The 62,062-nt window shown below is 40.2% G+C and overlaps 2 protein-coding genes across 6 annotated transcripts; one reads left to right on the top strand and one right to left on the bottom strand.

Moving 5' to 3' along the window:
- Nucleotides 1-3,228: 3,228 nt before the first annotated feature.
- Nucleotides 3,229-48,019, top strand: LOC103393037 (centriolar coiled-coil protein of 110 kDa). Its single transcript, XM_025064800.1, is given in 17 exon segments — nucleotides 3,229-3,375; nucleotides 3,963-4,024; nucleotides 4,147-4,174; nucleotides 42,288-42,337; nucleotides 42,340-42,492; nucleotides 43,493-43,621; nucleotides 44,033-45,251; nucleotides 45,382-45,503; nucleotides 45,590-45,767; nucleotides 45,997-46,103; nucleotides 46,562-46,678; nucleotides 46,788-46,889; nucleotides 46,977-47,093; nucleotides 47,299-47,372; nucleotides 47,486-47,551; nucleotides 47,654-47,713; nucleotides 47,885-48,019. Coding segments are annotated over 16 exon segments (2,658 nt in total). The 5' UTR covers nucleotides 3,229-3,375; nucleotides 3,963-3,964; the 3' UTR covers nucleotides 47,961-48,019.
- sun1b (Sad1 and UNC84 domain containing 1b) lies at nucleotides 16,070-37,545 on the bottom strand. Of its 5 annotated transcripts, none has more exons than XM_025064798.1 (24): nucleotides 37,377-37,545; nucleotides 32,490-32,587; nucleotides 26,040-26,216; nucleotides 25,668-25,927; nucleotides 25,247-25,522; nucleotides 24,995-25,129; nucleotides 24,541-24,669; nucleotides 23,799-23,882; nucleotides 23,326-23,436; nucleotides 23,064-23,183; nucleotides 22,864-22,957; nucleotides 22,342-22,400; nucleotides 21,833-22,029; nucleotides 21,470-21,745; nucleotides 21,259-21,351; nucleotides 20,590-20,681; nucleotides 20,354-20,498; nucleotides 19,948-20,262; nucleotides 19,414-19,498; nucleotides 19,002-19,117; nucleotides 18,596-18,763; nucleotides 18,414-18,506; nucleotides 17,849-18,331; nucleotides 16,070-17,797 (listed from the first exon to the last, which is right to left on the bottom strand). In XM_025064798.1, exons 1-23 carry the CDS (start codon nucleotides 37,536-37,538, stop codon nucleotides 18,215-18,217), a joined length of 3,402 nt encoding a protein of 1,133 aa, XP_024920566.1. In that variant the 5' UTR covers nucleotides 37,539-37,545; the 3' UTR covers nucleotides 16,070-17,797; nucleotides 17,849-18,214. The 5 variants fall into 5 exon arrangements, with proteins under 5 accessions (XP_024920566.1, XP_008328070.1, XP_016896054.1 ...); XM_008329848.3 differs by lacking the exon at nucleotides 37,377-37,545 and adding an exon at nucleotides 35,003-35,383; XM_017040565.2 differs by lacking the exon at nucleotides 37,377-37,545 and adding an exon at nucleotides 32,999-34,993.
- Nucleotides 48,020-62,062: the final 14,043 nt, after the last annotated feature.

Here is a 62,062-nt window from a genome sequence, read left to right as displayed (position 1 = left end):
TCTCGTGTTCTTGCTTCCTGTATCTGTGTTACCGTGTGGCGTGTATACAGTACATCAGTGTTTGTGTGTTTTATGTGTGTCAACAGCTGAGGGGGGAAATTTCAAAGTCAAGGTTGGGCGGCTCTGGTGCTAAATCTTCCTTACAAATATTTTCCCGTTGATCCACAGAAGGGCAGGAGAAACACGGAGGGAGAGAGTAGAGAAAACAGACTATATATAGAGCTGTAGCTGCTTCACACAGATATCCTATAGCTTTAGGAAAGATCAGATTTACAGTGCGAGGTTGGAAGAATGATATTAAATGAAATGGAAGGAGAAGGGAGGTGCGGGGGGTGTGAGAGATGGTCCGTGAGGAGTCAAAGTGACAGGGAAATCTCTTGGACTTCCTTCATTCAACCTTCAATCTGTGAGAGAAAATGGCTCCCGGTTCTGCCTGTGTGTGTTCCTGTGAACACTGAGGGGGCAGCCATGTCGTCTTTATCTGCTCAAGTCTCTCTCCCTCCTCCTCCACCTCCTCTTCATCCTCCCGTCTCTTTGTGGTCCGCTAAAGCTAAAGCCCCCATTTCCAGCAGGAGTCTTGTTTCACTGGTGTCTCTGTTTCACACTCTCTTCCCTCGTCGAGACATCTGCTCCTCTTTCCACCAGAGGAGCTGTGTACATAGTAGTGCTGTAATGCTTTGCTTGCTTGTTTACTTTTTTTAAACCTTAGGTCAGGTTTTGACACCGGTGTCATGTGACCCACTGGAGAAATGACTACTGCAAACAGTTTTGTTTTTTTTACTGGTTTGCTCTGTGTTCATTCATTTATTTCTCACATGCTGGTGTCCTTGTTTTAAAATAGTATTTTACTTTTTTTTTTGACAACAGTAGATATGCTTTTATCCTTTGGTTTAAGTTTCAGGAAATTATGGAAATATGATATATGATCATGTATAGTGATTTACAGTATGTGGTTTGTACATTCTGTGCAGTATAGCCAAAACAGCTCAGTCAGCATCATACCTATATACGCCTGTGTGAATGCAAAGTGGGGTAAAATGTGGGTCAGTATGGATTTGTGGGTCGGTTTCATGTTCAGTACCAATGCTGCCCACCAGAGGCTGGCTTTAAATTGCATAGCAAAGACAATATATAAGAGATAAATGTTCTCCGAAGTCTCTGAAAATTGTGTTTTTGGTGAGAGAAACACTACTAAATAACAGAGGCTAGCTTTTAAAGACTAAGTCTTTGGGTTTATAGATAGAATTGACCCTTTTCATCAACACTGTGAGGATATTTTTATAATTACTAGATATTAAAAACTTATTTGAGAAACAGATAGTTGTTCTTGCCAATTAGTGAACAGTGTAGACTGAATCCAGGTGTGAACTGCCAGCCCCAAAAACTATGATAATACGATGAGGATAACAACATCATGTTTGTGATCATCAAACTTTTTGATCCACCTACTGAAATCTTGGGGGAATGAGATTTGAAGTTGGTCTTTTCATGCAATAACACATGCCACAATGGAGCCCAAGGACACACCACATGGTACCCCATTGGACCTACTGGCTGAAGTGGTCCACTCTTTGCTGTTAATAGACATGTACTTCTTTATTTTTGTTAGATATAATCATTGAGGCTGTGAATTGTTTTGGCATCCATGCAGTAAAGAATAAAGTTAACTGTAATACAGTGTTAATAAAAACAGGGCAGTATCACTTTAAGCCTACAAGTCATTCTGGTGACCCAGTGTCTTAAAACCATCTTCAAAAAAAGGACGTGGGGATCATCAGCCCCTCACTGGTGCCGTACGTTTATGGAGCCTTAACCACTGGCTCTTCTATAATAGGACTGGTTCTATGTGGGTGACTCCATGGCTCTGTTTAGTTTAGAAACAACCTGGCACCCGACCCATGAGTCATAGTCCGTCAGTGTTCTGGATGGTCACCAGAAAACTTCTTCTTGTGATGTTTTCACTTCACGTGGAGTACAAAAAAAAAATAAAGGAAATAACACGTGACTTTGTAGATTTTGCACTCGTCAACTACCTATCTGTGCATGCTTATCACCATTTCTACATGTAAGACCTTTCTCAGATGTACTTTTGAATACTTACTCTATTTATGTGAGGGTCATGTGACAGCAATCATATTCTCAGTGTATATCAGATGACACACTTAATGTCTGTGCTTTATTAAACACAAAACAGAGCTGGGTCTGAAGCAAAAAGATCAAAGTCAGAGGAAAACTGGTCCTGAATGGAGACAAAAGGCCAACGTTGTTGGACTTTTCTCTGTCCATTCAAAGAATTGAGGGGAATAAAGAGAGGACTTTCCCACTGGTATCATGTCTGTGTTTGAAATCAAATAGACTGTGGTGATATTTGCACAAACTTCCTATATTTCTGTCACCCCCTGGGTAGCCTGTGAACCCTCATTCTCCCCAGGTTTGACATGTCCTTGCCTGTCCTCCCCGAATTGTAGCTGACAGGGTGATACTGGTTTTCACAGCTGTGACTGTGCAGTGACGCAGCATGCCTATGTATTGACCTCCATCCCTCTGATTATAAAAGGTAAAAAAAATAAACAGATGAATCTCATGTTTCTGTAACTGATTCAGGAAAAAAGTTCAATAAAGGTGTCATGTTTGTAGGTATTCCCAAATGGCTGTGGTGATTTTTCTTCTAGGCATCATAGTAGAATCAAAACTGTGCTAAATACATATATTGTACACTGACCTCCTTGAGAATAATACACAATGTTTTTTATGTTTTGGAAACAACAGCAACAAAATATATAGCCTGCATTTATTTATTAAAATCATTATTGTTTATATTAAATAAAATTTCAGCTTTTGATTTTAAATTTTACAAAGGAAATATTTATTTACTTTCTGAAAAAAATCTATGAATTCTATGAAGTGGCAGCTTACACTTTGGGGATCCCTGCCTTTTTCTTATGGAATACGTTTTAAGTGTTGTTTTGTGCTTTCTTTTTTCTTCTGTTTTTTCCACTTTAAGTAAATATGTTCAAATACATTCCATATAATTATGCATTAATTTCTCAATTTATTTAGTTTATATTTTAGTTTATCGTAGATTTATTTAACGGCACTTTATAAGATAATGTGTTTATTGATTTAAAAAGTATGACGAATAACTTTCTTGATCATCTGCGGGCGTCCTGGCAGGGGTCGGGGCAATCGTTTCCGGTTTAGTACGTCACACAGATACAGCGGAAGAGGCAAAAGGAAAAAAAAGCTCTTTGCGGTCGCGCTGTGTGACGTCAGACGCCGAAACAGTTTGCTGCACGCTTAAAAAAAACACAGGTGAACGACGTTTTTCTTTAAGGGCTGCTCGACCTGGTCCGGTTGGACAACTGGGATAGAAAGGTAAGAGGCTTTTGTGTTTTTCTTCCGTACTGTTTGTGTTTTGACTGCAATAATTTGAGCTAACTGACTTAACTGAAGAAAAATGTATGGATCTGTTTGTTTGTTTTGCTGAAACTACTTTTAAAAAATGGCTGAACCACGTCAGAATGGTTGGAGAGTGTGTGTACTCACTGAATCAAGTTTTAACTTTTTTTTGTGTGTTTAAAGTCAGTGTTTTCTACAGTAAATATATAAAACGAGGTGCCCAATAAGTAGATTGCAGAGGGAGGGCTGGTAGATCATTTGAAATAATAAAATAAATAAATAAATATAATTCTATAGTGTGTAGTAGTGACCATGTACTATAAGAATTTATTCATACTGTACCATAGGGCTACATGCATTGAATCTGTACCCAAACATGTGTGTATGACGTATGTTGAGTTTGTAATAGCAGAAATATTATAAGGTTTTCAATGTGGGTAGATCACTTTAGCGTAGTCATGTGAATAAGAGGTTCCAAGCCAAAAAAGTGTGGGCACCCCTTTGTCTAACAGAAACTGTTTCTTGTACTAAAGTTATAATCAATCAATATTTGAAATGAACAGATATGCCAGGATTCCTGCGCATGGAGACCAGGTTGAAGTTGTCCAGTGTTGAAGTGCACAAAGTGAGTGCCAAATTCAGGTTTTCTATTTAATAAAAAAAAAAAAATTATTTGACAAATACAGTGTTCACACCAAAACTTTAATACTTAACGTGATTTGTCTATGATTTTGGTTTACTTTACAGATTGATCATCCTGAAGCTCTTCAACATGGTAGGCAGCGTCATTTTACTTTTATTCTGTGCAGCTCTGAAAGGCTGCCGTGCCTTGCTGCTCTGTGTTTGATTATGTTTAATGTAGTGAGACAAACTGCAAATTTTGTTGTTAGTAATGGGATCAGTGGCAGTGTGGTGCTTTTTCCTGGCGGCCATTAACTAATCCAACATGAACATTTGACCTTAATTTAGAGTTCTTATTTAACAAAATAGCTTATTTAACCTGAGGATGGTCTCTGGTCAATGTTTCATTACAAAAACTAGCATGGTATTGTAAGATGTGAAGAAAAAACAGCTGAGTGAAGGCTTACATTCTGCTGTGTGCTTTATGTAAGGCACGTGTCAAACTGAAGACTTGTGGACTAAATGTGGCCTGTGCAGGTCATTTTGTGTGGCCCTTGGGAGCTTTAAAAGTATTTAATTGCCTTATAATAGAGTCCATGCTGCGGAGTTTCTTAACTTGATCAATTATTTTTTTAATTACAGTGAAAATGAGTTTGACACACTGATGTAACGACACTATCGCTGACACAGTACCACTCTGTCTTTACTCTTGAACTGTTAATGATGTGTCTTTACAAGTGTCCTCCACATGGACCTGAAATGTTTCAGTCTCACTCTGGATCTGTGTGTGTGTGTGTGTGTGTGAACACAGTTGTATTCTCCTCCACCATCTTCAGCTTACTGCTCAGAACCAGCTGTTGTCTGTCTTTACCCTGACAGAACAGTGCCCGCTGCTTCCCTACTGTTGTGCGATCCAGTTTCAGTCAGACCCGGTGTTGCCAAACTAAGTGGAGCTGGCTGCACTATCAGATATCTGCAGAGTGAAATGTGCTGTTTTATCAAGTGTGCCTGTGGCAGCTGTCTCCAAGGCATCCACATACCTGCAAAGGAAGATACATGACCCTCTGCACGGCACGTTGGGAGCCAGAGCATTACTGACTGCATGCTGGGTACAAGAGATCAGTAAAGCCATCTGTCATAAAAACCCCATCTCACTGCTTTGCAGTGTCACTGGAGAGGAAACCAGAAACATCCGCTTTGACACTAGGTACAAGAAGTGATGGAAACGTACGAAGAGTGCGCTTTAATGACACAGTTAAACAGTCACACTTTCTGGAAACACCAGCTGCAACCTGTACAACATTTAAGGCTAAACCTGAGACAAGCAAAGTCCATCAAGAGCCACTGCATACTTCAATTATCTGAAAAATCTGTGCAGAAAATTATATTTTAATTAAATGTCCCCATCCCAAGGTTGACTAGTGATATTTAGGGTCAGGTTTGATCACTGTATGTCATAAAAAGCAATAAATGCTGCAAAGCATGAAGGGGTGAAATTGCTTACTTCCAAGATAAAGCAATATATTATTGAAATCAAGTCTGGTAAATTTTTAGTCTTTTAGAGGAATATGCAAAGAATGTTAGAGATGGAGCTACCAGGTAGGAGAAAGAGAGGAAGGCCAAAGAGGAGATATATGGATGCAGTGAGGGAGGACATGCAGGTAGTTGGAGTCAGAGTAGAAGATACAGAGAACAGGCAGAGATGGAAATCAATGATTTGCTGTGGCAACCCCTGAAAAAGGGACAAAGCCGAAAGAAAAAGAAGATGCAAAGATGCTATGTTACAAGATTAAGTGGTAGAATTAACTTTATTCATTTGGGGAAGATGATGACTGACAAATGAACAAATGTAATAACATTGAACACAATAGGACAGTACTATTTTCGCCTAGCGTTTTTCCAGTTCAGTTACCAGTTTTTACAAAACAAAAAACAGTTCTCCCGACAGGATCATTTCCTTTTGTGATAAACAGCAGAGTGAGTGTCTCTGCTCACTGACGGGCCCGTCACTCTGGCCTCAGTTCCTGGCTTAAATGAAAATGCTGTGACCTCTGTTTGTGCAGTGATGTGTGCTGTTAGACAAAAGGAAATGACAAGGATTGTCTTCCAGTGAGACGCCAGCCCGAGGTGCTGGGAGGAAACAGAGAGGTTTCCCTGCTGACAGAGTAATATGTGAAACTCGTTGTGTTTTTAATTTGTTGGCTGGGACTCGTAAAAAAATGGAAACAATTAATCACAAAAAAGGCAGTGAAAGCAATCAACTAATTACATCTGTTTCACACACCATAAATCCCTGCGTACACATCCAGCTGGTACAAGTGATTTTAAATGGCCGTTTGAATGATGGCTTTGGTCATTTCACCATCATTGTGACAAGATTGAATGGCCTCCAGATGATAGGGAAAGCATTGTACACACGTGATATTGTATTGCAAGTGCCAGCAGTTTAGTGCAGGTGGTGGGGGCCCAGTAGAGATGGAGACACTACAGTCAGAGATGCTAGGCTAGGCTCTGCGGCAGTCGGCAATTTATTCTGCGGTGCTATGGGGGGCAGTTTCTCTGCGATGTACATGCTGGGTGTCAGCCACTCCCCAGGTTCAGGGGTCATCTGGGTGGTGGGGGTGTGGACCGCTGTGTTCTGGGGGGTAGGGGAGAGGACTTGTATGGACACATCTCTGGACTGAGGGCTCTCTGGAAGATCATTCATAGCTGAGGCCACTGTAGGTTATAGAAGAAGCAGCACCATTAAAACGATTGAGTTTTTGGTGGTTAATAAAAAAAACTACACTTGGGAGCCTTTTACTCTAATTACATTAATTGGTGACATCATCGATAAAATACCATTAATAGCAGCATCTGACAGAAGTTTTAGCAATAAAATATCTATAATTGTGCACATAACAGATGAAATTATGTATTTTTGTTAATGTGAAATAATTAACAAAGCCAAAAAGTCAGGGGTTTTTTGTGTTTGTTGTAAGTAATCCTTATTAAAGAGAACAGCAGTTTCCCGTTGAGCTGTCTGAACAGGGTTTGCACTGATGCTAAACATCTAAGACACAGATCTAGGGTCAGGGACAGTCCTGTGGTGATTCATGAGGTGTTGAGAGCTGCACCTGTCCCATCAGCCTTGACCTTGTGACCCTGGAGTATCACTCACTCTCTGGGTTAATTTACTTTATTGTTGTCTTCTGTACCACACAGTAAATGTGACTTTAGACTGTGAAACATGACATGACAATGAAGGATCACATGCTAGGATCCTCAGGTCAAATAGGACAAGCTGCAGCTGTCGCAGGGTTGACTCAGAATGTGTGCAGATGCACCATGGGAAGGGCAAGGGGTTTCCCTAAATAAGTTCTCAATATCATGTCTCTGCCTCATCTCCTCATCTCACACAGGGATCATTTGCCCGTCAGGTGCCAGAACTGCTTTCATTAGATCCAAAACAACAACAAAACAGGTTCATCTCTCATTAATGTAAAAAATCTAGATCCTTCTTTTCTGAACTCATTAATTGAAAAGAGGTGACAGAGTTGTTTTTACCCAGAACAGTCTGGACAACACACACACGCAGGTCGAATGCTAAAATGTCGGGTCAGCAGTGGTGCACTGTGCCGCTGTGTCACCAGAGTGACAGAATGTTCTCTGGTCTGCCGCGGCTACGTGCAGTGCTTTTGTTGTGTGGAATGTGTCAGTGTGTGGAAATAAAACTGTATTTAGACTCATGTTGTTTGTTTATGTTGTCACCATGAACAGCTGGTTTAGAGACAACGTGGGATATGAATGTAAACATAAACAACATAAATAAAGTAATATTGATTTACAGCAAACACTTACAACATATTCCACGTTGGCTAGCTGTCAGTGATGTTGTTAAACCTTAGGACAATGGACGGCAGTGAGACCTGTTATGATTCATGGTCTTAGACTAAGCTTTAAGAAGCAGAGATGAAAATGCATGAGGTTTTCACTGGAAGTGACAGATTTTGATCAAATATTCAGCTTGCAATCAAGAATGCTCTGAAGTTTCTCCCTTTGCTGAAGGTACTTTGTGTAGAGTACACTAATGGTGCATCATTAATGTGTAATTAATACATTTTGATATGTTTGTGTGTGGGCCACAGTAGGTGATTTAGTTGACTGAATATTCTTAAATGACAATAGGTGTAAATGTGAGTGTGAATGGAGAGTTGTCTTGAAATCACTTTTCTAACACAGTTATGTACGAACCAGAACCATCACTGTGCTCAGATTTGTCACCTCTCCTCTACATCAGTATGAATCATGTATAGTTTCTGAGTGTGTCATTAAGAATGCATCGTGTAGTTAATGTATGCATGTGTAGAATATTCTCAAGATGATGAGGCCTCCCGTTTAGTATGTAAGCATGTGTGTGTGCATCTATGAGTGTGCACGTATGCATGTGCTCGTGTGTGCATCTTTGAGTGTGCACGTATGCATGTGCTCGTGCTTTCACCTCTGCTCTCCTGTTGGGCCCAGAAGTGGCGGACAGTTCTTGCAATGTCCTGCTTTTCTCTGAGATGTTTCTGCCACTGACGCAGCTCCTGCACATCTGGGCGTGCTCTGATCTGTATGACACACACACACACACACACACACACCTAAATACACACTCAATAAAGTGGTTAGCCACTCATCAGTAGAAAATCAGCCGTAACAGCAACATGATAGATAAATTCCTCAAATGTGCAACTACAGTCATCAGTGGCCAATAACTAAATACTTGCTGTACATTATAGAACAGTATCTTGTTTGAGATTCATTCAATTTCCCCTGACGAACTGCCTCTGGTTTTTATTCCTTCTCTTTATAGCCTCTCCTTTTCTATCTTTTGTTCCTGCCTTGAATAATTGATCGACTATTTCCATCTCTTTCTCATCAAACACTCCATCCTCTATTACATCTCCACCTTCCACACATCAACCCTCAGTTCTCTCCCACCGCTCCTCTACCCAATTTCCTCCTGCTCCTCCCTCTTCATTCAACTTCAACTTTCCCATGAGCGCCTGGCCATGTGGAAACAACGGCCTTGCTGTATTTATGCCCACTGATTAGTGGAGGAATGAGTAGAACTGGTGAGCTTCAATAATTTATTCAAAACAGCAGAACCTCTGCTGGTGGGAGAAAAGAACAGAGGAGGGGGCACTCTGGGGGTTGCCATTTATTTATTTTTTTTAGTCGTGTGATGTCAAAAAGTCTCTGTTGAGCTTATATATATATACACACACATTTGTATATGTGTGTGTATATAATATAAATGTTTATTTATATATGTATACGTGTGTATATATACTGTATGTGCATACAGCACAACCTGGTGCTCCACAGACACACAAACACAGCATGCTCATGCACCTCCATCGTACACCCCTCTATCTCACTGCACAGCCTTTCAGAGCTGGTTTTCTATTTTGTGCAAAGCTGCCTGTGAGACTGAGCATCTCACCCAGGCCCACACTATTCAGCAGCACAAAAGGTTTGGTTTTTGAGAGATGTGTCGCAGTCACATCACTGTTCACAATGACAGGCTGTGTAAAGGCGCAGCCATCATGTCATGTGGCTGCACACATACAGTGGGTGTAGTGTATATCCATCAACGCTTTTTATAATCGATGCTTCCAACATAGTTAAATGAGTCAAACACCATGGGATTTGATTCTTGCCATCAACAGTCATTTATCACAAACCAAATTAAAAGAGCGCTCCTTTGTCGATACCAGAATAAACACCCTGTAGAGAGAGCTCAATGAAGAAAGCAAATAAATTGAATGTGCTTGAGGACTTTCAAGTGGCAGACTGTGTAATTGGTATTTTCTATTTAACTTAATATTACAATAATCTTACATCACTGATTGATTTTTTTTTTATTGTGCAAAATATTAAAAACCCGAATCAACAATCAAATCAATGGTCCAATGTTTTTGCGTTGCTGATGGTGATGATAAGAAACAAGTATCAAAGTGTGTCGTATACAGGACTGCAAGGGCTACTGATCTGGGTATGGAACAACATGTAACCAAAGCCAGGATGAAACAATATCAGTGGTTACTGGATGTCCTGAGTGACTGTGACATTTTTTCCACAAATGCCAATGCATGTGACCTGTCACTGACTAAACCCTGGACCTGAATCCAAATGATTTATTTATCTGTGCCACAGGATCATACAGCTGGAATCACAGACCTACTTCTGACTGAACAGCGCTTTGTGTGTGTGTGTGCTTCCAGGCAGCAATATTACATACTGTCATGTGAAATTTCACTCAGTATACTCAATGCCCTACTTAACAATACAACTTGACAATAACTAGGCCTTTTAGTTTTCTAGTATTTTCTTCAGATACTTCCTCACGAATAGGGTAATAATGGATGTCTCTGCAGCTTTAAAGCAATCATAGCTTTGACTCCTGATGCATAACATCAGTCACGTTAGTAATGGGAATGAAGTGTTTATATGGCTGCCTTGTCAATACAGTGTCTGAATTATCCAGCACCTGCAGATGTAAAGAGTTAACAGTGATTCAGGAAAAGGAAATAGCCTCATTTCCTTGATTCGTGCCTCCATCACTTTTCCATTGCACTCTTCTGACTGTTTAGACCAGTGTTTAGTGCATAATCTAATATGCACAATAATGTTATGTGGTCAACCACACTGTTGTGTAGGAATGCTTAATAAAATAATATTGCATTTTCACAACATACCAGCACTACTGCTAGAGTTAGCGTGGTCACTGTTTATCACACAGTAAGAAGCATATTGTAAGTCAGCTGAGTAAACCTGACCTGAGTCAGTCTGATCAGTGCATGAGAGGAGTGAGAGTGTGGTTTCTGTGCATTTGTATACATGAAGGGATCAGTGTTTGACTGAGGCACAGGCTGCACACAGGGTTACGTAATGTGTTTAGACAGAGCAACCCTTTAAAAAGCTACGTCTGTGAAGCAAGAGAAAAATCTGGTAAAAGTGATTGCAAGTGTATGTGTGTGAAGGAGAGAGAGATGAGACACACAGTGTACTCTTTATAGTCGCTCTTTGAATGTTGATGTCGTAATGGCAGAAAAACTGAGCAATAAAAACCCTAATCCACAAAAATATTCCCCAGCCTGAACTCTCTCACCATCTATTTTTCTCATACTCTTTCTCACAGACACGCTTACACCGAAACACACACACTCACACTGCAGTCTATGCTGCATCAGGCAGGTTACGTAACAGCTTCTAGTGCAAGAGAGAGGGGGACAAGGATTTGTATAATGGAGATGAAAGAGAACAATGTATGCTGATAAAAATAGGAGAGGTACGTGATTTATGAATATTCATATCGCAGTAATCAAATGGATGGTGCAGAGAACCTTGCTAGGATGCAGTCTTAATAATAACAAAACAAAAAATGGCTATGTACTAAGAGGAAAAGTATTCAGCAATATTTTATTAGTGATTACAAAGATAAATGTTCTCCTTCCTGTGCAGATTGTGCTACAAAAGTGGTTTGTGATGATGCACAACTATTGTGTAACTATTGCCTTGGTCTAATTCTCCAAATAAGTGGCCATAAATTACTGTTAGAACTTTAATTCTTTCCTACTTGGGTCAGATGTTGTTCACCAGTCACTGTGACAATGTAAATTATATTAAAATAGTAACAATACAAACATGTACTGGTTAATATTTCTACCCAGAAGTGTTTGCTCACTTAAAAAAGAAAGAGGGGAAAAACCTACGGAGGGCAGCGTCTATGCAGATAAACATGTTAGCAGTGAATCATAAACCTTTCAGTGATTTATTTCTAAATACTAAACCTTCACCCTGACACAGGCTATGCTCAAATATGGACTGTTCACATAAGATTAGATGAGATTTACAGCATCACATATCATACAAATACATAGGTTTTATAGTACATCACTGCTAAATGTTTGCGCTGACCTGTCTTCTCTGCTCTGCTGTGTCGGTGCTGCTAACAGCAGAATCTCTCTGGCTAAAATAACAGCAGCCATGGCCAGGCTGTGCCTTTGTGTCTGGTTAAAATAACAAAATATCTCAAACCCAACACTTTTTTATAATGTTAAACTCAGGATCCAGTATAGGCTAAATTGAAAACCTCCATATCCATCTCAGAGTTTTCCGTGGTATTTATTTATTTCTATCATTTTGTCCTCTTTTCCTAATCTGAGGCCACTTTGCAAAATCACCTCCCTCCTGTTTGTTAATCCATCCACCCATACATGAATGTTGCCAAACTGCACTTAAAGCCTCCCAGATACATCCTTCATTTGTCTCTTCACTGACTCTTTCTGCCTGTTTTATTTCTAAATCCCTGGGGCTGCCAAGCTGCAGTGCTATCAGTGCCCCAGCTGAACCTCTGTTAGGTCAGGGAGAATACGCAGCTCAGTTAACTCACTGCTGCCACCTCACGTCAGTTTGATTTTGTTTGCAGTTGTGGAAAGGGAGGATGTGTTGCCCCCTGTTGGTGCAAAAATGGCCCACGTCTTATACATACAGTATTTTCATTAAGTCAACTTCTAACAAGAGGTACTGCAACATCATTTGTCATCTTTTTGTTTTGTCGTTTGTTAAAAATATGTAAGCTAAAAAGAGTAGAGGGAGAAAAATACCCAAAAAGCTTCTGGTGAGACCTTGGAAATCACATCCTGTGCCTTATTATAAACTATTAAAACTATTAAAAAGATGTAAGCTAAAAAGAGTAGAGGGACAAAAATACCCAAAAAGCTTCTTGGGAGACCTTGGAAATCACATCCTGTGCCTGCATCATTACAGTGCAGTGGCTTTATCATTGTGTATGCTGATTTCCTCCAGCAGTGTCTGTGTATATCTATTAATACCTCAGTGCAGAGCACTTCAGACCAGGACGCCCACTCACAGGAAGGAATTAAACCCCTGCAACACTGATGACATAATCAAGCTGAATGAAATTGCTGTTCCTTTGGTTGAGTGGGTTTTCAGTGGGATGGAATTATACAACAAGATCCCACTGTGGGTGAATGCGCACACACACACACACGTGGGGGCTGTTGAAAACACACACAGACACAAACACACAGGCTGCTGGCAGACTTGCAATACGCTTCTTATCTCAACTCTACCGTGGGCTCAATGTTAACTTTTTTAAGTAAACGTTAATGTTAAGGGGATTATTCTAGAATATAATTATCATGTTGTCACTACAGGCTCAAGTCCAGGGATGAAACAACCAAACGTTGATACAGGCGACATACTGGGATACTATAGGCAAGGACTGCTGTAGAATATCAATACGGGTGATATTAAATACAAATAAATATTGAGGTCAAACTTTCTACACACTTCTGCCACACACCCACATGTCTGACTCTGATCTTTTAATAATGTATTGGACTGAAAGCATGGAACACCACTTCACTCAGTCATGTCCAGTTTACCTTATAGCCCCTCCAGAAAGCTTGAATAAGCAGAACAGCCTGATCTTCAGTCAGCCGTAAAAACAGAGGGATTGGACGCCTGGGACTGAGAACAGAGAGAGAAAAGGGAGAAAGTATAACAGACAGACCAGACAGAAGAAGAGCAACATAGCAAAATGTACAGTTGAATATTGTTTATTTATCTTTTTTTTTTTTACAATACGTAACACTGTAGTGAAATGAATGCACTTTAAATATAGTGACAGGTTAGAGGGACACTCACTGTGTACTCAGCCTGTCCTTGACAAATGGGATGTCAGTGAATTTTACTGGTTCCCATCCTCGTCTTTGTGGATTATGACTGAAAAACGTCATAATTATTATGACAAAAGAGCAATTTTATGAGATAAAAGAGAAGAGGTTCTTACTTGTACAGCCACTCAGTTAGGAAGTCACATGGGTTAAATACCGTTGTTTTCCGCTGCAATACAAAAGTATAAGTTGAGGGCTACCTAACACAGAACTGCTGCCAAATGTCAGGTAACATTAGGACATTTTTAATCTCATGTCACATCTGGAAATCTCCAGTGTTTCCATGTGAATGGATGCAGCTAAGCATGACTAAGGAGTAATGTGATCTATATTTGGTATGGGTTTTTTTATCCTTTACAAAGTGAAACAGTTACTGATATACATTTTCTCAGGAATACAGACTGTACATTGTTACTAATTACTGGTTGTTAATGAGGTGGATGCTAATCACATAAAATACCCACCTGAAAACATTCATGTTTCTGAGCTTCTGTTAACAGAGCTTCCAGTCCAGGCAACAACACTGGAAAAACACTCTTCTCCATAAAGCGTTCAACAGGACCTGGCACACACACACGTCAGAAAAGCCCATTGATTTTACAGCTTGAGTAGATGGATCTGTGTATAAATCAACGTGTTGATTCCTACTCTGAAGCCTAGGGGGCGATGACCGATTTTTCTTCCTGTCATCTACGGACACCTTATGGAACCAGACAGAGTTTTAAGTACTTGAAGAACATGCAGTAGACTGACGTGTACGGGAAAACCTTTTAAGGTTTAATGGCTTAGTGTGGAAAACAGATATCATCAACAACACTGTTTGACTTTTAAGCTATTTTTGAACTAGGATTGTATATTAGTTAAAATTATTTATCTATTACAGAAGAAGCAAACACATAGGAAATATATATATATATAAATATATGAATATAGAAAAATTAGACAAAACTATGTAAGATATATAAAAGGTCAGTGTAAGAATTTATATCTCAGATTGTAACTGCTGTTTTGCAGATAGTGCATAACATTATTATTTTGTGATTAGGAATGTATGACCATCATAGATCACTGTATATTTTATATCCACAATAGCTTTTAAATTTAAAAGAAATCATTATCAGGATGGGTTTTGCAGCTCGCCTTTCCAGTGGCATGTCCATTGGAAACTGGGAAGTGTGTGCTGGTGCTGTTCTGGGAGAACTGGGGGTCTCCTGAGCTGTAGTGAGTCCAGTCTGCAGAGACAGGACCCTGCGCCTGCTCAGCTTCATATTCTGCATAATCAAACAAAAACAAGAGAAAATATATACTTTTTACTTCTCTTTTCACTTTATTATTTTTTCAATATCGTTATAGCCTTCTGACCTTTAGAGTTTACCAGCAATATTTGGACATTCTATATGGACAGACCACACAGACAAACTAATACACTTACATGGTAATAACTTCAAAAAATGTAATAAACGTTTAATGTAACAAGTGCCTCAGAACACGTTTAATTTAATTTACCTTCACATACGTGTTGCCAAAGTGATGTATCGGCACTGATTCTTTTCGCCATTTTTCTGTTATTCTGGCGATCGTCAGGACGGTCTATGGTTGCTAAGGAAGTAAATGTTGTCTAGTAATTCAACTTCCGGTATTAATATTTAAGAGTTTATACAGAAGAGCAAACCAGCAAACATCAATCGTTATAATTATTAAGAAACGCAACATGAGATTGGCATATAGTTGCACAGTAATTTACGTGAATTGTTTATTTATTTTTTTACTTTTTTTCAAATCTGCCACTGGATGGCAGCAGATACCTCAGAATGAATGCTATGGATGCGTAGTTAGAGTTGTATTTCTTGAAATTGGACAAAAACGTTTTGGAAACAGTGGAATATTGTTATTGTTGTTTATTTAATATTGTTTGTTGACATGGTAAACAACAATCGTTTCGTTTATTTCTTCACAATCTAGAACATCTCTGTTGCTGTAATTTATTGCCACATATTCTACAGGTGAAATGTTCAACCTTTGTAGTGAGCAGCTTACACAGTCAATTAAATATACTTTTTCTAGTTGTACTTGTTACACATTAATAAATATTATTAATAAATTAAAACATAAAACATTTTACTATTCACATTTGATTAAATGCAGTGAGAGTGTGTCAGATTAACAAGTGTTTTAAAATGTGCTATAGCACAAAAGTGGCCAGTACCAGTGGCACAGGGATTGTTAATTTGTTAACAATAGTATTTTAAGAAGCAGCAAGCATCTGTCAAATAATGGTGAAAATGGTAGTATAAAGTAGAGCTCATTCAAGACAGAGATTTCAAAATTAAAGTCTTTATTGGAATATTTCCAAAGCAGTTAAGTCATCTCATGACTGAACAAAAATAGCCATTTATCTTACAAAAAGTCCCAGATGGTTCCAAAATGTGCTGAATAGCTTTTTTTTTCACAAAATATACATCGCAGTAACTCATAATGCAGGAACTAAATGACGTGTTAATAAATAAACATTATACATGACATTTCAGACGTTAGACTCCTGTCTGCTCCAAAAAGTAGTGACAACGCAAACACCATAATTGATTCTGTGTAGTGAAGACCCGTGCCAAGCATTTATCTAACATGTAATTGCAGTGCATTTAATACACTACTACCCCTCCACACGCAAACAACAAAAAATTGAGTAACAGTAAATAAAAATACACCAACTGTTATGATAAAGCAACACTGATAAAAGCGGATATAAAGGGTCGACTATCAATGACAAGATGTACAGATTACATTCCTTCGGGAATAGTGGGAGTCTTTGTCAGGTGGACGTTTAGTTACATGTAGAGGACAGAGACAGAGACTTAAAAAAATAAAACACACCAGGTTGTAGGAAACCGTCTGTAAATCAGGAATTAACTTGGGCAGAGCATTAAAAAGGTCGACCGTTATTTCAGTGTCATTCACACATACACATCCACACACACTCTCACTCCTGCTTCGGCTCTCATTCTACAAAGCGTGGTACTTTTTCTTTTGTCCAATAATGGAGGGAAAATTGTTAAGTCACGGCAGTGACATCAACCTCGCTCTCCCACAAGAGGGCGACGTAGCACAACTCTGTTTTGCTGTTTTTGCAACTATTATAAGCATTACAATTGACACAGGCCTTCTGCTGTGCACCTAATCAGTGAACTCTAGCAGGAAATTTTAACACTTTGTTTGAGGCCAAATCATTCAAACATTAATCCTTTTGCATTTTTTGTAAACTTTTCATTTACACCAAATGCAGCATGGGACAAAACTTTGGTTTGGGCAGTTGACTTCAATCGTAGCTGAGCTAGCTTAGCCCCACCAGGGGTCTCACATTCTTTTTCCGATTGGGAATATATTTTTTATTTTAAAAAGTGAAGCACAAACATGCGCCACACAACACAAGGTGGAGCTGACATACATTTTATAGTTGTGTTTGGTTCAAAGCATTGCTATACTAGCTTATTTCATCATCCTTTAATCGCCCAGCCCTTTGATTCTACATGGATTTGTAATTTGAGAGTTCTGTGAAAGTCTAAAACTGTCAGAACATAATAATGACAATCAGAATGGTTCTCAGGAGGAGCCACATGCTTTAGTGCATTATCTAGAATTTTAAAAAGAGACATTTTGTTGAATGGTCACAAAAGTAAAGAACTCAATGCTCTCAACACACGGAGCAGCTTGGAGGTTCTAGTAACATTAGTTAAAGGTGTGTAGTTAACTTGCAGCAAGACTCAATTTTTCAGAACATTTAGAGCATTCCCAGAGGCAGCAAAAAATCTGTATCTAGCTATGCATGAGGCCAAAAAATGTTCATGTGCTCCAGTCCAGCATGACGGTCACACTGATCACCTCATGTTACTGTTAGAACCTGACAGCATTTAAAAACCAAACATGACCAGACAGCAGCTCAGAGAGGCTGGATTGTGTGTTTCTACCAGAAGAAGAATAAAAAAGTTTAACCAAGATGCAGTGAGAAGAAATAACAAAGATGAGTCAATTTCCTCTTTCCAGGCGTACACCTTCCTGTAGAAGTGGGAAGATGAGTCAATTTCCTCTTTCTAGGCGTACACCTTCCTGTAGAAGTGGGAGGTGCCAAAAGGGGACAAAGGATTTATCTGCTATAGTGGAGCCTGGTCCCTCTCAGGCTGTTTCAGTGCAAGTGGCCTTTTACAAAAAACAAAAGGTATGGGAATATGAGCTTTTTCCATGGTCCTACTCCTCTAATGTGACATCAACAATCATCGCGTAGTCTTCTCTGTGATTCCTCCAAAATTACAAAATAAAAAAAACAAACAGGTTCTTGCTTCAGTCTGAACACATTCTATAAACATTCCATGGCTTCCGTACAAAAAACATCTTCAAAGTATGAACAAGTTCCTCCACCCACTGTTAGAGAAAGAGCTATGTACAGAGAGGTTGATATGGTAGTGGTTGGTTCACTGAGGTCTGGGTTCTCCGTGCACTCTGAACCGATACAGGCAGGTGTAGTCCGGGTGACCCCAGTTAGACAGCACTCGCACCTCAATGATCTGGAAGGTCTTGTCGTTTGGCTCCTGAATAAGAATGGAAACTGTTTACCGTATGATTGCAAACCTTTACACCTAAATTATTTCTAAACATTATTTTAACTGTTACCATAACAGGGAAAGTTTGCAGCGATTCTCCATCTTCCTGATAAATGTAGTTTCCCAGGAGCTTTCCTTCTTCTTGGTATTCATCATCCAGACCCTGTACACAACAAACAAAAGATATAATTTGTGGCGCTCGCCTAACATGCAATACATGGGGCTCAAGGATGAAGTACAAGATTTTCTTACAAATACAGTAAAGTTGCGAGGAGCACTGGTTATATTTCCAGTTGGGGACAATGTCTTAGGGATGTGTTCCACACAGAAAGATGTGGGCAGGATCCTCAAGGACAGCCGGATCACCAGGTAACCCTGAGTGCCTTTAAAAGCCCAGCAGTTCCCTGGGTAGACATCAGGCTGAGACAGAAAGGTGACGAAGAAGTGATGAAGCAATTTAAAATCATGACCAACTTTGAGGTCATAACCTAAACATTGCTCTTCTATCCTTAACTTAAGCTTTTACTTAACTCACTTAACGTCTTAATGGGAAACAGACGCCCCTGTGTATCACTAGAACCAGCCTAGGTACCACTAGTGGTAAGTGTACCACAGGTTGAACACATCTGCATTAAATGATGTCAGTGGTAAACCTTACCTGGATGACAACACGTGGAGACTGAGAGAAGTACCAGAGTGGCAGACCAAACAGGCTCATGAGGGCAGTCTTTGTCTCATATGTCTCTGAGCAGCGAGTGCTGAGAATACTGCCACCTGCAGACAGACACAATTAACAGTTACGCCAGCGTGACATGAGCATTTGTTCATGCGTCTGTGAAGTAGCAGCTGCGGATCAAATCTGATGATGAAGCCTGAACTTTTCTAATACTACACTACATCATAGCGTAGTATCATGAAACCGATGCTTTCTAACCAGTGCTCTTGAAGTACTTTAGATACATTTTACGTAGTTCAATAACAACAACAGCATACTAAGATAATGTGATTTATCAACAGACCTAGAAAAAGGCCCAGGATGTTGTGACATCAGCAGTAGTCTGCCTTCTTACCTCCTGACTCCAGGGCGTAGTCTACCAGACCTGTTTGGTCCTGGGAGTAGAGCTTTAATGCATTTTGGACGAGCAGCTTCACTTGCTGTAGAATAAAAGAGGACAGAAGTGTGAAATAACTGACGATTTTGAAGCTGTGTTTTAAATGTATATCATTAATGTTGCTTCATATTTTTATTAGTATTTTTACTAGATGTTAAACTTCCAACCTGAGTGAAGAGAGATAACGATAATGAGGCTGTGTGTATTTCAAGTCTTATCCTAGTGTCTCAATAGTGCTTGTTATCTAGACTTGACGGTGTTCAGAGTGGTTGTTTTCTTTGGCTGTTCATTGGTCTTGTGACAGGACTGAGTGTACTAAAGAAGCCTCAACTTAGCTAAGTTATTTTATTGATGTCACATTTCAGAGTTTTTCGGTTCAAGATCATCCACAGTCTACAGCTAATGTTAAAAAACTGCATTTAAAACTTTGACTCAGTTGATAATCCACAGAGATGTTGTTCTCAGTTGAAGGTGTACTTCCATTACACCTACCTCTTCTGTCAGTCCCTCAGAGGAGACAGTGTGCTGGACAGTACCAGTCACCGTCTGGATGATGCTCTTGGCCTGAGACTCGGCCTCACCCAGGGTCTGGGCTCGGTTCAGATCTAGCTGCAGGGACACGTTTCTCAAGATTCTCAGTTCCAGTTCAGCCAGTGAGGCCTGCAGGTCTGGCGTGTTCACATAGCGCTGTGACAGCCAGTATACCAGAGACTCAGGCAGCTCTCCCTGCTGCTGTCCTGACGCAGCACTGCCAAAGAACAGAGCCTGCAACTCCTTGCGCACCTGAGACGAAACTTGGTCTGAGATCTGGGGAAAAAAAGCAGAATGGAAATACAATGAGATACAAAAACACATTATTTCTGAATAATTGGTAACAGTTGGTTATTTAGTTTCTTACCATCTGCTGCAGGTTGTCCAGCTGCTCACACTTGCCCTTGCATCCCACGACACCCTGCAGGTCCTGTTTGATTTTACCCAACTCCAGTTCTAGTCTCTTCACCTCTGCCAGCAGAGCATCATGGTCCTCCTGCTGCACACCCACACTGAGCAAGAAACAAAAAAATAACGTAAACTGTCACCGTCTTTGTATGGTATCAAACAAAAATATAATTTAAATTGTTTTGTACTTGTTACCTGATGGATGCAGGGTCTGCTGCTGGAACGACAACTTCTTTCTCCTTCTGCTCCTTCTCCTGCTCAAATTGCTGCTGTTTCTGCTGCACCTCCTACACAACAAATATCATTAATTAACAAAAAAGACAATCACCTTTTAAGCGAACAAGTCTTTGCCTGTGGCCCCCTCTAAGAACTCTGCTCATTCCCAGTATCATCCCTCATGCATACTGCGTGTCCTTGCTTGCCAGGATGTTTTGTCTAATTGACAGAGATAATTTTTATCTGTTTTGGACAAACTGTGCTAGAATTTCATCCTGTCTGAAACATTTGTTCTTTGTGAAATCGTATGTCAAATCCAAGGCCTGCAAACCAAATTGGGCCCACCACGTCATTTTATGTGACCAACTACAGCTTAACATGTGCATGGTTGTCGAGTCTACGCTGGTGATCATCAACGAAAATAATTGGTGACCACTGGTCACCTACGCTAATGTTTATTGGTCGAGTTAAATGCAGTGGTCAAACTCTGTTAGTGTATAACACGTATGGTGGGTAATCGTTCTTGGTGAAAGACGACTGTTCAATAAATGTTAATCCTGTTTGGTTTATGAAGTTTAGATTAAAAGTTGATGATGGCAGAGAAGTATTTCCAATTTGACAAAAACCCTGACTCTTCCGTACACTAACCTGAGTCTTGGCAGCCAGAGCAGTGAGCAGTGTTTCTAAATCAGCCAGCCGTGCTGCCTGACCCTCCTGTTGCTGTTTCTGCTCTGAGGTGCTCTGAGGTAAACAGAGATAAGCAAGAGATAAAAGCAGAGGTGGAGAAACATATTTGATGCAAAAAATCACTGCTGTTGCTCAACTTCACCAGAACCATCAGATCTGACCGTTGTCTTACCTTTGACCTGGCGCTGCTCTCCTTCTCCAGCTCAGCGTGCAGAACTCCAAGCCTCTGCTCCAGCAGTGAGGAGACCCACAGTCCCAGACTCTCCCTGTCTGTCTGAGTGTGGAGCTGATCCTTTAAGGTGTTATAGAGAACTAGAATGTCAACATGGCGCTGGTCCTGCTTCTCACCCCCATCCTGGACCTGCTTCCACAGCGCAGCTAGCTGACGCTCTATTTTTTCAATGCGTTCCATATCTACAGTGAAGACTGCTCCAGGCGGAGGCATCGGCTGAAAAGGGGAAAAAAATTCAGAACTGCTCTACTATTTACATTTAAATCATAAGTTCAAAGACATCTTCAAGCCCTTCTATCTTACCAGTGGATGTGAGACTGGGGTGGCTGGAGTCTGGTCCAGTGGAGCCTCTGGACTGGGAACAGAGACGGGAACTGGAGCAGAAGCTGGCATTAAGTTAGACAAGAGGGTGAAAGGAGACGCAGGACGCCATGCACTGATGTTAACGGCAGGGAGGTAGGCAAAAAGGGCAGCAGCGGACGGACCCCACCACCATAAAGCTGCAGAAGGACGAGAGAAGGACAAAAGTTTGAATATGGCCTTGTATATCACATATACTCTGGATAAATATGCTGGCATTTACAAAGTTTCTGGAGAAGTAAAATACAGATTGACTGAACCACTGACATGTACAATGCTGAGACACCCAGAACGGCTGACCTGAATCTGGATTTGTGTTTGTTTTGGGGGAGAAGTGTTGCTGTGCGAGTGTGAACTGCTTCACTACAAATAGATGCTCCGCCCCCCCCAGATCTGACCAAATGGTTTACACCTTAGACTAACGGAAGGAGTAAAAGTTCTCATAAACTCACCAAGCAGGAGCAGCAGAGGTAAAAGGAGCAGCAGGAGCTTCCAGAGTTTGGGAAGCACACTAGGGAAAAAATAAAAATAAAAAAACACAGTCAACAACTAGTTGTAATGAAGTGACACTGAACCACAACAATGTGCTCTTCCCCTCCGACAAGTTATTCATTTCTGTTTATAGAAATACTTTAATGTATTTATAACTAACATATTTATTATCAAACATTTCAATAATTTTAATCTCAACTCTGTCTTTATTCTAACAAACACCAAACATTTATAAGGAGAACATTTCACTTTTAATAACAGTATTTGGCCACACGGGGGCGTCAATTTATACACTCCACAGAAACTAAAATACATTTCATTGCTTTTGGCCGCCTGATCCTCAATGTGAGCAGACCACAAAAAAAAAAAACATGGAACCATAGTAAGGAGTTTTTTTTTATCTACGATGAATCAAAAAGCTGAAGAAAATGAATATCTGCTGTAAAATCGTCTCAGGAGGAAAGTGGACAACATTTTCTTACCGTGTCAGAAAAAAGACATTGAGGAGACACACGAAGGACACCAGCTGATACCATCCTGTAGCAAGAAACCACACAAGTCCCCGGGCTGCTTTCTCTACGAAACCACGTAGTAAAAATGAAAACATAAACAACAGCCTTAGAATGTGTACTATGTACATAAAATGTGTAATTTTTAAGCTGAAATGAAAAGCTCTACCCACCTGGAGCTGACAGGAGAACCCAGAACACTGAGAGCAGCTTCTGTGCCACTGTGGCGACCCCTGAACCCACGACTCTAGCTGCTCTAATGACGCAGTGTACTGGTTGGAGGAGACAGTAACCTGGAGACAGGACAAGAGATAAAGGGTTTTAAATTCATGAGATGACTCCACAGGTGGAATACAACTGGAGAATGATGTTATCAAATCTTGTTTCCTTTCGCAGACCTGCACATTTATATATTATCATGAATTAGTCATTAACCTGTGTAAGCTAAGATGCTCCACAGCGCCTCCACTAGGCGCTGACGCCTAGTGGACTTTTTGAGGAGGACAGTGTGTGTCTCTGTATACTGCTTCCCTTTACAGTCATCACCTGTGTATGCAAGAAAACAAAAGTGGAATGCAAGTAAACAAAAAAAAAACCATGAAAACAGACAACATTTAAACAAAGTGACAGAAAACACTGCAAATAATTAAATGTAAGCAAAACGACATGAATAAAAACCATACAGGAAATCATGTGGCCAGAATATAATGAAAAGGAAAAAATAAAAATGGGTTGACAGAATGCTCTGTGTGGTGAAACATCATGTAAATCTTTCGTCTTCAATCCAAGAACCTCCTCCCTAATTTCATGAGTGATGTCATTCTACCTCATACAAGTTTTACAGACAACTTATTCCTGTACATCATGGAGACAACCAGAGTGAGGGACATGAATGTGAGTCTCCTTACACAGGGAACCGTTCAGGTCCAGATTCGATGCATCTTCCGTCACCAGGTCCCGGACGTTCATGCTTCCACAGAAACTGGAGTGGGCTGAAACAAAGAGCGCAGACAACAGTAATTAACAAAACCACGTACACTGTTGTTGTTGTTGTGTGAGGAGAAATATGACTAAAACAGTGTGGGATGAATAAAAGAGAGAAAATGAACATGTGACCCGGTGTGATGTCAGAGGAGTTGTTTTTATGAAAATCATGTGTGAGGAAACAATTGACAAGACAAAGACAGCAACGCAGGACAAAATGACAGCAAAAAACTGTGCACAAGTCTGAAAACTTCTTCGGCTGTGGAATAAAAAAGTGTGAATCAGCATGATAATATACCAGAAAAAAAGGATCGGATGTCAAAATGTGAAACCTGGAAATATAAACCGTGGAAAAAATGTTAAATGTTTTAACTGTGTTAAAAGTGAAGTCAAAATGTTCTTTTACAGAACTGAAGTTTCTCTAAGGATGGAGTTTGTATGTCTGTTTTCACTTTCCCTTTCTGCTCAGACTAACCTTCATCCAGGGTAAAGGAATGAAACAGAAACAAAAGATAGAAGAAATCCAGAGGTCATGCACCCTGAAAATAAGGTCTATAAGACATGAAACATTCTTTAAAAGATCAAAGAAAAGAGGGCGGAGGAGGGACAAAAGGAGTAGAGCAGTTTGGATCCCTGGTCTCCGTCCTTCAAAGTAACAACTGGTACCTTGTCCTTCAAAGCCATTAGCTGTGTAGCGCCTTATCCTGTGGAACGTGGTCTGCTTTAGCAGCCACAGCTGGGAAACACCAGAGGACACAACTTGTCTCATGGAGTCTGACCACGACGTAACAACACCTGGCGACACAACGGTCCAGACTTACTGTTAGTCAAAATGTCTCAAACTTAGCCAAATACACAAACATGGAGAGGTCAGAGGTCAGTGTGAGGTTGCAGGAAGTGGAAGTTCAAGAGTGACAGAGAAATCGCTAAAGCCATGAAAACGCTGCAAAGAGAAAAGACAAAGTTTATACATGGAGAAGAAACCACTCGTGACTGAGACGCCAAGAGGAGGTGGAGGGAGAGGCTGAGATTTGGCAGAAGATACAAATCTATGAAAGGAAGAGAAGACGAGACAACGGCCAAAGGATGAAGAGTGAGATGAATATCTCTTCTTTTATACCTTTTCCTGATCGGCTCCTGGTCCTGGAGCCCAGCCACAGCACACTGCTGAAGATGAAGGAGACTAAAGACACTACAGGGGCCACGGCTCGTTTGCTGTAGCGCAAACAGGTGTTAGACACGGACGTCAGGACACCTGGAAGGAGACACTCCCATCAGTTGTACTGATTATTACAGCTTCAATTAGTGACATGGACGTACGGATCCAAAAATCCCTTGGAAGATTTCTAGTCTGACATTCGGAGCTTCTCACCTGTCTTCTTCCTCCGACTCCGGTCGTGGGAGTATATACAGGTGGCAGGTGAGGCCGGAGAGGAGAAGATGTTGGTGGAAGCTTCTATAGCCTTAGATGATGATGAAGATGATGACGACAAGGACAAGGCAGACCGCGTGATGAGCGAGTCCATCTCCTGAGTGTGTAATGAGCAGTCTTTGCAGATGTAACCGTTGGCGAGCTGGGTGTGAGACTCCAACACTCTGGTCTCACCGTTTACATTTGTTGAGCTGTGGTCAGCGCTGGAGCTTTTCTCTACGGGGGAGTCAAAGAGTGCAATAAACAAACAGCTATACAAACTGATTTAGAGTTTCTATTGCTCATTTATATTTCTTAGTGCTGTTTAAATGGTTATTACAAAAGACAACAGGCAGGAAGCACAAATCACATTATTTCTTACCCCAATGTCCATCCACGAACATAGAAGTCGTGGTGGTTGTTTTGGTGGTGACAGTGCGTCTTCTGCGACTGGACTGGTCCAAGGTGGAGCTGTGAAGGGCGTCACCGGACACAACGCTGCTTTCATGAATGTTGCTGCTGCTTCTGTCAATAGGGGTACTGACAGCTGAGAAGGAGAGGGTTTTCATTGGCGTGGCAGCTTGACCGAGGGACAACGACAGTGTGTTGGAGCTGGAATGCTGCTTCCTGCTCCGTAACGTCCTGGGAGAGACGGAAGAGAAAGTGAAACATCAGTTTGTCTTGTGATCAAACAGCGTCCAGACTCTCTGCTGAGGCTAGGTGAAGTCGTTTTATTTGTTTTCTGGTTTCTCACCGTGTTTCTCTCTTGGTGCTGGTGGTGCTGTGGGAGTAATCAGCCAGGCTCTCGTTGCCATAGTGACTGCCACTGTTCTGCAGACGCAGGCTCCGCCGTGACATCCTGGGCGACTCGTACACGGGAGCTATCTGGTGCTGCTGCTCAAACTCTAGGGCTGCTGTAGAATAGCTGGAGCTGGAAGAGAGAGCGAGGAGCAGACCAGGAGAGAGGTGATGAGTGGAGGAAACAGGAAACAAACAGGAGGACCGACCAGACCAAAATCAATTGATCACATTGTGGGTGGTTTCTGAGGTAATCCACTTGTAATGATGCTGACATGTCCAGCCTCAAATCAGCCTCACTAATGAGTGGTAACATCCTAATACTCATCCATTTTTTTTCATGTTCATGACAATGCAAATATTGTTGCAAATATAACGTGGCAGCATGTCCCATGCCGTCTTCTGCAAAGTCATCTTTTCACAGCTTTTGTTGGCTTTAATCAAACTGCAACAGCCAGAAAGCCGTCGTGCTCTCAGTCCTGGCCTTGGGCCTAAAAGGAAGTGACTCACTCAAAGGAAGGGAGACAAAATACTAACATTTGTGATAACAAAAATAGGAGCTGTGCATTTGAAAGTCAAACAAAAAGATACAGACATATGGGACATCCAAATTATGCAAATCTGGAAATATAATATATCTGGTGGCGCTGCCACCCGGAGTTGACTGTAAAACTACTCGGGGCGCTGCCACCCGGAGTTGACTGTAAAGTGGAAACATGAACAGGCAAACTCCTGGCTTCTCCGTGCTGCTGTGACTCACAGCCACACCCACATGACAGAGTCCGAGGCCAGCATTCAAACACGAGAAACAGGCGACATGGCAGCAACTGTCAACATGACTGAAGCCTTTGGAGAAATTATTCTCAGAGCTTCATTCAGTTGGTGTAAAATGTACCAAAAGGAAAATAAAAGCACAGTGACTGACTCTCACTTTTCTTAGTGGGACTCAAAAGGATTACAACTTGGCAAAATAAACTTATTTTCCCAGGTTGCTTAAAACATGACATTGTAACTTAAACACTGACGACTTGATCTGACGTCATGCTGCAGACTCAGTGCATTCATCAGCATGTCGTTCAACTGGGTCAAGCAGGATAACTGCATGGACATGTGCACGGGGCGCAGCAGAGCTCTTTATCTGTCACTGGAGGACAGAGAATACGCTTCCTGAACAAACTTGGAACACAGGGGCCTTCTTTGTTTAAACAACAGCTGGTCTCAAGGCAGCACAAGCACCGGGACAACAGGGGCTCTCGGTCAAAGTGCGAGCCCGCCACTACAACTGTACATATGTTATAAACATATTATTGTGTGTGTATTTGCTCCAAGGACTCTGGCTCTAAACCCTGTAGATTACACACTCCCGCCAAGAGCCAATTATGTGCTTTGGTCCTCGCTCGGCCTCCTGCTCCGACTGGTTCTTCACTGATCACATGACTACGACAGCATTTTATTCTCTACATCCTGTTGGTCTGATGACAAAAACTGCAAGTTACACTCAGACTCAGCTGCTCTTTTGTTCAGTGGCCACCATAGTAGAGATTTGATTTTTCAGGCCAGCTAATATTCAGTCGATACACTCAGAAAATTCACAGAGTGACATCAGAGGATGCACAGCTGCTGTATGTTCTGAATGAGAAAACAATGCATGAATTGAATAGATTTAATTGAATTTAAACAGCAAAACACCTCGCAGGAGTCATCAGGACTAACATACTGTAGCACATTATACAAAACAAAAAAACAATTTACTTACAGTTTACCAATGTGTCAGACTTGCCAGGATCTCAGGTTACTGATCTGTGACTTAATGAATGTGTTTGTATAAACATTATTTGCCCATGGGGGCAAAGCGTCTACGCTGGGTGAATCAGCAACGTGGGTGTTGCAGCCATGCAGTTTAACGCAAAACCCGTTTGTCTATATTTTATGGACAGAACGTTGCTTTAAGGCAATGGGGGGGGAAAAGTGTCTCTAGTAACATCACAGGGGGAGAGATCACATTTCTAGTTATCTCTGAAGCTAAATTAAAACTAAAGGAATCTGATATTCACCTACTAACACTGTGTCTAAGTCAGCATGTAAAAAAAGTGGAAAGTGGTGTGTTTAGAGACTATGGACAAATCATTAGACATGTTTTTATGAGACATAAGAAGTAGAGTGGTTGGTGATGACCTTTAAAGGTCACTGGTCTGTGTCCAAGTCGGCACCCATGTGTTATTGTGTTATTTCTATTATAAAATCACACTAGCATGTTGTAGGAGTGAGCTGCACTGACTTATAAACTTTAATGATGGGACATTAATCTAATCATGATGTTCATCCCTGAAGACTATGATTAGTGCATCTTTGATTGACTTTAGCTGGACTTTCAACCCACTGCAGGATAAAACAGGTCCAAATGAACAGTTTTACAATTTCTAAATTTAATTTTAAGTTTAATGAAGTGAGTGCATGAGAACACTGACCATAGGTGAAATACTTTCACATTCTTGTTTGACATTGATAACATGTAAATGTAGCGCAGGTCCTTCAGGTAATGACGCAGCCCAGAAAAATGGAGAAGAATAGAAGTGACATTAAAGCTGTGATGCTGTGTGAAACATAGGAAGAATCAGCAGTGTGTTGTCAATGAGCGTAGTAATAAACGTGTAGTATGAACTGTTACTTTACTGTACAATACTGCAGTTTGTCAAGACCAGGGATGGCTGTGTTTCTTCTCTTATCAAAATAACTGACTGAATGAATAACTATAAACTCTCTCTCTCTCTTTCTTTCACTCACTCACTCACTCACTCACTCTACCCCACATATAAACACACAGACACACACACACCCCCTTTAGGTACAGATTACAGAAACCACATGGGTTGTAAATCTTGGCTTCCAAACCACAAGTGGGGTGAACCTCAGCAACGTCAAATACTAGTCTCACATGCACTCTTAGGGTGTGGGGGAGTGATCAATGCTGTAACGAATAGAAAAGAAATTTTGTAAAAAGAAAAAAAAAAACTATTTATAACATCCAAAGCTGAAAAAGAAAAACTTTTCAGAATTTAAAATCACATGGGTTTTTTATTTAATTTTTACTTAAGGTGAATCTGAAACAAATGTGTTTAGTCGGCTACACAATCCAATCACAGCGTCATTAATATGGTTTTCTTCTGCATCTCGGGAAAAGCACGGGCTGTAACAACTAAGTGTGTGCAAAACTAAAAATCAATTAACCTGTAACTACATTTTTTAGATAAAAAAACCCAATAAAGTTAATAACAGCTTTAGAAGCCACCATCAGTGACATTATTCTACACTATTTTCCTTGAAGATAAAATCTGGGAAACTGTGAGTAAAACTATCTGTTTAGAGCAAAAACACAAACTGCTTTCCTGTTTCTTAAGATAACTGCCGAGTGCAGAGGCGTCTTTCCCATGAGGCACCGAGGCCTATATTTACATGAAACCATAAAACTGAAGAATCCGGGACCAAGAGGAGAGTCTTTGGATTTACACTCAGCATCCTTTATACTTTAGGTAGAACAGGCTTCGAGGAGGAAAAACTCTGAGGAACTTTGTCACAGCTAACATGTGTCAAATTATAACGATTGACTTTTAACACCAGAGATACTGCATCTTGTGTTTACGTCAACACTGCGTGATCAGGGTGGTCACACTACAACCGTTTACTACTAGAAATTTGTTCATTGAAATACCACTTGGCAATAATTTTCTTTCACCAATGCTAAGGTTGAGTAACAAAGTTGTCAAGACTCTAAACCACACAACGAGTAATCATTTAACATTACCACATGAGCGGCCATTACTTTTTTAGTGCCTGACCAGCAGTGGTCTTAACTGCAACACACTTTGAACAGATGTCATCAACAAGTGTGGTCGGTCGGGCGATCAGCACGAACAACTGTCTGGCAGGCAGGTGCTGCATCACAGTGTGTCGTGTCCTTAATGACACGATGATTTTCAAATGGAGCTGCTCGATTATTTTGATCAATAGTAAAATCATTATCACTCATCAATTCTAGAAAGACTGCATTAATGTCTATCTATATATCTATAATATTTTACCATGTAAATAATATCAGCAATGTAGGGCCCTTCCTGAAAATCATGAAAAAAATATACAAGGGATATAAATAAAATGTATAAATATACGTTACAAAAATACCAAGAGGAAAAAAAAAATAGGACCAAAGCCAAAAATATCTTTGCTCAAATTTACCGTAACAGAACAGTGATCAATTAGGAAAGCACAGTGCAGAGGCCTCAGCCCCAGTGACCCACTTTCAGCAACATAAAATATGAACTATCCTAGTGGTCCGGGTTTGCTGGTTAGTGGTTAGAGTTAATAAATAAAACACATCACTAACCTCCTCCTGCTTTTTGCCTGAAACCATTTAACACAACAAAACATGTCGCTGCTCTTTTGAGCTTTGACAACAGATGGGCCAACGGACTCTGTCACCTGACTCCCTCTGCCTTTACACTGCTATGTTGGATTTAGTGCTGATCACAGACACAGTCAGTATACATAGGACTATTAACAATGTAACACAAAGGCTTTTAGACTTTGAGGAGTTTTTGAACTGATCAAAAAAGAGAGAGAAAACAATCAACAAAACACAGGGAGTGTTTCTTTCATCAGTAAAATCTCTCGTGCACCTTCATTAGCAATAATTACAACAATAACTACAGACGAATTAAAGCCACAGATCTCTGAACTAGCTAGTCAATAACATAAACTATTAGTCTAATCCTGGGATCAAGGCCAAGGCCTCTGACAATGGAGTTCATGAATGCCTTTGGGGCCAACTGCACTCAAGGGAATACAACAAGTTTCTGTCAGCTTCAGCCCAACGCAGGTGCTCTAAATGCTTTCAGTAGTTAGTAGTACTGTAGTAGTTGTACATGTTACCATAGTAATTATCGTATAGTAATTAACATAGACTTGGTTAAAAAATACATTCATGACTGAATTGTTTGTCATCATTGTTTGTGCCACTTCTGTGAGCAGAGCTTAACTCTGTGTGTCAGTACAACAATGGAGGAAAAAACAAAAACATTGTCAATATAAAAAGGATAATTTAAACATTCAAACCCATTCACATAATAGAGGAAAGGTTTTTTTTACCACTGCTTCTGTAGAACAAATACACAATGTGCCATAAATTAGAATTTAGTCTGGACACTAAAACTGGCTTTAAATAGTCATTTGCTACATAACGATTGGCTGCTCTTACAGGAACAACATAATAAAATTGTTGCTGTAAAAAGTTCCACCCTTTGACTTATTTCAATGTCTCTACTTAAACAACACCTAAAAGGCAAATTCCAACTTAGCATCACTTACATTCCAACCAACTATAAAAATATAAAGCTGCTCATACATAAAAAAGAGAAAACAAGTAAAACTGTTTCAGCCTGCTCCAGACTGAAGCCTGAACTTGTTCTGCTGGATGAGGAAAACCACAAAGCATTGTCAGCCTGCAAACTGCATTTTTAGAGTGTATTACATTTTTGCAAAATGAGGCCTAAAGCCAAAAAGAAGGCTTTAGTTCAAACACGACAGTGTCTGCTTTGCAGATGGAAGACTGATCATAAAAGTCTTCCTTTGCTTCAGGTCAGAAAGTGAAACAAGGACATGGTGATATTTCATTTCTTGACCTACAGGAGCTAAATACCTCTCTCTGTACTTCTGGCTGCTGCCAGCACTGGAGACCAGATTCCTTCACATGCACAGACTTTTACCTGGTCAACCACACCTATGGTAAAATTTAAGAAAATAATAAGTAAAACAAATAATGCAAAGTAGAATGTTGGAAGGGATTATTGCTGCAGGGATAACCCTACTCAAAACAAAAATATTTCAAAATTCTGCAGAAATGTTGGGGTTACTGTATTGTACAATACAGTAGATATATGAATTAACAAAGTAGAGTGCATGCTTAGAGATCACCAAGTGCAGGCCTCCTTAATTCCCTCTTAGTGTGCAACAACTAAATCATGATGCTGACTCATCAAAACCATAACCACACATAAAAAAATAGTATTTTTAAAACCAAGTTGTTTTTTGTTTGTTTGTTTAAAAAGGTAACAAAAGAATGAAAATTACACATCTTGCCTTATCAACAAATATATCCTGGGAAAGTAACAGAAATGATTCAGCAAAAAGAAAAGAGGAAAACATGTTGTCCCTAAAAGACCACAGTTGCGCCACTGCTTAACATCTATCTCTAAATAACGAAACCAAAGTGTGTTAAAAGCAGCAGCAGGAAATAATGGACAACTATGATTTTCCAGGAGCTTTGTGTAACACCAGGGTGCGAGTTAAATACCATTCACCTGACGTACAAACCCCGCAGCCAATGAATGGCAGCACAGCACTGCAGTCTCACCTGAGAGAGTAGGTATAGCCGGTGTTCTCTGGAGCACACTGCGGCGGCGTGTATGTGTGCAGTTGTGAAAAATCCATTGTCATTCTTCTTTGATTAGACTGCAAAAGCCAAGACGAAAGGAACAGGACTCTTTAAGCCGAAGCCAACATGTGAGAGTGGGATAAGAAACACAAACACAAACACAAACGTTCGTACACACACTGCCAGGTTTAGCCTCGTCTCCTGAAACTAAAGTCGTTCTGCTAATGAGCTCAAACCCCGCCACTGTATTACAAAAAGACAGAGTAAACTGTTTCTAAATATTGCTTCTAATGCAGCACTGATAAATTCCCTGCTTCCTCCATAATCAATCCAAGCCAGATTCACTGGGCTACTCTCCAGGAAGCACAACAACCAGTTATTGCTACGCAGTTGAGTCATGTCAAAAAGCCCAGCCCCTCCTGGGAGCTGCTGGACATTCCTTTTGCCCTGGAACACAACAATGCTACTATGGACAAGAGCTATCCAACCTCTTCCTGCATGTTGGCTCTGTGTGGTTGCTGACGGAGGCCACATACGCCAGTAAAAGCTGTAATGAATGACTCGTCTCTTCTCTCGCTGTCGACAGAGAAGCCAGCAACTGACGGAAAAGGCTGGTGGAGACAGGACAGTAACAGCCACGACCCTTCCTCTCCTTTGTAACAGACTCCAGCAGGGCAGCTACAACTCCTCCAGTGACTGCTGAACAGGCTCCACACACAGAGGAGGCTGCGTTATGAAACCAAGTGCAACAGTGAGGGGTTGGGCTGATTTAGGCAATGGGCGGGAAAACAAATGGCCTGAGGATTGCTCCACTGACAGTAAAATCTGAATTGTGTGAAACAGCTGTGCAAAATGCAAGTTACCATAAAGGCAAATAGAAGCCGGTGCACTCATGGTTCACCCCAAATATTTACAATTATAATTAGATTTCAAAGAGACATGAGTAATTTTCTGTCAATTATAAAAGTTATACTAAAAAGCGACACTAGTGAAACTCACTGGATTTCAACATCTTTTAAAAACACTGTATGTTACATAAGTAAGTACAGCTAAATTCATCACCAGTGTTCACAAAAAGTAAACGTTCATATGATGCAGTTTGATGCCTTCTGTATAGACGACTCCAACAGCCACCTGCTGCTGCTTTTTTATGACATACTGTATGTTAAGATCAATCTAGCCTAAAGTTCAACAATCATACCCTACTATAAATTAATCTTTTGTATACTGCTAGTCCTGTTTCAAATACATAAGTACACAACCAATCATGTACTGCAGAAGGATAGCAATATACTGTACATATCCAAAAGCTGTGGATATTTTTTTTTCCCTTCAGCAAAGGGATTTATGACTAGCAATAAATCAAAATAAGAGTGTTTCCAATATGGAGCAACATTTAACATTAACATTTCTGGCTGTGACTTTTGAGCTCATTTTTGAGGAGACAGGATAAACGATGGCAGTGCTTTACATTAGCAATATGTCCAAACACATACAGTAGACACGCAAGCGTCCCTTTGGATGATCGGACCAGACCAGACCAGACCAGGAAGAGGAACATTTTGAAATACTTTCTTGATGTAATCTTTTCAGGCCTGCAATCTGAACTATAGATTAATTTACGTTATGTGTGACATGCGTGGTCATAATGTCTAGTTTGGAATCTTTATAATACAACATCTCTGTTTCCAAGTTTATGTTTTTTTCCATCAGCAAATTGGTATAGAAAGTATAACAGTATGAATCTGTGGCATAAGATTCTGGACATAGATGTTCAGGCACTGGGTTATCCCAGAGATCAATTCTCTACTCAAGTTTAATGAATGGAGGCAACACTAAAAATGTAACCCCTTCATTTACTTTTGGTTGTCCCTCACGTGTTTTAAATGTAAGGTGGTCTGGTCTGATGTGGGGAACCCTCGGACCTAGAGTATCTCGGAGCGCCTCTGCTTACACAGTCAACATTCTCACCTCACATGTGTTTTGCCGACTCCTTAATGCAAGACCACCAGCGAGTCTGGAGGACTGCAGTCTACTGTGCTAATAAATAGCACATTTCTAAATACTTTAAAATACAATTTAATAACGGCTGCAGACTGTCACATAAGCCGTTACATTCTCACGTTGCCCAGTGCTAAATTTAGACGCCATGTAATCGGTCAACGCCGTCATAAGCGAAAACAGTGATCTGCAACAACGACGCACTGTCTGTTGGTTTTATCCAAACAGACGTCCTTAATAACTGCAAATAATTACAGCGCATTTACAGAACCGTGTCGTTGACAGCGTCGTTAAACGTCGGTTAATCTCGTAATTCCGTGTATGTTAGTAAATATATAAGGCCTGAGGCTGCGCTCGCTGTCACTGAGCCACTGTGCGTAAAGGAGCCCAGTGAGGACAGAATAAAAACCCCTATAAATGACACATTACCAACACATTACTGCAGCAACGTGAACACACTGAGTCACAGTCATAAAAACATGTCAACTTGCCCTCGTGGTTTGCGTCCATGAATGTTGTTATTATTTAGGAGCGTAATCCAAAGGTACAAGGTCCACTGACAGGGAAGATGCGCCAAGTTCCGCCAGCATCCCGACGCACGGAAACCGACAGATATTATACTACTAAGCACACACAAATACCTCCACTCTTACTTATTCGCTTACAAATACCAGTTAGAAAAGTTCCCAATGCAAGCGACTATTATGCTCGTGCACAACTAACAGAATTCCAAAATGGCTTCCCTGGTTCAACAAAGCCAGGAGCTGATCCTCCCACTCTCAGGCCTTCCATTGTCGGTCAGAGCGCACACTTTAAATCCATTGGACGAACGCAGCGCTGCCATAACTACAGGCACCACAGTCTGTGACCGGTCTACAGCTGCTGCACTCAGAGTCACTATTGTCTAAAGTTGACACCCATTCCCTGGAGGATTAAACTGACCCTGAAGGAATTATATGCAAGAAAAGCCTACAACAACAATTGACGCCAATGTCTATTATTAATATATTATTACATAGCATTATAATAATATGTAGTATTAATATTTAGAGATGAAGTATGTATGCATTTTCTATCTCTGGTCCCATTTCAGTGTTTATAAGATACTCTTACAAACTGCAGGTTTGTAGTCAAAAGAAAATACAACCAGCTCATTGGTTATTACTATATTGTACATTTGAAAGAGATTCCCATTCACATTAATTTTCTGCAAAGACCACCAATGAAATATGTATTTACATAAATAGAATATAGACCTATATCACAACTTTTCCCAACATTAGATCTACAGGGTCATCACAGAAGAGTTAATTTAAATATTTCATATAGCACGTTGAAGATGCAACACATTGCAACACGTTCAAAAACCTTAAAACCACTCAAAGCAATGGACAGTCCACAAAAAGAGTGAAAAGAATAGGGTGCGGCTGTGGTTAAATGGGCGGTGAAGAGTGTCAGTGTGATGGTGTGTGACAGATGAGTAGTAGCAAGTCCAAAAGGGAAGTAGTGAGACATACTGCAGTGTATCGCTTTAGACAGTGGTACTATATATAGAGAGAAAGCTCGACGAGTGGACAGGGTTAAAGATACTGAAATTTAATTGGGTGAGATAACATGATGGACAGGTCTAATATTAGTTTATCTTACTGTACAGTATGCTCACCAGCATGTGGGATTAATTTAGCAGGTCACTACTACGACGTATCAGAGGATTATAGTTCTGTTCCGCTACCACGAAAACAATGTACTCATATATTTAAGTTAAAAAAAATGTAGACATAGGACTAGAAAATAAAAACACAGGAACAAAAAGAGACTTGTGTTTGACCTGTCTGATAAAATATCATCCAACAAACTGCCTCATGGAATCCTAAAAATGTCTTCGTCATAAAAATGCTAGATTAAAATAAAATCCTGATGCCAGATGTGGTGTGGGTTCAAAACATGTTAATTCAGCACATATTCTGGAGCATCAGGTTTCATATCAATCAGAGAGAGAAAAACACATTGTAAACATGTTCTACAAGTACAGGAAGAATCAGATGGTAGAGTTTTGCAGATGAAAATAACATAACTAAATAAAGTATAGAAAATGATAATAATGATAAATCATCTCATGAAAGTCATACTGATACAGAATGCCCTGCAGATGCTTTGATAAAATCCAAAAGGAAATAACTGAAGACCAGGCAAAGATGAGCACACCTGAAAAATATGCAGAGATTTACTTAATACAAATAATCTGCAATGCTTTCTGTTGAAAACACCCCAGATGTCAAAAGAACTCAAAATAGTGCTTTGGAAACTCTATTTAATGGGTCAAAATAACCCCATTAAAATGAATCCTGCTGGTGTGAATTTAGATTGCGTTTTGTGTGTTCTGTCTGCTGTACTCTGTGGGGGTAAAGGAGCTGCTTATAACATTCTGTCTGTCTTTTTTTCATTTACTGGCACAATTTAAAAATGTTTAAATTGATTGGTGGAGAGAAACGAGCGCGTCGCACCAAAGCGGAAGAGAGCAGCGGTGAAGCCTCTTGGTTTTCAACGTCTGAAACTTAAATAATGCGAGACTTTCATTTAGTAGCATGCAAAGTAATGTGTGTGAATTTGAAATGATTTACAAAACAATTCCAAATCATCCTCAGTTAACAAGTTCGATTTTTGTTGTTGTTTTTGTTTTAGCAGGGGCATAGTTGATTGCTAGAGCAAATGAAAGGGTCAGCTGTCAGTGTTACATTTCAAGTATTCCCCGTGTCCAGAAGATATCGGACATTGCAAAGAAGAAATAAAGCGGCATGTGGTAAAAGTTAACAGCACACGTGGATCTATATACAGTTATTAAGCGCAGGACTTTGAACTACTCACGTGGTTCAAATGAAGTAACCCGTTGGTTTCTTGACAAGTCGTTTTAGCTGTAGGAAGACAGGCATTCGGTCCGTTTACTTCTGCTTCCATGAAAAGCGGACCTTGATCCAGAATTCGCCTTTCCCGCACCCAGTCATATTTTCCGTTGTGAACCAATGTCATATCCGTCTTTGTCTTTATAAGGAGCTAAAGACCATATATGGCGTTTGCCGCAACGGTTGCCAAAGCAAATTTCCAAATGGAAACAGCGTCCATCCGTGGACACTACTGAAAACACAGGTTATCGAAGTCAACCTCTGTTTTGACGCCTACATGTTAACTAACGAGCTAAAGTTATTGCTGTTATTATACAGTATATTTAAGGATTTAAAGTACTCAATGCAACAACTATTATCCTTTGTTGGTCAATGGCTTATCCCTTTCTACATTAATTGATTACTCTATCTTGCTTGGTATACATTAAAACAATGTTCAGTTTCTTAAAACCTTTGAAATTTGGTTTAACTGATTTTTTATTGCACTAAACACAATTTATTTGTTTTCTAACAAAAACGAAATATTTTAGAACATTGTCAGTGTGACTTGTTGGAGATGCCAGACTTTTTACAGTTATTTTCTGCATTTAACGAACAAAAGAGTGATTAAATCATTGAGAAAAATGTTTTTAAACTTTTTGAGTCAAGCACACAAACAATATATCTGCAATGACCTACTTTAGTTATTTGTGCAAAATCAATTAAGGAACTAAAGGTGTTTTTAATTGACAATAGTCAATAGTCTGTTGTCTACATCACAACTATTTGGTGTGCATCTTTACTCCTTTGTATTGTTCTTATTGTTCTTATTATTCTAAACACAAATTAAATTTTTTATTTTAATTAAAAAATTATGTAAGCTTTTAACTAGATTTAATACCTTTATATTTCAGAATTAGGCACCTATTGTGGTGTTAACCTTGAACAAAGGTGGAGTCAAAAACAGGGTTGATTGACAGTTTATACTATGTACTTTAAATAACAATGAAAAAAAGGGGAGGAGTCCATCCCAGTGGACATTATGATTGATAAATTTCTTTATACTCAACAAATTAAATCAGCTCTGTTATTGAAGGCATTTTATATGCTTTATAAATTTGGAAAGAGCAACCATTTTCTGTTAGTCGCATAGAACAATATGTGAACAGCAGAAAAATGTGTAAATTGAGTATTGCAGTATTTGACACATGTCCTCAAAGGCTAGTAATTACTCAATCAGACTTAGGGCAGTATTTTTAGACAGTGGGAGAAAACCTGAATAACTGGACCAATGCCATTTGTGGAATAGTGGTGATGTGATCCCATTGTCTCTGAGGTCACTTGTTCACGTTATGTGAAACGGGATCCCTGTACACACTCACATGTAATGTTTTTACCTGGGAGAGAGACATTCGTTCACGTTACCACTCTCTGGCAAGCACTTCCTGATTATGGAGCTTTTATTTCTTTTATTAAGTGCAAGTTTATTCCTGTCTGTGCGGCCAACAGCGATAGATCGCAGTAAGTAGCAGAAGTGTTACATTGTAGCCCAATATGCTAATTCAGTCCTGACAGTACAGTACTGATCCTTGGCTGCTGCTGTAGTTTCTGCTAAACCGAAACTCTAACTAGTGTTTTTGTTTTCTTTTCAATCAGATACTTATTGTGAGAGTTGTCTTGCAGTTGCACGAGGTAGGGTGGAGCTTATCAATGTGCTCAAAAATCTATATTTTCTAGATGATAAATACTCAGAAAACTACACTTAGATCAGATTGTATGTTGCATTCTTATAAACTACACTTATTTATCCAGTCTTTAGGATATGAGAAGTTACAAGAAGAAAATAAAAAACATCCTGTCTTTCAGAGATTGCGACAGCCATAAAGGAGGCTCCACCTGAGAAGAGCCAGACAGTAGTTGACAAACTCCTCAGTGGTGGCCTATGTACAAAAGTAACTTCCTCCAAAAATGACCATAAAACTAATAACAAACTGAAGTCCTCGTGTATCCACTTGCTGGGTAAGGTCAAAAGGGAGTGAAACCTGATTTACTTAGTAATTTACTTTAAATAATACATTCTTCTTCAAATCTCACAGATTCTGAGGTTGATCATTTCCGTGCAGTTTTAGTGAATGGAGAAACAAGCAATCTAGATGTAGCGCTGTGTTATGAACAATCAACAGCATGTGTGGGAGTTAAACGCCAGTCTTTCGGGGTAAGCTTTATGAATTACAGGATTAAAAATTTAAAACAAAGTTAGAAAACATTTGTTTTTCAGACTTGATGTTTGTTAATGCAAGTATTGATTTTGCAAGGTTTGTTTTTCTGAGAAGCACATACTCCATAAGGACCATAAGTTTCCACTTTTTTCACAGGGAACATATAAACATGGATTACTTTTAATATTTAACTGACATAAAGAGACTAACATTGTTTATTTTTTATAGGATTCCAAAGACACTTTGAATGAAAGTGACATTGAGGCCTTAATTCAGAAGAACAAAGACAATCTACGCATTACTCAGCCTGTACAGTCTGATACAATAAGCCACTCATGTGATGAATTGTGAAATGTCATTCTGTAAAGCTGTGGTATACAACTTCAATTTTACTGGGATTAAACATGACTACACTTTATAATAAAAAATATAAATAACAAATATAGTTTTCACACTTTTTTCATGGAAAAAACTAATAACAATCTGGTTTGATTTTGTTTTTGGAATCATCTGAGGTTAGTGGAGGTTATAAAAATGACCACTTGATCTATCAAGTAAAAAGTATTAATAAAATCATAATCATAAGACAGTTATTATACTTAGGGATAGGGAGTTCGATAAGAATGTAACTGACTGCAGAGGCCAGTGGAGTAGGTTCCGTGAATCTCTGATTAAAATGTGGCTCATGGTGCATGTATTCAGTCCCGCGGCATGGGGGCGCTGCTGGGACCGGGAGGAAAAGCGACGGTTTGAAAACGAAGATGATGATGTTGAATGGCAGACCCGGGATTTAGAGGAAGCAGCAGGGCAGGGGCTTCACGTCTTAGCTGCCGCTTTATTTTCTCTTACTATTGACAGTCGTGGATGTAAAACGTCTGGAACAAAGGACAGAAGAACTGTTTTAATGCGTGTTTCTCTGCGGTAAAGGTAAGAAAATGTCACGGCGCGTTTATCAGCGGCGTCCCCGCCAAACACCTGGCTGTAACGTCTTTGTGGCTGATAAAGAAGACGTTTACATTAGCTGTCACTGTGAAAACTGTCCTTACATTAGGGTTTTCTTACACTTCTGTAAAATTCTACACGAATTAAACATAGACTGAGCTGTTACGCTATTTATTCAACGGACGCTATTGTAACAGAAAGCAGCTGCAAAGCACGTTACAAACCGAGATAATGAAAAAAGCTGCACATGCCACAAACAATAACTGTTTACGTCATGGGCTATGAGTTTCATTAAAAACAATTTTTATTAAACATTTTATAATTGTATTAGTACACCATCCGTAGATGTCTATGTTAACTCCGAGACCAGTATTACACCGTCTCTGTCGAGGGTCTTCATCGCTATATTTTTTTCTGATGGACCTTTCTAGAACAGCAACAATATTGATCTGGATTGTGTTTCGTCCACACACGGAAATAGAAGTCAGGAACAACAGACTGTGTTCATAGAGAGGAATGGCTGGAATTTGATGAGTGTGATAAAACAGTGCAGGAGGACAGAGCCGCTTTGTTTCTGCTCTAATTATTGTAGAAAGATGGCGACCCACACCCAGATATCTGCTATAATAATAATAAACGAAGCCAGGTGGTTTGTGCCCATGGGCAATTAGGACTTTACGTTGATCGGCCGCATGTACTGTATGTCAAGGGCAATGATTAACCATATGTGACCCATTTTCAGCCAGAGTAAACCATGGAGCCTACATAGGCACGATGGTCTGGGACCCACTGGAGTGGGAACCAACCACACATTTTGTGAGGAGTATCTTCATTTACTTTTCAGGCTTGTTTCAATGGCAACCATTTACTGACTGAAACACATTTATTTTTGATGATGATGACTTTTTAATCAATAATTTATCAGGTGTTTGATTACCAAATTTTAGTAGCAGCTCTGCTGATCAAATTAAGTTGTCAGTTGGTCAAGTGATTTTTGAGTGGGATTTTTGATTCAATCAGCTTCAGTCTGGGACAATAACAACATTTCTCAGTCAATCTAATCTACATGTGTAAACTAATTAAACTACTGTTGAGGTCAGTAGGTCTGAGGCTCTCTCAGCTGCTGCTGAGTTGTCAGACTTTAAGAGGACACTCAACCTTACCCCCTCTCCCTAATTTATCTCTGCTGGATTGTTTTTCCCCTTATGAGAAAGGATAAATGCTTATTAAACAACAGACTGGTTGATATGCCCTTCAGCAGCAGCCTTTTTTGTGTCTTCTGTTTTTCCAACGTCATGTAGCAGTCACATGTTGATCTGCTGGTGAAAGAGGAAGCTGCATGACGTTATGTATTAAGCACAGGAGGCACTGATGGTACAGTTTGTATCAACTAATTCTTTTGTGGAGAAACAGAAAATCATAATTTGCATCAGTTTGACTCAGCTGAGCTACCATCCACTCCTTATCTGAGCCTCAGATTTTGTAGTCGATAATTCTGTTGTTTACCTTCCAAGATTTATGGGGTTAATATAGATCGACTTATTTGGGTTACTTTTATACCATGTCTTGTCTCAGGCTGAGCAGTTTTTAATGACTCAAACATTTTTCAGACATCTCTCCCATGACTCAGACTCAGAGGTTTACTGCAGGTTTAAATTACATGCAGACCTTAGTATGCTGATTCCATTCTTTGCAGAGCTTTCGTCTAACCTCACATTCTCTTTTTGATTTGACAGCTCAAGGCTACATGGTGTGTGTCTCTTCTCCGAGGTGTGGATGTGTGGGAGTCCAGAGATGGAGAGCTATGAGGAGTTCTGCCTGCGGAGTCTGACCATTCTGCAGGAGCAGAGGAAATTTAAGAAGATGACATGTGAACCACCATGTTCTCTGAAAGCTTGCTCTGTCATTCGATTTTATGGGAGAGCTGTGCTTTCACCACTGGTAGGAACAGATATAACAACAGATAATCCTGAGAACTAAATTTAATTTTACTGCTGAAGTTTCATCTTCTTATATTTATTCAAAGTTATATTTAATTGCTCCTTATTGGCTATGGTTTCAACAAGGTATGCAGTTAGCTTGATGTGTGTCCCAACATTTGTCTTGCAAAAATGTTTCTCCGTTTACTGTAACTGTGTTTGATTGGTTACCATAGTGGGTACAGTATGTGTCACCATGGGCCTGTGGTGACATACTGTGTTTCTGTGTTTTTGTTTCTATGTGCTACATAGAAACAGAGGAAAACATTTCCAGGTAGAAAAACAATTAGGAGAATGCTGCTATATACAAGTCAACATAAATGTGCAAAATTATTTCTACTCACACAGTTGCAGTCGAAGTTCTCAAAATATTTTCTTTTTGAAAAGCAGAACTGAGCATTCCTCCATCGATCAGTAGAGAACCTAGGAAATTGACATAATAAGGAAATTTAACAAATATAACTGTTTTCTTTTCTTGGTTTGTGTACAAATCACAGCTTAAGCATGGCGTTCTAGTATAAAATGCTAGAGTTGAGTCAATTATTTTACCTTTATTGTCACCATCTAGGTCTAAATAACTTTTAAAGTGATGATGTGTGAGATTACTATTAAAAAAAGAACAGAGTAACTGATGCCAAATAGTTGAAAGGTTCAAGTTTCTGTTTATAAAACAAAACAAGCTGTGGAGGAAGCATGGAGCATTAAGTCAAAGCAGCAAAGGTTAATATGTAAATTGGTCCAATCAGCTGCTGACCTTCACCTGATTAGTTATGTCTACATAGGAAACGTCAGTGAATAACTTATCTCTTTGAATTTAGTAGCCAAGTAAGCATACCTGATTATTAAAGAAAAATATATTAGGAAAACCTGATACGTTTGAGGACATTCTTATCAGTTAAAGTTTAATAATTATTTTTACTTACCTTTTTTGTCTATAATTGAGTTTGTCGTGTCTTTTGTAGCTCAGTGAAGAGCGGCGCACTGAGATGTGTGACCACAGAGAAAGAGCAGTCCAGCGGGAAGTGGATCGACAGAACCAACAGAGGAACAAGCTTTTAGCTCAAGTCCAGGACATCCTGGACCAATCTGAGGTCAGTGGAAAATATATAGAGAAATATACAAAAATGTAGTTGAAAAAAATCTAGTTTTCACTAGACAAGTTGAAACTTCTGCAGTTTGATTTTTACAAACCATGGGCTTAAGCTTCTCACATGAAATAAGACAGTGTGTAAGACCCACAGTATTCAGTCACACACAACTTTAATTACAGTCTTTCTGTCCCAGAATCTTCAGTCATAGACTTAAATACAGGTCGTGTGATGATGATGATGATGGTGGTCCTTTTTTGTGCTCCAATTTTGCTCCAAAAATGACATTTGTCTCTGACAGCAAACACTTTCCTTTTTTATTTCTACACCAGTTTGCTCAGATTTAGTTATTGGTTAATGCTGTGTTTTTAACTTCTGCTTTGTGATTCATTATTCCCTATTTTCTTGGTACAGACAAACACATTTCAGATTGGACAAGTCCAGAAGCAGCAAACCTGTAAATCTCCAGTAAACAGCTACACTTTGGTGACTGACTTGCCTGGACCTCCGTTTAACCCCGGTTTTGAGCTTCAGAAAAATGATTTGCCCCCTACCACACATTCTGTGACCCCCACACTCAATAGTTTCAGCACACTAGAGAAAGTTAAGATGAGGAAAGAAGAGAAAAGTGAAGATGAAGAAGAAGAAGAAGAGGAGGAGGAGGAGGAGGACGACGACGTAATCAGTCTGGATAGTCTTCTTAAAAAATCCAGACCATATTTGAAGAAAGAGCAGAGTCAGCAGGGGTCAAAGGTCAACCAAACGGCCAACACTGAGTCTATCTGTGACAGTGAGAATAAAAGATTAAGTCCTGTTGGAAATTCAGGCGTTGAGTTTGGATTCAGTCTACATCATAGTCCTGCTGGCACACCTCAGACTGAGACCCCACAGCAAACTTTGTTTGAACCCAGCATCCAACACACAGACAGTCTTGTACCATGTCTTCCAGACCGATATGCTCGTCTACCTAGTCCAGAGTTTAGCATTAGTCCGTGCGTAAGAAGACGCAAACCACGACCAGTTTCTACAGGCAACATCCATATTTCATTTCCCATCACCCCTGAAGACCTCATCCCACGAAGCCCAGGTAGATCGGGAGAAGGAGCTTGCATGGCAGACTGGGGAGAAACCAAAATGTTTTCAGAGTACTGGGACACATGGGAAAGTGAAAGTGGGTGTGGTTTCAGCAGTGGTTTAGCCAATCATCGAAGCAGTAATAACGTTACAAGTTCTCCTCGTGAGGGCTGTAGCCCAGTCAGTACCACAGTGCCCAGCCCCATGGTGCACCACAACCATCCTGCTGCTGGTTTCCGCCGGCGCTGCCACACTATGGACAGTCAGTTACATAACATCTACCCTGAAGATGAGCATATAGACCGCAGCCAGGAGAGACTCCCACGTTTCATGGCAGGAGTCACTTTGTTGGGAACAAATCGCCGTTCCTCTGCAGTCCCCTTAAACCAGTCATATGTGATAGAAAATCCTTCACCGTCTCTAATGAGGCCCCACATAACTACAGATACAGCTCATGTTCCAGTCAAGATGGCGTCTGAAGATGTTCAAGGGGCAGACAATGGAAGGATGGCTTCAAAAGTGCTCACAAATGCAACTGAAACACAAGCAGGCAATTTGGGTGAATGAGTATCAAACTGTTTTCACTAGTTTTTATTTTTTCACTAAATTAGATCGATGTCCTTCCATCTGAACCTTTGGTGTGAAATGTACTTATTTCTGTCTGTCTGTTTGTTTGTGCTCATCAGTAGAGCAGCCCCAGAGGCGAGCACATGCTCTAGAGGACATGCAAAGACGACTGGAGGAGGAGCATGCTATGCAGATGTCGCTGCTTTTGGCAGAGCAGGAGAAAGAGCAACAGTGCCTCCGTCTGGTCAGTTTACAGAATCTCACACACGTACAGCACACTGTAGTGCTACCTGAAAGACTTAGGAATATTCTAACCATGATGTTTTTTAGGAATTGGAGGAAACAGGGAGGAAACTGAAGGAGCAGGCATGTGTGCGACCTCTAAGTGCAGACAGTTATGGGTGGAGTCTGAAGACAGGAAGTGACAGCTGTCCTTCCATCAGCCCCTGTTTCCCAGGTTTAAGTCCTACCCGCACACCCTCAGAGCAGTCGTCTGGACACAGCTTAGGTACTATTTTTATATATATTTTATTTATACAAAAATGTTCAACAAAGCAAGGCCTGACCACATGCAAATATTCCAACATACTCTAACTTGAAAATAAGTTGAAATATCAATAAAATGTTATTAGGACAGAGGTGTTAGGTTAAATTAATAGAATGTAGTTGTCTTTACTTTAATGTAATTTATGTAATAATAATATAATAATTATTATCAAGCTAATTTTTCTCTCTAGGGTTTCCAAGCCCCATCAGTCCTGGTGCGTGTCCTTCTGTCCAGCCTCCAGTTTATATCTGGGGCTCGGCCCGAGCAGGTGGTAAACCTCGAGGAAGGCTAAGTTTGGTAGGTATGCCATCACTAAATGTCACCACTGTCATGCTTTTCTTACTAGTTGTTTGACAACATGCCAAGTTTATGAGTATATTGGCACTGGACCAATAGGTGATCAGATGGACTAAGTGGACATTTTACACATAATATTACAAAATATGTAGGCTGTGTTTGGACCCTCATAAATATTACAAAATATGTAGGCTGTGTTTACTCACCTTACATTATACCTTACATTATGTATACTGGGTGTGATCCAAATGAACGCGTGATTGCAAATACACAGCTGGCAAATGTGTGAGAGATCATAGTGCAAGTGTGTTTATCCTAGAGTAGTGATCTTTAATTGGCAGCTGAATCTAGCCCATCAAACCATCCAGTCAACTGGCTTGTCCACTCAGATGTTCTTTTTTGCCTGCCTGCACACCTCATCTTTATTCCTGTCGTCTGGTTACTCTTGCAATTTCTAGGTCCTGACAGCAGATCAGCAGAGGACTTTCAGTCGGATCGCGGCTGTGACTCGTGGTTTCCTCACACGCAGGCTGCTCCAGACAGACAAGATCAAACAGCTGCGACAAACCATAGTGGTGAGTTAACACACACTTGAAAAGAAACATGTATATATATAATGCCTGGATGTGTTTAAATGTGTGTGTGTGTGTGTGTGTGTGTGTGTGTGCGTGTGTGTGTGTGTAGGACACACAGGAGTTCATCCGTTCATTCCACAGTGATGGTCCGCAGAAGAAAAGCAGCTTCACAGCTCAAGACCTCTCCCTACAGGAGAGAGTTAAAGCCCAGGTATGAGTGTGAAATTCCTCTGCCCAGACAGCAGGGGTCAATCTTGTTCAATGTTTATGAAAATTTTCTATCTCTTCTCTCCCTTAGTTAAGGGCAGCTCTTTATGACATCCACGACATCTTCTTTGAGATGCCTCTGGAGGATCGATTAGCTCTGCTGCAGCAGGACAGGGAGATGCGAACAGAGAGGAAGCTGCGAGACTTGGTAACCAAAAAAATACAAAAATACTATTGTATTATTCAGAAGAAGAAATCAGAATACAAATATACATTTCCTTCAATATTTTGTCATTGAAAAGCAATCTCAATCCAGTCTTGTTTTTTAGCTTGTTTGTTATGTCTGGATGTTTGTGCATGTGTCAGGCATTTGTCATTAACAACTTTGTCATGTGATTATGTCAAACCTGCAGGACAAAAATAAGAGCTCCAAGGAGAGAGTGGTTCTGTCTGCTGCCACACAGAGGTCACTGGACAGAAAAAAGCGGTAGAGACAGAAACTCAAACTACCATGATAAATAATGGCTCTTGCATTCTTGTATTACATCCTTTTTATTATGACTCATACTGCTTAGCTGAAGTTTTATCCAATTCCTCCAGGGTCAGTGATTCCTCAGCACAGTCCAAGAAGATGCATGTGAAGCCCAAAAGCCCAACAACTAACAGGTGTTTTTTTTTAACCTCTCCTTGCCTCCAGGCTCAGTTCTAATTTGTTCTGCTCCCAGAAAAACTTTTTTTCTAAGTGCATTCTTGGTTTTACTTTCCAAGAGTCCTGAAGCCGAGTCAGTGCCAAAATTCTCCGGTCCTGGGCCAACTGAACCGCCAAGGGTGAGTTTACGTACAAGTAAATCTACTCCTGTACTTGTTTCATCATGCATTGTTTTATTGAAACTTTTATATGCAAATTGTCCTCCTTTTTTAAATTCCAATATGTTGTAGATCATAAACATAAAAAAAAAAGTTTCATAATAACCTTACATAATTATCATGTTCTCACAGGAGCTGGAACAGAAAGACCCCAGAGGAGAGAGTGAAGCGCTCGGAGAACCTGAAGAAGCAGCACTCCCTGGGTTAACAGGTGACTCCAGGTGACCTGACCTGTGAACTTGAAGTTTTACTTCTTTTTTTTTTTTTTTTCAAATACAAACATGAAACTCCAGAGGTTGCTGCTAAAACAATGTGATGTTTTTATTCTGCCTTTTAAATTTTAAATGATTGTAAAAGCTGACATAGTACCATCGTTATGGTTACCTATTAAATCTTTAAATGTTTAACAACTGGACATAAAGTTTGGTCAAGTCTAGGAGCTACAAACTAAACACTTAAAGTTTAATGACTAAATGCACAAGGTTTTATGTATATTGCCGATAAAAACAAAAAGTTATTTAAGTTTTTATCAGCTCACAAATGATTAAAATTGACCATTAAACAGTTAAAACTTAAGACCAAAGGAGCTGAAAGTAGAGAAATATTTGCTAGGGGTTAGCTAAAAGCTAGTTACAAAACTCATAATATGTAACTGATCCTCCATCTACTCAGATCTTAGACCATGAAAAGTTCCTCCTTCTACTCAGATCTTAGACCATGAAAAGTCTCTCCAAGTGCCACTCTTGCCCCTGGATGTGTATTAACCATAGTCTGTTTTTAAGGCTAACACCTAACAAGGAAGTTTTCCGTTACATGCACTAAGATACAGAGATGCAGTGAAGAAAAATGTAGTTCAATGTGTCATTTGTACATTTTTGTTACTTTTGTTAAAGGGCTCTGAACAACCTACCTGTGCTTTATTTTTACATTTTGGTGCTGGGTTTACAATGTTCAAAGTGTTCATATAAGTGGGAGATTAGCCTTTGACTGAATATAAACCGTAATGTAAAAAAACAAAAAAAAAACAACCCAACAAATACACACAAGCATTTGTTTACACTCTTAGAAGCAACTATATAAAAGCTGTGCATAAGATGTAGCCATGAATAATTAAAACATGTACACATGGAATATGCATGATGATTTTATCATTACTTTATCCACCTTTACGGCAAAGGCAGTATGAAAGAAATAGTATTAGACACTGAAAACCAGAATATTAGCTGTATGTTTTTGATATGTGGAAAACTTCTGTATCTGACTTTTATCACAGTTTTTGTGGGCTTTACAGTTGCATTTAAAACATATTGCAGTCCGTTCTCTATGCAGCATCCTTTACATTGGGACACAGCCTTTTTCTGAACCCCCTTCCTCTCTTGCTTGTCAACTGTGATGCCACGTTGTCCTTATACCCATGTTTTTATTGTAGTGCAAAGCAATTATTATATTTGTGTGTTCTGGTTTTATTTATTTTTATTTAATATTCTGAAATGTCATTGACCAATAAATTCAGAAGGTATTTGCCTTTTTATATATTTATCATACTTTACGTGTATATTTACCAGTTAATGGTATGTGCTTGTTAATTTGTGAAATGAATCACAATGCCTTAAAACTCAGGGCTAAAGAAAGAAACAGTTTAATAACATAATAACTATGCGGTAAGAATCGACATCAAGAATTTTGTAAAAACTCAATTTGTTATTAGAATATTGCAATATAACTCCAGTGAAGTAGAAAACAGTGCATTTGCACCCAATTAAACGAAAAGTTTAGGTCCGAATATTGTCACAATACATTGTATTCGCTTAATGTAGTGGTGCGATACATCTAAATAATTGATAGAGGGCGCCAAAGCAACTTCATTCTTTTGTCTAGATTCTGAAAGGCAGATTGTAAACGAGTCTGTTTTGTTTAATACTCCAAACCGTCAAAACAAAGGGAGTGAAAGTTTAAGAATAAAAGCACAAATGTAAACGGTATCCAACTTTTACACTTTAAGTTATTTTATAATTTTGCTGTGCACTTAGAAATCCTCTTGTCGAATTAAAGGCTCACCATAATTAAGTGGCTACAGTATCCTCTTCTTTAAAGGGAAAGTCTGCACCTTTATCATTTGCCTCAGTATCAGCAATAAGGATCAGATATTTTGAAATAGATTTGCAGCGGATTTGGCTTATTTTGCTTCTTAAAACCAAGAGTATATTTTATTTATCGTCACCCTGTTCACCTGCCTCCACTTCCAAGCCCAGCTTACCAGACCTTTCCATGACCCTGCTCAGTGGTGACAGCTGCACGCAGCCTTTAAAGAACACCACACCATCCCAGAATCAACAGAACAATGGTTCTTTCAAGACCCTGGGACAGACGGACCTGGTCTTGAGCACGACCTGCCTCGGTCCCAGCCACCCAGGTGTGCCCTGCTCACCCTGGCAAAACAACTCTTCTATTTATCAACTATTTACCTCACTTTACCTCATTTCCCTGCTCTATATTTTTAGTCCTGCTGGGCAGTCAGGGGATTTTCCTGTTGACAGATTTATTCTCAAACCCCAGAGAAGCCAGGAAAACAAATTTACGGTCAACCTGACCCCGGATGTAGGAATTAGTGAACAACAAGATCTCAGTGGAGAGTACAGAGTGAAGGAAAGCCACAAAGATGAGAGGGGCAATTAATACTTTACATAGGGTGGTGAACCTGTAGACCTTTTCCAAAAATATATAAATTCTGTCAACCTATAGTACACCTGTGTTTTTTCTTAACCCAACACACAGGGCATGTCTGTTCCCTGATAGTTTTATAGTTATATGTGCGTTAATGTCTTCTGCCCATAAAAGGTAAATAGGAAGTGATGAGCCTCGAAAAAGTACTATAAGATGTGAGAAAAATAAAGCATATACATCAATGGGAGAATCAAATATGTATATTCATGTAATGACTACAGGTGCAGCCAAATATGCTGTAGTCACAGATTAAGCATTTATTCTCATCTGGACCTGGTAACCATTCTTTAAAACAAAGACTTTTTAAGTTGGTATCTCAGAAAAGATTTCATTTTTTTGATGACATTATCCCAGAAGCATTTTTGTGTTTTGCAAACAGAAACGTCACCCACCCGCTGCTCCGCAGTTGTACCATTTAATTTTAAATTTGCTGGTCCAGGTATTGATGTAAATTATCCATGAATTATCCCCTCTGATAACTTAATCCCTGTTGGTTAAAGTATCCGAGGGGAAGGAAGTCCTAACTAATGATTAGTTTAGGTCTGGGACCATCAGACACCGGAGGTTCCTTCAGTGTAGAGGACATCTGTGTGTGAGGGAAACATCTACGGAATGATGCGTGAGAGGATGGCTCTGGTTTATGGGGCTCTGAAGGAAAAAAAAGCTTGATAAGTGAGGAGGTTTAAAACATTTCCTCCTGTTATAGAAACAATTGTTACCTGGAAACCAAACATGGCCACTCACAGGCCCAGGAGGCTTCTGAGAAGGAGAAGACAAACAGAGTTAGGATAAATCTAAATGCCTCTTTCTCTCCTCCTTCATTCATTATCTGCTTGTTTTTCATCCTACCCTTGGTTTCGGGCCATAAAAGGAAGGGTGTCGTGTGATGGATGGCAGTGGCGTCTCTGAATGAACAGGGAGCCGCGGTGCCACTCTGAAGAGCTCCTGCAGTTTCTCCATTCAGCCCCATTCACTAAAGACAACACGGAGGAAACCCCCCCTCCCCTACTGAGCAGAAACATCACAGTCTGCCTGACAGTCCCCCCCCTTCACTCCCCTCTCCCCCCATGGTCCTCACATCCAGACCCAGTAACTCTGCTGTATTTTTATAGTGTTTGACAAACTGCTTCTTAGCAACCAGACCTGAAGCACAGGGAGGCCCATCTCCCCTGTAGTACTCTTAAAGTTACTTCAATGGACACTCCAGAGGTAAAAACAACATCAATTTACAAGTTTTGTGTGTAATGAAAAGTATTTTAGAACTACACTGACACACAGCTGTCTGTGGCTTGTAGTCAAAGCTAAGTGTCGGAAAACAGGAAAGAAATAACAAAAACACAACTTTTGATTTATTGGTCTGTAAATGTCTAATAAAAGCAGGGATGATAAATCTGGGAAGCCTCTCACCAAATTTTAAAAATTTTCCTTGAGCATTTACAAAAAATGCTACTTTAATATCTCCTGAAATAGAACATGATGTCAATTTGGTAAACCCCAATCCCATTTTGTAAAAAAAAAATATAACTCCAAGCTCTTATTGAGTGTTCTGGATGATGATCCCATGTCACGTTTCTTATATCCATGTTGTGTTAGTGTCTGTTTTCCACTAAATTGGATTACATGAACTAGAGACATCCCAGTCCCAGCTGCATCCATTCTGATTGGCTGATCACTTCCACCAACTTCCGCAGAATCTCTTTCTTTCCTTCTTCTCTCAGGTTCTTTTGGAACTCTTACCCTCCTTAAAATACATAATCTGAATAACATGAGCTCTAAATGTTCCCCATAAAAATGTAGGATCTGTCTTTGACCTTTTTAACTTATCTATGTATTGTTAGTGGTGAAACGGTTAGCATTTGACGCCTTGCTCATCAACAGGGACACTACACTTGTGTTTCCTTTCTCGTGCAGGTAATTGGGGTGTTTCTACTGGAGGTGGAAAGATTTACCAGTGGAAAAGTCTGTGTGGACTTACCCTTCTCCTGGTCATCATCCGATTGCCTCCCTTTTTTATTCCTGCATATGCCCAGTCAGACTCCAGTCTGGATGGACGTCTGAGCTGCGTCTGTTGACAGCCAGTGTCTCACACAGTGGAAAAGCCGCAGCACACACAGACACAGCGCGGCCATGTGCAAACAGATTGACTAATGTTGACGGATGTGAGGCTTCCCCTCTCCTCTGCGGGACTTTAGGAAAGTTGACAACGTACTGTTTCCTTTCCTTCCACCGTTGCGGCTTCATCACCTTTTATCCCTCCTGGCAGTGACAAATTCATTTACAACTTTGTGTTGATTTAACATTTACTGATGCCACTTAACACAGAGTGCGCTGCCAGTCTTTTGGGAGAACCCAGCCCCGTGTGTCTCCATGTGGCAGAAGCCCAGTCTGAGGTTGAGTCTCTGTGGGTACAAGAGCTCAGGCGTGGTGGGAAAACCTCCACATCCTTCTTTGGGGCCTTTGAGCAGCCTTTAAATGTGGTAAATATGCCACATTATTTACCAGTATTGATCATCCAAAGGCTTCCATTTAGTTTAGAACAAATACATTCTTGGTTGTATTATACAAGTTCATGTTGCACAGCACTTGTAATAATATTTTAAGTATGCTGTGCTTGCCAAATTTTTGCTAGCCTTTAATTATCTTTTGGTCAGACGCTTGTCTATTTTAGGTAGTTTTAATTTAGTTTGCTTAGTTTATTATATTATTTGAATCCCTGGGTAACTTTTTTATGCGTTGGTTAACTTGCAGCTATTATTTTGGCTAACCTTTAGCTGGCCTTTTGGCTAACATTTAGCTCTCTTTTTATTTAGCTATTTTAGGTAGTTATAATGTTTTCTTTTTTTGTTTTACCTGTAGCGTTTCTATGCTAACACCTATTAAAATTTGTTTGCTACCTTACCAGCACATTATTGTTAACCTCTGGTGCCTGTGGTAGTGCTTTTTAAAAAATTCTGGCCTGTACGAGGCCAAACTTTACTCCTGATTGTGTTGGAGGTTCCAGGGTTTTGATTTTCCAAAATCTGTCAGGTTGGAATTTTAATTTGTTTTTGGACTGAACAGAGTGTGACGAAGAACCAGGGAGAAGAGACAGGTGCAGAAGGCTCCGTTCTTCTAGACTGTGGATGTAGAAGCAGTTGACCGTGTGAGGTACAATTTATGGGCTTCTCTGACCCCGGGGCGGCCATGGACTGTAGATGCTTAAAAAAACAAAAGTAAATGCTGCAGGCTAGTTAATCTCGTACCATGCGTCGTAACCATATTGACTTTGACTTCAAGGCATTAACAACAATAATTTTGAAATGTAATCATAATTTATTTCTACCAATGTTGCTCCTCCGCCTTTTAGCATTACCTTTGTCTACAAGATAATCTCTTCCACCCAATAAATCAGGGTAAACTTTAGCTAAGTTTAGCTCTACATCTATGGTGATTCTTTAAAAAGAAAGTGAGGGGTGAGCTGTCTCGTCTCTCGTCTCAAATTATTATTTTGTGTGGAAGAGGAAGCTTATTTGGTTGGAGGCTTTACCACCAAACATGCCCTTGGATTTGTCAGGCTGCCCGGCTCCTCATTGAGTCCTAGTGACTGATGGTTTTATTAATCTCCTGCTTTGGCACAGGGATGAAGGGAAGGAATGGCGAGGTTGAAAGATGGAGAAAAGAGTGAGGCAGTGGGGCTGAAACACTATCAACCTTTATGATAAAAAGTATGGGAGATCAAGGAAGCATTAAAAACTCCTCCTTGTGTCAGAGCGTTAGGACGTTAAATGTATGAGCAGTGATGAAGTCCGAACTGTTCTCAAAGGTGACACAGAGAACCAATCCAAAATGATTCAAGAATGGCAAATGGAATATTTCAGTCACTGACGCACACAGACACTCACACACTCACACACACACAGACAAAGTGCTGGCTTCTGTGTTTTCAGAGAAGTCCTTGTTTTAAAGGTGAGACTGTGTTGATATTTATTTTTGGTTTATTTAAAACTTTCCAATCTGCCCTGAAACATGTTTTAGGAAAAATTAAATCTCGCCATGAGTGAATGGTCTTTCTTTCACTTCAATATTATTGACAGACTAATGGAAAGACTGACAGAGACACACGGTCTACTCCTGCCCGTGTGTTTTTACTTCTGTGCAGCAATTTTACCGAGAATCGATGAAGCGTTTTCAGCAGTTATGTTCTATATGGCCTATAGATGGCGCAAGACAACCAGTCATAAACATACAAACGCGTCGGTGAAGTGAGGCGATTAAGACGATTAAGACGATTAATGCCGCTTAAAAAGGCCACATTTACACATTTTACTTATTATAAATGTATTTAGCACGGAAAAAATATTATTTTTTATGGAATTGAAAACTCAATCAAATTGGAATGATTTCTGCCAAGAATCCTGTAGATGGAATCAATACATTTCAGATCACATGACAAAACAGGACACTTAAACAAACCCCTAATGGCTACAGTCTCACTGCTGCATTAGGAGGTGGTAGGTACATTTTTACTTCACTACTGAAATATGACTAAATATTTGTGGCCCATATGACATTTTAATTTGACCCACCAACGGTGTGGAATGATAGTAGCGTTCCACTCCTGGTTGCCAGGACTGGGCCACAAGCTCAGAGCAGTGTAGAAAACAAAAGTTTTAAATGACAGCCACATTGTACTTTGCCTGTACCACCTCATATTTGCGACTAAATGCCAGAAGAAAAAGGGGGAACACCAGGGCCATATAGTCAATTTACATGTAGGCCGTGCATTAAGGACCACATTTATTTGAAAAAAAAAATCAGAGTTTTGACTTTAAACAGAATTAAAAATAAATCCTACGATAGTCCCCAAAAGTGAGGCCAGATATTGTATAGTATCGCATGACATAGCATAGCATATTGTATTGCATGTTGTATTGTAATGGTATCATAAAGGTTGTATTGTATGTTGTATTGTAATGGTATCATAAAGGACAATCAATAAAATAAAAACAGCTAAATGTTGTACATCCACTGGTTTCAGAATGAAGTAGAAAAATAAGATAACAGTGATGTAATGAACAATCCAGAGAAAATATATAAAAAAGTGATTTTTCATGACAAGCTGTATAAATAATGTCATTTTCTAGAAAGAAGTCACAGACCACATGAAAGCTGTCTTATTTCAACGGTAAGTGGGGCTTTGGAAACGTCTGCTGTGTTTTATTATGTTGTGTCTCTCTTAATATAACCTCTCACTCTGATCCACAGTCTGCACACATCACGCCGCCCTCTGTAGGTGATTTTATATCTGTGCTCCACAAATATATAAAAGCCATAGATGACTGTGGGAGCTCCTCTCTGACTGTCTGGACATACAGCAGCAGTGTTCATGGAGGCCTGATTGGCTTCTCCAGGGATCCTCCTCCTCCACAAACATTAGGAAACCTCGAGGAAGAGCAGCTGAATGATCCAGTTTCCACTCTTGCTTTAGCTGCCGGCCGTCTGGGGAAGTCGCGTGGTAACTGGAAAACTAAACATGACAGCACCACAGCAACGTATGGCACAGGCGAGAAAAGGATGGGGCGTCTAAATGATGAAGAGATGAGGAATTGGCACTGGCGGGCATGTTATCCTCTGCAGAGCTGCACACATGTAGAAACTCCCGTCTTCCCCCACAGTCTCACCACTCCTGGTCCTAAAAACACTCCCAAACAGCCGCAGGTCAGTATCAATATTTGCTGTACCAGAACTGACCAGGCTGCCTGTTAATGTGTGGGTGAACGCCATCTCTGACTGCTGCCTGACCACAGCGCCTGCTATCTTTACTGGACGTGAAGTGACACGTGAAGTGTTAGGAGGCAGGTGGGCATTCATTGGATACAAGTACAATTTTTGCTTTAAAATATATATAATTTTTACTCTTCAGATTACAGCCTGTATTGCTGACATGAAACATTCATTTGCAAATGGTTTCAGATTTGATGTTTTCCAGATTAATTTCTCCAGGGACCTGCTCATTAACAAGTCAGTCTCTGATAGAGTAGGTGGAGATGGAGGGTTAACAAGAGAGCAGCTGGTTGATACTGAGGTGATGAAAGCAGCCACCCGACTCTGCTGGGGTTTTTCTTGGTAAATGTATCAGAACATGGAAGAAGATCCACACTTCTAAGAACTTCTATAACAGTCCAGAGTGAGGCACTAAAACAGAGGCATGTTACTATCTGTGGGCCATATACTGGTTTATTTTTTTTAGCATCATGTTTCACAGCATTTGTAATGATATTTTGAGCATGTTAGGAGGATGGGTGTGTAGTCTAACACTCTTCCTCCATGGGTTTTGTAGCAGAGAGGTTACAGTCACTATCAAGAACACAGATTTTTTTTTCTTGTTGCTTCTACACTAGTCGCGTTCTTTACAAAAACGTGGAGAAGATTTCCCCTTTAAGAGCACCGGAGTCAGCTCTAGGTCAGCGTCACGCGCCACAGCTAAAGCTGGGAGCTTTCGTCAGGTGTGTGTTGTAAGCTACGATGCACCTGAGTCATAAAGCTATGCTGTGTAAGTAGCAGCCACTCAGACCATGGCCCATTAAATTGACTAAGTGACCCAAATGCACCGCCCAGCGGATCAGAAATAACAGGGCTGAATAGAGCAATTGTAGCCAAAAGAGAAAGCAGGGCACGCATCAAAGCGTTTACTCAGGGTAGCCTTTCTGACCCTGCCTCCCAGCGCCACTGCCTCATGGTCTCAGGGGGCTGCACATCTTATATGGAAACTTTACATGCTTTACAGGTTTGAAAAAAGAAACCTAAAGCTGCTGTGTTGTACAAGTGAGCTATAGTTTTGATTATCTCGTGCCCCTGGGACAGAGAAGTGATTTGATTTTTTTTTTAAACTCTTCTTCAACGAGGGTTCAATGGCAGTTAAGATGATCCAGTGGCGTTATGCCAAATTCCCAAGCCCACTGGAGTTTATTCATGCTCCAATTCCACTCTGCCAACAAATATTTCAATATTAAACCAAAAAAAGAAGAAAGACAGAAGACAGACATTCTTGTCTTCTGGGGAGAGAGAGAGAGAGCGAGAGAGAGAGAGAGGGGGTGGAGGGGGCGCTGCACACCTATGTGTAGTTCAGCCAATAATATTTGCAGTATAAAAATGCCTGAATGTTGGACAGCTCCCAAGAGAGAACTACAGACAGTTATCATGTTTCTTCTTGCAGGTTGTTACACAAGTACTTAAAGTTGGCTCAACATTTTTTTTGCTGCTTCTCGCCATACAGTAAGTCCATGGTGCCTGTGTACAGTACAGGTAGATTTTTCTTCTAAAAAGAAGTCGATGAAGCAAGAGCTTAACTCTGCCCCCCAGCCCCACCCCCATCTCTGCCTCATCTTTCATGTCAGACTGTCATTGGCGTCCTGCAGTTTTGGGTCACGTCAGTGTGGTGCCAAGTGTCTCTGCGCTGTCTCCATGGCTGTAACGCACACATGTATTTACAAGGAATTCACACGTGTAAACAGGCGGCCGCATACAAAGAATGCCGGAGGAACACACATGCACACACTGTATGCAACATGCACACACCACACATGTGTCCACAAATCGTCCGCCCGCTCATGACTCTGGTTTCTTTACCACCTGATCAATCATTCCAGCTGCCATTAGAACTACAGGATGGACATTCCTGGCTAACAACTGCAGAGGGGGCCGTGTGTGTGTGTGTGTTTTAAGTCTGTTTATATTTTTAAAAATTATATTTTAATGTCGTCAAAAGCCTTTGCTTATAGTTTCTCTCATTTCTTCTATCGTCCGTCTTGTCCTGATGTCTGTCTGGAGCAAAAGTTCCAAATCTCAAAGACACAAATATCCTACCCTGAGCTCAGGTCATGTTAAAGCACGTTTTGCATCATACTTGTGTAAAAGTCGTAAAGGAGGAGTGAAGAGTAAAGCCTCTGTGGATAAGGCGCCTTATCTCCCCTGCCGTCAGTATCTCTCACCCCGTCCCTCCTTGTTCCTCGGCTCTTTGATTTTTTTTTCTTCTCCTACTTTTTCTCTTTGCTGAAAGAGCTGACTGTGCTGCTCCGTGTGCACTGCATTGTTCCCGTGTTTCCTCAATGTAATGAGAAAAGCTTGAAATAACAATGTCTGGGGGTGGAGTGAGACCTCGCTGTTCTTTGTTTCATCTTGTCTCTCTCTGTGTTTTTGCTTTTGCAGATGATGCTCTGTGCAAAGCTGCAGGTGGGGGTCGTAGGACAAGGTAAACACTCAGACACATCACACAGTTCAGCCGTGCACACAGGCTTAGGTAGTGCATGTGTAAAAGTGTAAATATACGTAATGGAACTTTTCACCGTCAAGGCCCACAGAAGTAAACTATGCAGGAAAATCCATTGGAAATAATTTATACAAATGTAAAGTTTTTTAATGACCCACTTTTATAGACTTGAATGGAGCCAGGTTTATCTGAAGGGATGTTGCCCACCTGGGGCCAGGTTTATCTGAAGGGATGTTGCCCTTTGTTTGCATTTTCACTTTTTGCTTCTTATGTTTGTGTTGATCATGACCAGTTTACTGGTTAAAAAAAGGACAATGAGGGATTGTAATGAATTTAAAAGAATATTAAAAGATGAGGTGAGGGATACAAATAGGTCAGCTCTTATATCATTAAGTATTGTAATTTATTCAAAAAATAAATAAAAAAATTGAAGAAATTGAATGAATAATCCAGGGCAGGGCCTCGAAAAGAAAGAATGTGCACAAATATTGACACTACTTCAAACTTTAGAATATTAGACATAATTGGGGAGAAAAAGAAAAACCAAATGCACAGGTGCAGAGTGTAGCACTTTAACCTTCTCTGCCTTGAGGAGAAAACAAATGCAACCAGCACGCAGCTATGTGGACAGGATTATCTCAGGATCTGACCTGCTGACCTTGAAGAGGTCATGTGTAAAGTGCAGGCTGCAGCCGCCGTCCCCACCAACACCAGAATGTCTGACGTCTCAGGAATCTGCGCAGCGCCGCTCAGCCTGACCATGCAGCAAAACACGGAGCTGTGCAAATCAGTTAGGGCTTCTGTAAGATGAGAGGCCTAAAGAAAAAGGAGGCAAAAAAAGTGCGAGATGAGTTGCTAACTTTAGCTAATTTTATGAACCTAAAATGCGCTTGGCTCATGTTTTTCTAACATCGACCTTATATGGAAATCACTAGACTTGGCTTCTCTCATGTACTACAGCGGTGGTTCTCAGACTATGGTACACGTACCATTAGTGCAGACAAAAGGTGGCCCTTGGGGAAAAGTTTGCAAACAACTGCACGGAAAAGTTTGGGGAAAAGTTTGCAAACAACTGCACTAGTGTTACTCAGACTGCTACGTGGAGAAATGAAACCTTTTTGATATTTTGTGTAGAGCTAACTGGCTATTTTTTTAGGTTGGACTTTGCTGTATTTTAACGTTGCCCATACTTGAAGTAATTGGAGAAAAAAAGTTGAAGTTGGTTTGAAGTTGGTGTATGGAGTAAATGGTTTTAAAACGACTTCAGAACTAAACTTTACATGCACTTCTTTTCCTGTCAGAATATGATGTGCGGTCAGAGTGACAGATGGGTTCAGTGGCAAGACCACGTGGGTATATTTTATTAGATACAGGATGGAGATGAAGATGCCAGATACTGGCCAGATTGATAGATGTCACGATGGAGAACGTGAAGATGGTTGGTTTAACAGGAGAGGAGGAAAGAGACGGAGGGTGATGATTGGCTGTGAGAGAGCAGCTGGAAAAGTATGTGTGTACTTGTTTTCATAGGTAAAATAGTACATACTGAATATTGTTCTTTTTAAATACAGTAATAAATAGTTTTTTGCAGAATAGAACTCCAGCCTCGACCAGTTTTGAAGGGAGTTGTATATATTTCCACTGGTTCACTGATGGGGATTTACCAATTTACTGTGACTACCAGTGCTGCTCTTGTTGTCCCAAAGTGTGTGTGTGTGTGTGTGTGTGTTAACATTTGTGAGGGATATTCTATGAATAAGTGTACTGTGCACACACTGGTCTGCGTCCTCATTTCCAGCTTCTTCTGATGAACTTTCCACTCCACTCCTGAACAGATGAGGAAAGTAAAGAACGGATGTCGTGATCTCCTCCAACAGCGTCTACACACAGTCAGACCAACCTGCGGGCTGACTCAGTTTGTTTTCCAGGTGATTCACTGCAATCAGACTCAGACGTGATGATCACCTTAAATTATTAATCGCACTCACTTCTCTCGGCAGCATGCCGTCATCTTACACACCCTTTGGCAAACACTACTCTGAATTCCGATCCTTTTGTCAAGGTTGTACTTTGATAACAGACTGGTGTGATAACCAGACATTTGTACTGTAGTTGTTGAATCACCAAACAAAGACGTGGATCAAACTGTGGTCGGTGTCTGGTTGCAGGATGAAGACGTAATGCCTCAGCTGGGTTTGTGACTGACTTTGTGTTAATAGAAGGCTATTCACAAAGCAGGGTTTATTTGATTTTTTTTTTTCAGCAATGGAAAACATTGTCTTTAGGCTCCAACGATAAGACCTGAGCGTATTTACTCAACAAGGACGTAATTCCACTGTCACACAATCAATGTGTGTGTCCAACGTTTGGCAGCTTAATGACATCATGTTTTGCTGCCCTTGGCAAAAATATAACAGGTACTGTTTTTTAATAGACATGGAGCCCTTGTACACAATGCCAAGACAGGCATGTTCATACTGTATATATGGTGAGGTGGAACCATGTGGAACCGCTGGCTGCCTTATTATAGCACTGTAGGTACAAAGACCTGTTAAACTGAATAAAACCTTTCCAAAGATTCCACTGATATGACGATAGCTCCTACTTCTAGTTTGTCTGTCACAGCTTAGTTGGTGTTTACAGAACGCGGTTCTTATGTAATACAGCAGAGAGTCTTTGTTTACATTACCAAAGCTAATGAGCTACAGAGTTCTGGCGTGACTTTCTTTTGTAACACCTCACATGGGTACAGTACGGTCAGCATTTCACCTCTTTGACATCGACCATTAGAAACGATCTCCGTTCGGTCCGCCCCGGTCGAAGATGTAGCTTATTCCAACAAAAATGACACATGGCTGTGATGCATCACCTCTAATCCAAATCTGTGTGACTCATCACTGTCTGCTTCAAAGAAATCAGAAACATTCTTCTCAGTCTTGTGGCCCGCCACGAGGATTCCCACCTGGGAATCATTGAGCGACTGGAAATATAACCCATCCCTTTAATCACAGCATATTCCCGCATCCCTGCATTTTATCTGTCGCCCCACATTTAAAGGCAGGATAAGAATAAATAAGAAGAATTTTAAAAGAAATCTGACCACCCTGTTATTCCTCAGGCTCTCTAGTTCAGTCTCTCCAAGGAATAAAAAAAACTCCAAATTCCTGACTCAGATGTGAAGCCTTATATCAAAGATCAATCCTTGTTGGAATGATTTAACTGCTGTTTTTTTTTCATCCCCATCTGTAAGCAGAGGAGTCTAACACTCCACTGTGACTCCTGTCTTCAGGCTATTCTAGGCTGAGGTTACCCAGGACACTGTATGGCCATACACAAAT

The sequence above is a fragment of the Cynoglossus semilaevis genome, chromosome 17, assembly GCF_000523025.1.
Source record: "Cynoglossus semilaevis isolate Cse_v1.0 chromosome 17, Cse_v1.0, whole genome shotgun sequence".
NCBI classification, from domain to species: Eukaryota; Metazoa; Chordata; class Actinopteri; order Pleuronectiformes; family Cynoglossidae; genus Cynoglossus; species Cynoglossus semilaevis.
This window is presented reverse-complemented; position numbering and strand designations above follow the sequence as displayed.

What these genes read in the sequence shown, in the direction of transcription:
- sun1b (XM_025064798.1), bottom strand. Translation starts at nt 37,538, where the DNA reads ATGACATTGGTTCACAACGGAAAATATGACTGGGTGCGGGAAAGGCGA. An exon ending in GGCTATACCTACTCTCTCAG is followed by an intron (nt 26,217 to 32,489) that starts GTGAGACTGCAG and finishes TCTCTCTTCCAG; the next exon opens with CTCCAGCTATTCTACAGCAG. An exon ending in AATGTCTTTTTTCTGACACG is followed by an intron (nt 22,401 to 22,863) that starts GTAAGAAAATGT and finishes TTTTTTCCCTAG; the next exon opens with TGTGCTTCCCAAACTCTGGA.